Here is a 60,948-nt window from a genome sequence, read left to right as displayed (position 1 = left end):
GTAGGTTCTTGAGAAGGACACCCACAGTCTTCTTACCTGATTGGGTTGAAGGGAGTGTGAAACCTCAGATAATTGACCTCTGTAGACAAAATTTCTACCTTCATTTCTAAGGATGTATTTGAGAGAGACCGCAAGCATCTTAAGGAGCCCCAGGTGTGGGGATACTGGTCACAGCAAAATGGAAACAGTGGCATGTTGAGGCAAGGAGAGCCTTTGATGGCACTCCAGATCTGATCTCCTCCCATGCTGCAGGGGACAGGTAGCAGCCAGGATGACTGTGGGCGGCTCGGGGTCTTTGTGGTGGGCATGGGGAAGACACAAAACAGCCTGCATCCTCCACAGGCAGGATGTCCGAGGACAAGGGGACCTGAACAGTGGATTCCTTGGGTTAAGAGATGAGGAGCAAAGAACAGATGGATGAGTCATTTCAGTGAAAGATGGCCTTCAGAGAAACAACTATGGCCAGTTGCCCACCCTGTCCCCATCCACCACATCATGAAGTTACATAACCTCCTGTGTGCCTAGGTGCCACTTTAGGATGAGAGAGAGGAGAAGAATAATCCATATTTCCACATTTTCCCAATTAAGACTGGATTTAAATCAGAAGAGAATGAGTTACCTCAAACCAGCTAGCCAATACAGTGATTAAAGGAAAGTTACATTTTTAGTTACATATTAGCCCAAATTGTACAAAAACATATTATATTTTTTTAAAACCCTGGACCAGTTTTTGGATTCTCATTGGGTCCAGCTTTCTGTGGCCATCCAGTCAGAAAAATTCTTAAAATGGCTAAAATTTTAAATGATAAATGAATAAAATAAAATTTTGCACCTATAACTGTTGGTCTGTGTAACTGTCATGGAGTAAACCCCTTCCAGTTTCATCTGTTTAAGCACTAAGCTCCATTGTGGCTGTACTTGGAGAAAAGAAATATTAAGGTTAAATGAGGAGGTTAAGGTTGGGGCCCTGGTCTGATAGGATCAGTGTCCTTATAAGAAGAGACTTTAGATGAGGTATTTTGTTATGCAGTCCAAGCAGACAAATATGGTAACTCACAGCCATCTCTAATCTGATTCAGAGGTCTTAAATATATATCTTTTGAGGGAACAGCAAAGGGAGGACACCATATAACACAGCAATGAAACTAAAATCATCTTTTGTGTTTTTTCCGTATTCAAAATTTTGCATCTCCTGGTATGTCCCCAAAACTCTCTTCTCCCTTTTTTAAACTGCACTAATCAATATAATATTGACTAGCCAGATGTGGCTTTTGAACACTTGAAATTTAGTAAGACTTATTGAGAACCTGATTTTTTAAAATTTAATTTAAAAACCAAAACAGTGTAAAGAATTTTGCCATTAAACACAAATGTATTGTTTCAGCAGGACTAAATTTAACTCTTAATTGTTGCATCACTTAATATATGATGTTTGTGGTGTGTGGGTGGGCACTTTTTCTGATGTTACTCATGCACATATCACTGATCTAGTCAGTGACAATGGACTGCTTCAGTTCAACCAGTTTTTTTCTATGTACTGATATAGTATGATTTTTTTAAACATTTTATGCAGAAAACATGAGCTATAGTAATTCCCATGTAAAATCATTTTTCTAATTAGAGTAATGCATATAAACAAAATTTTAAATTTAAAATAAAGGTGTACTACTGATGCAAAATTGAAAGGACCCCTGGAGAAGGAAATGGCAACCCACTCCAGTATTCTTGCCTGGGAAATCCCATGGACAGAGAAGCCTGGTGGGCTACAGTCCATGGGGTCACAAAAGAGTCAGACACAACTTAGCGACTAAACAACAACAGTAACAATAAAGAAATACAAGAATTGCAAGGCTGTGGCACCAACGCCACTTTTAACTTTTGTCTTCTGTCTCTGGAGCTTTTATATGTGCTATGGTCATTTTATCATTTGAGTTGGATGTTATATTTTGTGCAAAACCCTTGTTTGGATTGTGTAAAGGTGAAAAATACCAAAACAGTTGTCAAATGAAAAATTAATCTGTGATCCCGAACTGAAGATAATCTGGAGAATTAGTACATTCATCACATAAAGTGAAATATGTCATTATACTCTGACCACCTTAAATAAGCATTTTTAAGCCTTTCTCCATTGCACTTTTATGCTATTCATTTGACTGTGGAATCCTGTTGCTTGGTCTTGGAGACATTTTTGAAATAGAATTGAAATGTTTTCTTCTCTATTCCAGATGTTTGCAATAATGTGTGACTGACTTAAATTCTAACAGTAAAAGGATACTTTCTCACAGGGGAAAAAATATTGAATGGAGACAGAAACTAGTACTATGATGTCTTAATTGGTTTAGGCTGCTATAACAAAAAGTACCATACGAGATGGCTTAGACAGTCAAATTATTTGTCACAGTTCTGGAAGCTGGGAAGTCCAAGATCAAGGTGCCAGCAGATTTGGTGTCAGAGAGGACCAGCTTTCTGGTTCATAACATCTTGTCTTCTGCCAGTGTTCACATACGGCAGAAGGGGCAAAGGAGATCTCGGGGGTCCCTTTTAGAAAAAGGGCACTAATTTCATTCATGAGGTCTCCACCCTTGTGGCCTAATCACCTCCCAAAGCCCCCATCTCCAAATACCATCATGTTGGGGATTAGGTTTCAGCATGTGAATTTCAATAGCATATGCTAGAAGAGTTTTTTAAAAGACTGGAAGGAGGTATGTTGCAAATTTCACAAAGAATGGCAGTTGCAGTTTGCTACAGCAGAACAAAATGAAAAGGATGTTTGTTGTATAAAAAGAGACATATTAAGCCAATAATAGTGAAATTTCCTCTCACGAGTCAAAGTCTTACAGTATTAGTTATCAGAAATAAAAATTAAATATTCAAAATGTTTTAAAATAATTTTTAACAGGGTTTGAACTTGTAACTTTGAACTCTTGAATGTGCATATAAACATATACACAAATATTTTTAGATGGAGAAATGGTTAAAAAAGTATTTCAGTTATAGAAACTTTGTTAGGAAATTATGAGAAGCCAAAAAATATAAAAGTTAAAAGATCTTGAGTTAAACAAAGAATTGCCCAAAGAATTCAAGATCTTTTTAATAATATCAAAGATAATTAATCTAAAATTTGAAAAATGGCAAGTACTTTTCTTTAGTTTTAAATGAATCATATGCTATAAATGATACTGCCCAATTGTACCTTGGGTTCATTCTGTGTCAAGGGACTTTCAGATTTTTGGAGAAACATCAATTTGTGACTTAAAAGTTTGTGGTACAGATATTTTTAAAGAAGCCTGTCCTCCAAATAAAGATTTCTATCAAGATGGATAGTGTTCCAGCTTACATTAGATCAAAAGTTTGGATTATAGTTTTTTTTTTTAGTTGAAGTATAGTTGTTTATTTATAATTTTATATTAGTTTCAGGTGTGCAATGTAGTGAGTCAGCACTTTTACAGATTGTGCTCCATTAAAAGTTATTACAAGATAATGGCCTATGCTATACAAAATATCCTTATTGCTTATCTTCTTTATACATAGTAGTTTGTATCTGTTACTCTCATATCCCTAACTTGCCTCCCCCTCTTCAGTGTGATAAACACTATCTGTTTTTATGCTTTCTTTTTAAATTTTTATTGGATTTACAATGTTGTATTAGTTTCAGAATTCGTGGTTTTGTTACGAGAGACGGATGGTGCCTTATTGCCGCGTCCTGCTGTGTGGTGTTGACAGCGCTGAACTTGATCTGAGCCCTGTGTCCCTGGGAAGGGGTACCATACAGGACCCTCAGACTCACTGGTTCTGAGACCTACCTGCTCCGTTCCTCACTGACTATGCCTCCCTGTGTACTTGGTCCCGTAACCCCCGTTTGCTTTTTCAAAGTTTCTCCTTCATTCAATGAAATGTCATAAAAGTTGATTGAAAGGTACAAAGCTGTTCAACATGCAAAGGGTAGTACTTTGCTGTATCTTCATCCAACAACATTTGGCATTTTTATTAACGAGGCTCATTTGTGTTTTATTAGACCTCCAGAAGTTAACATCTTTCTCTGCAGCACTGCACAGCAGTCAAAGACACTGGAAGGTGCAGAGCTCTTCAGAATCAGATAACCCTGGAAGGTTCTCTAAATGCCTCACATTCTTTTGAAGGGACACTCAGTAGTCTTTCTCCTATTACAAAATTTTTCACAATTTTTTTTTAGCATGTAAATTGTATGCATTTAAAATCTGCAAGGTAAAATTCTGTGTAACAAGAACTTGGTAGGGAATGTAACTGTCCACTGTCCAATTGTTATCAAATAGAAATTTTATATAGTCTCTCTCTAAATATATGTGTATATATATTTATACACATATATACCTACTTGGGGTACTTAGACAAAAATAAAAAATGGCATTCCATTCATTTTTCTCCAAGACAGTGTTAAACTCAGGCTTTGGAGCTAGACAGGCTTCTCCCAGAATGTTCTGTGTCTGGAGCACAGTGTTTCGGTTCATGTAGAAATGTGTTTACTAACTTACATCCTCAGCTCACACCTAGGACACCACTAGAGGCAAACATACAAAATTGAAATCATGTGACTTATAGGGATGTTTTGTGCTATAATGCACACTTGGGTCTAGCCCCCACTGCCCTCAGCCCTATCTATCGCATCCTTGAAAGACTTGAAACGCAAACAGAAGACTCCCATCCCTTCTCATTTACTCTCCCACCACAGGGAAGGCCGTGTCCTCCTTGTCTGTCTTTGCCTAGAGTTCCCCAGAGTCAGAGTTTCTGAAGATGGGGGCCCAGCATCAATATTTTTAAAGATAGCAGACCATTGTGATCTGCAATAAACGATGAACAATGTTACGTTTAGTTTGTAAACCTTCTGGAGAGCAAAGGTTTCTTTGTTGCCCTTAATCAGGACACATCCTATAAAGTTAAGAAAGTGTAACTTGAATGTGGGGGTGGGGTATAGGATATTAGAGTTAAAGGGAATTTATAGTCCAAAAGGGACAAGGACTTGTCCAGTCACTCACCCACTCAGTGGTACAGCCAAGAATAGCTGTATGATGGGCAGAATTTTTAAGATGATGTCTATGACCTTTGTTTGCTGGTGTTACTTCTGTGATGGTCTGTCACATGACACAAGGGAGATTACCCAAATGGGCTTAATCTCATCCCCAAAAGCTCTTTAAAAGCAGTGCATTTTTTTCTCCAGCTAGGGGCAGGAGAAGATGTCAGGAAAACTGAAATACTAGGCAGTTTTGACAGGAGGGCAATTCTCTGTTGCAGAGATGGAGGGGGCCTTGTGGAAGGATCTTTTAATGTTATGATATAATAAGTATATATTTTCTGGTCATCCCTGATTCCTGGCAAAGAGCTCCCAAAACCTTTATAATTTCCTGAGTGATAGGGGTGAGAAGAGTATTTTATGTTAATCAAGCCCCTTTCAGCCACACTGGAGGTTATGCTAAGGAGGTGATTCTTGATGGGCCTCTGGATAGCATCAGGATGCTTGGAGGTTCCTCTGGGATTATAGGGTTGGGCTTTTCAATTCCATTCCCCTAACCTCCAGGGAGGAGAGAGGGGCTGCCGATCGAGTTACCCACTAATGGTCGGTGATTCAATCAAGCATGCCTCTGTAATGAAAAAGGAAGAAGGTGAAGTCGCTGATTTGTGTCTGACCCTTGGTGACCCCATGGACTGTAGCCTGCCATGCTCCTCCATCCATGGGATTTTCCAGGCAAGAATACTGGAGTGGGTTGCCATTTCCTTCTCCAGGGGATCTTCCTGACCCAGGGATTGAACCCAGGTCTCCTGCATTAGAGGCAGACCCATTACCATCTGAGCCACCAGGGAATCCAGCTTCCTCTGTAATGAAACCTCCATACAAATCCAGAATCCCCTAGGTTGGTGAGCTCATCCCGCTACTGGGAGGCTGACTCACCCTCCAGAAGCCTACGTGCTCAGGGCTCTTCTCGGTTTCACCCTACATACCTCTTCAGGGTGCTTTCTTTTTATCCTTTTTATAACCTTTATAATAAACCAATAGACACAGTAGTGTTTCCCTGAGTTCTGTGAGCTGTTCTAGCAGATCATCAAACCTGAGGAGGGGTTTGATAACCCCTCCTCAACCCCCAACTTTATAGCTAGTCGGGTGGCTAGAAGTACAGGCTTGCCTGGGCTTGTTACTGGAGTCTGAAGTGGAGGCATCTTGTGGGGCTGAGCCCTTAGTCTTTGGAGTCCTCCACAGGTAAGACAGGAATTGAATTAGACTGTTGGGCATCCAGTTGGTGTCCACAGAAAACAGGGGAATTGCTTGGTGTAGAAAGCCTACAGATTTCATAACCCAGGTGCTGTTGCTAGAAACAGATCACAGATCTTGAGGAGCTGAAAGTGATCCCTAACCAACAGCCAAGACAAAGCCAGGAACCGTAGTTCTACAAAGGCAAGGAACTGAATTTGGCCAACAATTGCAATGAGCTCAGAAGCAATTAATGCACAGAACCACCAAGTAAGAGCCCACCCTGGGCAGCATCTTCATTCTGGCTTTGTGAGACCCTAAGCAGAGACTCCAGCCAAGTTCTTCTGAGCTTCTGATCCATAGAATTGAGATGGTAATATTTCAAGTTACTGAGTTTGTGGCAATCTGTTATGTAGCCGAAGGAATCCACTATACTTGGGTTTTGGAGCCTTTTGCCTTCACAGCATTCGATATCTTCATAGACTGACAGATGACTGGTTCTTCTGTGTTGCTCATGAGGGTGCAGAGGTTTAGAGAGGTCAAGGAATTCAAGCTGAGCTATCATTTCTGCTAGTGAAAGCCATTGTTGGGTGGCTGCCAGGAGCCAGGCATCAATAACTGCGTGCTTTGCATTTGTTACTTGCTTCTCAATCACTATATATAAAGTGTATGGAATTTCCCATTTTTGCAGTTAAAAACCCAGGGCACACTATGGCACATAAGTGGCCCAAGACATGCTGCTGGTAAGTGCAGAGGTTCAAATCAGGTCTGTCTGACCCTGTGGTTTTGTGCTGATGACACCAAATGCTCTTGTATTAGTTTGGTAGGGCTACTACAGCAGAGTCCCACAGACCGAATGACTTAAGCAATAGAAATTTATCTCCCAGTTCTGGAGGCTAGTAGTCCAGGATCAAGGTCTCAGTCAGGTTGGCTTCCTCTGATAGCTATGATGGAAGGTTCTGTTCCATGCTTCCTCCTGTTTCTTAAAAAATTTATTTCATATTAAAAAAAAATATTTATCTTTGGCTGCATTGGGTCTCAATTGCAGTGCAATGGGATATTTATTGTAGCCTGTGTGCTTGTCCCTAGTTGTGGTTTCAGAGTCCAAGAGCTCTGTAGATGCAGTGCTCGGGCTTAGGTCTTCCATGACATCAGGGATCTTAGTTCCCCAACCTGGCATCAAACCTGTGTGCCCTGCATTGGAAGGTGGATTCTCAACCACTGGAGAGTCTGGTAACTTGTTGTCAATCATTGGCATTCCTCGGCTTGTAGAAGCATTACCCTAATCTTGCCATCACATGGCATTCTCCTTATGCTCATCTGCTCTGTGTTCAAATGTCCTGTTTTTACATGGACTCAGTCATGTTGGACTAGTGCCCACCCTCATGACCTCCACCTGGGACAGACCTCAGCTGCAGCCCTTCAGAAACACACCAGTGTGCAGCTGTGTGTTGCCTCGCCCCCTTAATGCTCGAGGTGGAGGTTGAAATCCGTATCCAGGCCCTAGGAGAGGGATTAAAGGAAACTCCGGGTTTCTTTTCCTGCCCTTTCAGTCTTCCTGTTCCTTATCACTCCATCCCATGCCTTCTGGCGGTCTCAGTCTCCTCAGATCCCCGTGAAAGGAAGTTGTCAAACCCTCCCAACCTGTTGCCCCTGCTTTGCGATCGAATCCTGCCTGGTCTCTGCAGTGTGATCTAGAGCCCTCCATTTCCCACTGGGTGAGTCCTGCTGGTGGGGAAGGGAGGGGTGGGTGGAGGTGTGACGGCATTGATGGGGCTTCCTGTGACAACGGGGCACAGGCTGCAGGTCAGAAAACTCCTGCTACCATCACTTTTCTTGCTTGTTTTTTCTTTTACCAGAGGTGAGCTGATCAACAGTGGGGGGAAAAAAAAACAAAAACACTGCCATTTGTGAACCTTATATTGTGAGCCAGGCTGTGTTCTAGGGACTTTATATATAAGACCTCACTTTATTTTCCTTATGTTACTCAGTGTTTTATAGTTTCCAAAGTATATTTTCTCATCTGAACTTCACTGCATCCTTTGGAGACTTTATTTCCACTTTTGGACGGAAAGTCACTAGACTGATATCACCCGATAAGTGATGTAGGTAGGACTGAAACCTCGATCACAGAGGCAGCCAGGCTTTCCCGTGGGAACAACTGAAGCTTCCTCCTGTTCTGGGGAAACTTTCAGGATTTGCCTCCTTCTAAGGCCCCTGTGGAAGGCGGCCACATCTATGGGCCCTGCTCCATCCTGACATTTGTATGTACGTTCCTCTCTCACCTACATTCATGCAGGCACACACATGAGCCCTGTGATCTCACTTTTGGGAAGAAACCGTGACATGAATTTGAGAGGCTCTCTTGAGGGTTCTACGTCCTCCCCATCAGCGTGTACCACCCTCTGCTCCCAGGAGAGCCATCCGAGGTATGCCTCAGTTCAGGGCTGTCACAATTCCCAGCTGGGGCTTCTGTCTTGAGTCTTTGCTATCTGTTCTTTGGGGAGCGCAGGTCGGGCAGGCAGTGGGTGCTCTGTGAAGAATGGTGGTGGTCTGTTTTTATGTATTAGAAAACTATTGCTATATAACGAATTACCCCAAATCTGGCAGCTTGCAACAACATGTATATGCTATCTCCTAGTTTCTGTGGGGCAGGAATGCAGGCAAGATTTAACTGGGTGCTTCTGGCTTAGGGTCTCTTATGAGGCGGCCATCAAGCTGTCACCCCAGTCCTGCAATCATCTGGGGCTGGTAGGTCCACTTCCAAGTTCATTCCAGGGGTGGGGTTTCTCAGAGGCCTCAATTCCTGTCTGGCTAGGGGCTTGGATTCCCTCACCACGCAGGCCTCCCCACCGAGCTTCCTGATGGGCCTCAGAACACGGCAGCTGGCTTCTTCTAGAGCCAGTGACTCGAGAGAGAGCCCAAGGCAGAAGGGGCAGTCTCCTGTTACCTAATTTCAGGTGTGACATAGCGTCGCTTCTGCCTGTCCTGCAGATCTCATCGATCAGTGCTGGGATGGTGTGGGAGAGACTAGGCAAGGGGTGGGGTCAGTGGGAGCTGTCTTGCAGGCCTGTCTGCACAATTTGTCTATGCAAGTATTTAATATTTTCAGAGAGCTTCTCATACATGCCTCATTAAAAAATTTTTTTATCCTCATGGATTTAATCTCATTTTCCCAGTAAATTAAAAGCCTGTCAAAGGAAGAGAATGTCACATTTCTACATCACTTGCCCCTTGCTACCCCCAATCCTCCCAACCCATACTAGTAAACAAAACAAAATAAACCAAGCTTCTATGGATTTGGAAAAGTATTTTTGCATGAATTAGGTAGGCTGCTTTTCCTTCGGCCTCTGTGAAGTGCGATGCAGAGAAGAAAGGGCTGGACCAGATGTTCTCTAAGGACGCTTCCAGCTGCAAGATCTTGTTCTAAAGTGGATGGAAGTGTCCCCATGTGACCGGTGCAAAAACCAAGGCAGAGAAGGGAGGCAACCCAACTCCCCCAGCGAAGTCTACGGCAAAGCTGGGAGCCGAACACAGTGTCAGGGCTCTTGGGACTGGTTAAGTCTGAGCCAGCCAGCACTTTACCTGTTGTCTTAGTAGCGTTACTAGTACTACTAGTTCTCTGACCACCACCACCACCACCTCTGCCATTTATTCCGTACTTACTAGTTGCCACATCTGTTTCAAGGGTTTATGTTATTCACATGAGTCACAATAATCTTAGGCCATAGGAATGATTCTCATTTCCCAGGGAACTGATCTAACCTTCAGTGAATTTTTCCCAAATGATTGGCCCCAAGTCACCAAGGAATGAGTAGAAAGCAAGGGTGTGACATTTCGAGGCTGGGGGGAAGATGTAGAGAAGCAGGATGCACCAGATGCTGGGGGCCTTCCTCCCAGCCTCCCCTCCCCTTCCTTCCCCCTGGAAACATCTGGCAAGGCAGCTGCACTGCCAGCATCTGCCATCAGCCCATCACCCTATGCTGAGAGGGTGAAGTGACCCCTAGGGACACCCGTGTGCAGGATGACTTGGACTCTGGAATTGTCTGACTGTCTCACATGGGTGGACTGCTACACTGTAAGCCAAGTACAATATAGGGAAGAAAATGTAATGTACTGCTTTACAGAAAATGTGACTTCAGGCTGCAGAAGCAGCTGTCAGTGTGGTGGGCTGAGACAGGAGTGAGGCCTCCAAATGCAGTCTCTGGGTGGCCGCCCTCCCCTCCCCGAGTCGGCTGTAGGACGAGGCTAAGCCTCTACCTTTCTTTCACAAACCCTGGGCTCCTCTCCTCCTGTCTCAGGACATTCACCTCTCATTCCCTGGATTTAGACTGCTCACCTTGCCCTCCTCCTTGACGTGCTCTGGCCTACCAAACAGAGGCCCGAGTGCATGCGTGTTAAGTCGCTCCCGTCCTGTCCAACTGTGTGCGACCCCATGGACTCTAGTCCCCCGCCCAGGCTCCTCTGTCCGTGGGATTGTCCAGGCAAGAGTCTGGAGTGGGTTGCCGTGCCCTCCTCCAGGGGACTGGCCCAACCCAGGGATTGAACCCATGTCTCTTACATCCTCTGCATTGGCAGGCGGTTCCTTTACCACCAGCGCCGCTTGGGAAGCCCTCAGTAGCAGCTCTGAAAACTTCCAAAAGAAGTTCCAGCTTCTCCCTGAGGCCAGGGGCTCTGAACACAGAGATCTGCTGATGCACTCAAGAGACTGTTAGAAGAAGAAAATTATCTTGTCATGCTTGGGAGTCTTTTCCAACAAAGGGAAGGCTAAACTTCACAGTTCACTGTATCATCTTTCTTTTTTTTTTTTTTTTGGGTTTTAAGGTTTTTTTTTTTTTCTTTAAACAGTCTGGTCCCTGATGAGGGCCTCTCCACCGCCCCTCTCCAGTTTGGCTACAGTTCTGAACGTCGCTCGATTTTGAGCAGCTCCACCTTGAACACCAAGGTTGCACCACCTGGAATCTTTGGGGGAGCTCCCCGCTCTCCATACCCCAGCTCTGATGGAATCACCAGCTTCCGCTTTTCTCCCTCACACATCCCTAGCAGCCCCTGGTCCCAGCCCTTGATGACCTGGCCTGTGCCCAAGGAGAAGACAAAGGGCTGGTTCTGGGGCAGGCTGCTGTCAAACTCTGTTCCATCTTCTAGCTTCCCCGTATAGTGCATGTGCAGGACGTCCCCTTTCCGAGATTTGATGGGACAGTGGTCTACCCTTTTCTTGACTCCAATCTGCAGCTTCCGTTTGCCCTCGGCCCCTGTGGCCATGACCAGGGCGCTCAGGCAGATGGACAGTACTGTCAAGACCCAGCTCAGCCTCATCTCTCTCCTCGCCGCGCCCCCGGAGTCAACCCAGTCGTGCCGCCGTCTGTGCGCAGGCGCATCATGCTGTATCATCTTTCATATGTTCCTTCCAGAATTTCTCTCCCAATCTCATGTGCAGGAAACTGAGGCTTGGAGACGTTCAGCAACTGGTCCAGGTTAGACAATCCGTGAGCAACAGAGTCAGGATTTGGACTCAGGCATGTGTAGCCTGAGCCACCGGCTGCGGGCCTGACAGCAGCGAGTGCCTGTCACACGCCGGGCTAGACATTTCCTGGCTTTGATTTTAAGCCTTGCAACAACCCTGTGAGATAGGTGTTTGGGGGCCACTTTATGGATGAGAAAACAGATTCAGCAAGGTTAAGGAACTTGCCCAAGGACGCAAAGCTTAGGCTTGGCAGGAATCAAGAGGCATTTGGAATGCCTTGTAGGGCCTCCCTTCCTCCAGTCTTCAGGGCCAAGAGGCAATTCCAAGCTCTAGGTGCTCCAGATTAGAACAGCCCTTAGTGAGACTCCACATTTGCATCAGGAGGATGCAGGGTGGATCCAGGACTGCATGTCCCTCCCTTCTGCTCATGGCTTCATCGTCGCACCTGCCCCGAGACCAGCAGGACCATCTCCCTGCCCCTTCAGCCATGGTTATGACAGTCACCCCAGATCCCCTGGAGGAGGAACACTCTAGTGTTCTTCCTTGAAAAACCCCATGGACAGAGGAGCCTGGTGGGCTACAGTCCACGGGGTCACAAAAGAGTCAGACATGGCTAAAGCGACTAAACAGCAGCAGCATAGGAAGCCTAGGACTGCTGGGGCATTACTCAGCCCCTGACTTTCATTCTGATACCCCCTTTCTGATCTCATCTCCTCCCCTTTCCAAATGCTACAGTATTTCCATGCTGGTCCCTGGAATTAGTGTCAACAATTCCCTCTGTACTCTTAGCCTTTCCTTTGCATGTTGAATGCTCTTGCCTCCGTAATCATATTACATGTTTTGCCACAGGGGCACATTGGATGGGATGGATTGTCATCTCATGGGACTGTTCTGCGCTTTGCAGGGCATTTAGCATCCTTGGCCCATCTGCACACTAGATGCCCAGTGAGAGGACAATGAACCTCACTGTGACTTGACTCTCCTGAAAGATCCTATTCACCTGCACTTCTATCAAGTGGTTTTCTCCCCAACAGCCCTCCCCTACTGGGCCTGCTCTCCTTGCTCCTTATTGCTGCTTCCAGATCACTCTGCCGCCCTTCTGCCTAACTGCTCCGGACTAAATGTAAATTGCACATCATTAGACCTCTCCCCCTTCTAATCACCACCATCTACTGATCTCCAGGCCCTCCCTCTAATTCCTTGTAGGCCCTGGTTCCTCTCCAACACCACTCCTCTCTAATTCCTGGTGACCCTCATATTTCTGTAGATGAGACTTCCAGGATTTCCCTGGTGGTCCATTGGTTAAGATTCTAAGCTTCCACTGCAAGGGAGCCAGGTTCAATCCCTAGTCAGGGAACTAAGATCCCACATGCTGAGGGCTGTGGCCAAAAAAAATAGAAGCGTTTTAGCAATGAGACTTCCAATGCCCTATCTCTCGGGTCCTTTGCCTAATCTTTAATGGTTGTATCTGCTACGTTACTTCAGACACTCACTCCCCTGGTCTTATCCTAGAATGTGTCATTAGGGGAACTGCAGCCTTTCCCTAAAGTCAGTTTCAGTTGTCCCACATTTTGTTCATCACTTTCTGTTTTTCCAGTTCATGTCTGAACTTCTGAAATCCTTCACTGTACCAGGACTACACTGCGTGGAACCGTCTGCCTTTTGCTCATTCCTCATGCCTTCTCTAACTGTGCTCTTGCCCCAGAGCATTTGCACTGCTTTTCCCCAGATACCTACAGGGTTAGGTAACTCCTCACCTTCTTCTGAAGCTCTGCTTCAGTAGCATCCTTCACAGTGAGACTTTAAAGGGACCCTCCCCCTGATATTACTACTCCTTATTCTCTTATGGTTTATTTGCCTCCATTGTACTTAACACTAGGATAATATAGATTTTCATTTTTATTTATTCCTCTGGGGTGGAAGTTTTATGAGGGCAGGGAGTTTTGTTCACTGTAACCCAGTGTCTAGAACAGTGCTTGGCACACAGATGGTTATCCATAAATATTTGTTGAGTGAAAAAAAATGTCCAAGGGCTGCATTCTGAACTCAGTCCAGTCAGACTACAAAGTTCCTCCTCCAACTCCATGTTCTTTCAAAATGAGCTCTGGTTAGGAATTAGGCTGTGAAAGCTACTGAGTCAGTAGCTTTTCTCTGGATATGGGGAGGAGCATACGGAAGGGACACCAGGGAATAGCCAGATGTGGGTGATTGGCAAAATAGTACCAACTACAGTTTTGAGCAAAGGTGAAAATTCAGAGGATTTGCTGATCTCACAAGGGCACAAAGCCAGTCTCACTGCTGCTTTATTCTGTTCTTTTTCTTCCCTTCTTAATCTCCCTCTCTTCCCTATTCGATTTATTGTTCTATTTTTCTTTCTTCTTTCCCTCTCTGCCTCACATTTACCTCTCACTCCTTGACCCCTTTTCTCCTCTCCTTAGCTCTCTCAAAGAACAGAGCACATTATTTTTTTGGAAAGAATGTTAATTTTTAGTATGTGGGAAGACTGAAATTGCCCCCTTTCTGGAGATTCCCTTGAGCACCCTGCTCTTTAATGAAATAAATGGCCTGAAGGAAGATGCAGTGAGTGGAGGGTAGTTGGTGGGTCTGTCCACACTGAGATTCTCTCTCCCTCCCTGTTTGGCCTCTGATGTCCTTGGGAGATGGACAGGGCTGGGCAAACTTACCACTGGCCCTGGGATCTGTGCTACTTCTAGAAAAAAGAAATGACAGCCTAGGGATGTTGAAGAAATTAGAAAGCCTTCTTGATGGTGAATCTTGAAGCTGGTAGAAAAGCATAACCCTGTTCCTGAATGCCAGGTTTTCATTTCCTTGGATAAGTTGGACTAAAGGATGCTAGTTTCTCTGCCTTCTCAATGAATTAGCCTCCAACTGTTGCAAGTGGTAGAACCAAGGAGTATAGTTTTGATGGGACACCCACCCCACCAGGGGGAAGTGACAGTGACCAGGAATGTGCACCACGCAGAATTTGGTGGGCTTCATCGAGATGTGTATGCAGTGGCATGGGAAGAATAAGGACCGGTCTCCAGTGAACTCGAGTGCAAATCTTTGCTGTGTTATTTTCTGCCTCTGAAGCCATGTTCATGTTACTTAACTGCTTTGTGCCTTAGTTTCCTCTTCTATCGAGAGGAGATCAGGACTGGAGATGACGTGTGATAACGGTAATGCGGGCAGTGATGCAGATGAACGTGAATTAGCACATTTACTCTGTGCCAGAACTGTGCTAAGTGTGCCCATTAGTCCCCATGAAGTGCCCAGAACACTGTTTGGCACTTAATGGCCATTTAATACCTTTTAGGTAGCATTATATGCAGTGCTGTGTAGCAGAATCACTTTGGGGATGTGACTCTTTAAGACACATGATTATTTGAAGTCATTTCTCTGTAGTGAGATGGAGAAGTTCAGCTTCCCTGGAATCTTGATAGAGAAAAGAGTATTCATCTAGGTGGATTAGGTTATGGCTACAGAAAGAAACTACAAAATCTCAATAGCTTTACCCAACAGAAGCATATTTCTCACTCCATGTCAAGGGGGGTCAACCCAAGTTCTGCTGATCATTGTCACTCAGAGCTGTGGGCTGATGGATACTCCATCTCGAAATTTGTTTCCATAATTACCCAGTCAGAAAGAAAGGAAGACTGGAATACAGATGCAGCAATTAAATACTTCTGTCCAGAAGTAATACATGTCTCTCTTGCTCACATGTGTGTGGCCAAGGCAAGCCACTTGGCCACACATAACTTGAATGTGGTAGAGAAATACAATCTACCATGCATATATTCCAGGAGAATGAAAGTATTTAACAGCTCAGTGACACCATAGAAGGGCATGCTCTGGATATTAATGTCATTGTTTATAAAGAATGGATAAGAGCTCCCATGAGCTGAGTACCTAGTATATGATAGAGTGTGCCAAGGACTTAGCATTCATGTATGAGCTAATCATAATCTCATTATGGTAAGGTAGAAATGGAGGCTCAGGCATGTTTCCTAACAAAGGCATCATAGGTATTAAGGATAGCATGAACACAGTCTGCTCAGGTTTTCTGGATTTACAGAGAAATCCTTAAAAAAAGAATAGTGCACTAGAAGACTCAGAGACTGGTTTCTAGTCCCACTTCCTAATGTTTAAAGTCTGAGCACGTGTGAGGATGGCAAACACATCTTGAGTGTCAACTCTGACAGATTTGTGTTGGCTGCTGGAGAGCTGCAGTAAGAAGGCTTTCCAATGGGAAAGACTAAAGTGAGATTGATTAACAATGTCTGCTGTGGGCATGCGGTGGGTGGCAGCATGAAAAACAGGTGTTTACCATCTCTGGGCATATTTCTTAACTTCTCTGTGTTTCAGTTGTATCACTTATGAAGGAAGGTTAATGAAACTTGTGTGAGGGAAAGTAGTAGATTGTTCAGGATGGTTTCTTGATGTCTTCAGAGGCCACCAAAATGTGTGTTCCTAGCTGCAAATATTGCAACTTATTGTATGCACACTGTTCCATCATGAAGTCATGAGAATCCATTTATATGTGTGGGATGGGACAGAGGAAGGCAATTCAACAGAGTCATTGAAAATTGCTCCTAAGGAGAGTCGAGTTGGAGGCCTTTGACAGGAAGGATGAATCACTTATTGGCAGCTAAGGGAGCCAATCATCACTGGACTTCTGTGAACTGGACACGCCTCCTGGTCTTTAAATCCAAGGGCTCTGTTTCTCAGTCTGGGGTGATATGTTGGGGAGATTCGAGTCCTCAGATAAACATCTCATCTTTTCAGCAGTGATTTAGGGAATATGAGCAATATATTTTTCCTAAGATAGGCAAGGTGGATTAGGATCCAAATGGAAAATAGATGACACACTCAAAGGATTTAATCAAAGAGATTTTAATTAAGGTTCTTTTAAAGATCCAGTGAAGCATACTGTAAATTGTAAGCTTTTTTGAGCAAAAATCAACTTGAACTAAGCAGTGCCAAACCAGAAGTGATTATTAGGAGTCTTCCCCCAACAAGGTTTCCCTGGTGGCTCAGATGGTAAAGAATCCACCTGCAATGCAGGAGACCTGGGTGCAATCCCTGGGTTGGGAAGATCCCCTGGAGAAGGGAATGGCAGCCCACTCCAGTATTCTTGCCTGGAGAATCCCCTGGACAGAGGAGCCTGGCGGGCTATGTCTATGGGGTCACAAAGAGTCACACAAGACTGAGTGACTTTCATTTTCACTTTCCACCAGCAGGAGCTGGAGAAAAGACTTAAAGAGAAAAGACAGACACAAAACAAGGACATTATTTGACTGGGTATGGCCTGAGCCTTGTTTGGGAAATGCTAGCTGGCTATTTGTGATTGTGCTTAGATTTTTATTTTTTTAACTTTGAAGCATTTACTGGCAGAGGTTTTGGTTTGTATGCATAGGCTGATGGAGTATTGGAACCAACTTGTTCTAATATCCTCCCTCATTTAACAGTTCTGTTTACAGACAGGAATTCCCTGGTGGCTCAGATGGTAAAGCGTCTGCCTGCAATGTGGGAGACCCGGGTTCGATCCCCAGGTCAGGAAGATCCCCTGGCGAAGGAAATGGCAACCCACGCCAGTACTCTTGCCTAGAAAATTCCATGGATGGAGGAGGCTGGTGGGCTACAGTCCATGGGGTCGCAAAGAGTCGGACATGACTAGCGACTTCACTTTCATTTTATTTACAGACATGTGGTCAGGAGATGCTCGGGGGTCAGCAAGAGCAGGAGAACTCCATCACCTTGTAGGCCCTCACGGTGAAGGTTGGGCGTCACTAAATGATGCTGATGGTCCTTTTAGAGCTCTTTTAAAAATGTATTTATGTATTTATTTTTGACTGTGCTGCGTCTTTGCTGTTGCACGGGCTAGTTGCAGCCGCAGGATTCTCACTGCGGTGGCTTTTCCTGCTGTGGAGCGCCGGCTCTCGGGTACACGGGCCCGAGTAGTTGGGGCACACGGGCTCTTGGAGCACAGGCTCAGGAGCTGTGGCACAGATTTCGGTGCTCCGTGGCACGGGGGGCTTAGTTACTCTGCGGTTTGTGGGATCTTCCTGGATCAGGGATGGAACCCTTGTCTCCTGCATTGGCAGGTGGATTCTTTACCACTGAGCCAGTAGGAAGCCCTAGAGCTCTTTTGTTCTTGTTGTGCCTGCTTTAGAGAATTTTATCTTCTCTTCTCTTTAACAAAGGAGGCCATTCCAGCCCACCAGTTGGACTGACAACCTCTGCTTCCAGTTCTGTCTGTGTTGTCCTGGAAACCTGTCTAAGCTTCTGGGCCAGAACAGGGGGGTTGTCCTATTTTCTTCTCTTGGTACCACTCTCCCACCAAAAGCCGAGCAGTCCTCTTGACCTCAGAGCAGATGCCTCCATGAGGGTGAAAAAGGAAAGGCTTTTAACTGCATTGCCAACTATGGCAGCCTGTAGCTATATGTGACTATTTATAAAATTAATTACCCACTCATCTGCTGATGGACACTTAGGTTGCTTTCATATCTTAGTTACTGTAAATAATGATCCTATGAACACTGGGGTATTTATGTCTTTTTGAATTAGTGTTTTTGTTTTCTTTGGTTAAATACCTAGGTGTGGAATTGCTGGATAGTATGGTAGTTCTATTTTTAATTTTTTGAGGAAACTCCATACAGTGTTCGAGGGTTCCCTTTTCTCCTAATTCTTGCCAGCACTTGTTATTTCTTGCCTTTTTGACAATAGTCATGCTGACAGGTATGAGGTGATACCTCATTGTGGGATATATACACAGTGGAATATTACTCAACCATAAAAAAGAATGAAATGTTGTCATTTGTGACAATGGATGGAACTGGAAGGTATTATGCTTAGTGAAATGTCAGTGAAAGAAAAATACTATATATTTTCACTTACTTGTAGAATTTAAAAAATAGAAAACAAAAGCAGACTCAGATACAGAGAACAAGCTAGTGCTACCAGTGGGGCAGGGGGAGGGGGAGGGCAAAATAACTGAAGGGGATTAGGGTACAAATTATTAGGTATAAAAGAAATAAGTTACAGGGTTGTAATCAGGGAATATAATCAGTTTATAATCAGTATTTTATAATAACTTTGTATGAAGTAGAATCTATGAAAATATTGAACTACTATGTTGCACACCTGAAACAAATATTTTACTAGTCAATTATACTAAACTAAATAAAATGAAAAATTTAGGCCCTGGGTCACACTAGCCACATTTCAAGGGCTCAGTAGCCACACATGGCTTGTGGCCATTATGCAGTATTGGTGCATAATGTCTCCGTCATCACTGATGATTTTATTGGACAGACTGGTCTGGATTCTTGTGTCTGGATGGCAACATGGCTATCGACAGGATTCTGACTTCACCCACAGGATTCTCTCCCTGATGATTAACAACCTTCTTTGGACTGGTACAATTTTTCTATTACATATTTTTCTGTATATCCAGCAAAATAGCAGAGATAATGATAATTGCAGCCACATGTATTTAGGTCTTAATATGTGCTAAACAGGGTGCTAAGGTTTTTAAAGACATTATGTCCTTTCATCACTCCTACAACCCTAAGGAAGACACTACTACTGTCTCCATTTTAACATTGCAAAAACTGAGGTTCAGAGAAATTAAGTGACCACACAGCTATTTGGTTACACCACATGAAACTGCCAATTTTTTTTTTTTTTAAGAAAATAGCAATTTTATATTGTTAAACTTCATAGTGTTTGGCGGAGTCAGATTTTGAATCCAGTTTCATTGTCAAGGTCAGTGTGGCTGAGCCTTTTTAAGGGACCACCTGGAAAACTGCTTCCTTAGGACTGTTCAAGTATTAAGTGAAATAACACTGATTCTGTTCCTGGTGCATGGTTGGGCTCATGAAATGCTACTTCTTTATGTTTTTTCACCCTTTGGTCAGTCCCGCTGTCTCAGGAGGCAGAGCACAGCTGTCTAAGCAGATAGGGCCAGTGAGACTGGGAGGAGGGGGCCTCTGCCATTGACCAGATTCCCTCCCAGGGACCTGGAAAAGTTCATCTTCCTCGCCAAGACCTCCCCACCCTTCCCTCCGCCACTCCCACCCCTATCTTTCATGGAGCCTGTTCTGCTCGGAAGGGTCAGGGTCATTTCCTCTGGGTTTTGAGCAGAGGGAGGGGTGATGAACACTGGCCCTTCCTATCCCTCATGCCCTCAACAGCCCCAGAACATGCATTTCATCAGCACACCCCTCCCAGGGAAGGGCTGGCCGCTGCACTGAGCGTGTCAGCTGGTTTGGTAAGCCGTGCACCAGACCTCCTGCACGCTGTAACCCTGTTTTCATGATTGTTTCTGGCAAGGAGCCCGATCTGAAATTCCTCCCCCTTTTATTTGGCAAGAGAGGCGAGAAGTCCCTCTTGGCTGAGGGGCCTGATGTTTGGGTAGGGTTTTAGGACCTGAGGGGTATTTTCCATCCACACGAGAAACCTTTGTCTCTCTAAAGCAATAGCATGGGGCTGCTGGATTTAGCAGATGAAGCTACAGGATACCCAGTTAAATTTTAATTTCAGGTAAATAACAGATAATTTTTTAGTAAGCATATAAACCATGCACTATTTGGAATGTACTTCTACTAAAATTATTTGTGGTTTATCTGAAATTCAGATTTACCTGGACATCCTGTTTTATTTAGCTGCCTTCCAATAGTAGGACTTCTGTCCATCCTTTAGGTACCAGGCCATTTATAATGATGTTAAGGATGTGTTGTTGTTTTAGTTGCTAAGTCACATCCGCATAGACTGTAGCCCACCAGGCTCGTCTGTCCATGGGATTTCCCAGGCAAGAATACTAGAATGGGTTGCCATTTCCTTCTCCAGGGGATCTTCCTGACAAGGATTGAACCTGCGTCTCCTGCACTGGCAGGCTGATTCTTTACCACTGAGTCACCTGGGAAGCCCGTTAAGGATGCTTAGGACTGAAGAAAGCTAGATCTAGTTTCACCAGATACACCCTGCTTTCATATTGAGAGTACCTCATGGAAGCGGCGGAGTGGAGTGACTTAGACTACGGTTCTCCTATGTGGTCTGTGGCCCGGCAGCAATCAGCATCACCTGGTACTTGGTAGAGAGCACATCCTTGGGCCCCTCCTTGGACCTCTTGAATCAGGCAGTCTGGGGGTGCCTGGCAGGCTGTGTGTAACAAGTCCTCTGCTTGCTGCTGATGCAGCCTGAGAACCAACGGTTTAGACTCTCAGCAAGAGCTTTAGGGATCAGACACACCTGGGCCAAAGCTCAGTCCCACCATCTACTGCTTGTGTGAACTTGGCCTCATGACTTAACCTCTCTGAGCCTGTTTCTTCCGGAGTATAAAAAGGAACATAACACTTTACTTAGGGATGGATGAAGGGGTAAATGGAGTTATATATTCTAAAGTGCAGTCCATAGTGCCTGTAAGAATGCACACAATGCTTACTCTTATTTTTTTTAAACTTAAAAAAAAATTGTTAATGTTCTGGTTACACCATGTAGTATGTGAGATCTTAATTCCCTGACCTGTTTCAAACCCATGTCCCCTGTATTTGAAGTGTGGAATCTTAACCACTGTACCACCAGGGAAATCCCTTTTACTCTTATTTTTATAACACAAGTGGAGGTCTGATCATGTCCTGAGACAAAATTCATGGTCAGCATGACAAGCCCCTTGTTACAGAGGAAGTTTCTTTCTGTTCCATTAAAAAGTGCCTCTAATGCCCAGGACTTTACTTGCCAACAGTCCTGTGCAGGGAGGAAAGAATTAAGAGGACAAGGGGACAGGGAGAGAAAGAACCTGTAGGAATTGGTTTTCTGACCCACAGATTATACCCAGAACAGAAGGCCATGCTCACTTAATGCACTTTGTTCAGTGCTCAGCTCAGAACAGTTGTCCAAAGGCAGAGGTTTTTTTCTGTTTGCTTCTGTCTTTTCATGGAAAGGAGAAGGAAAGGAGGCTCTGAGAGGTGAGGACCTGTGGGAGCTCCTGTCGAGGGAGGGAGTTAACACCCTCAGGCGTGTTTCACAAGTCAAGTCTGGGGCGCCCACCTTACAGCTAGCCCAGGGTTCTCAACTTCGGCACTCCTGATGTTTTGGGGCAGACAATTCTTTGTGATAGGGTTGTCTGGAGCATGTTGAGCAGTAACTCAGGTCTCTACCTACTAGTGCCAGTAGCCCCTCTAATCTTCTATCACAGTGCTGACAGCCAAAACCATCTCTCCACTTTGCCAAATGTACTGGGGCAAGGGGTGAGGAGGAGTTGTCAAACTCCCTTGAATGAGAATCACCAGTCAAGACTGACCACACAATACCTGCTCTAACAGTTTTCACAGCTACCATTTATTGAGCATTTACAAGGATCATCTCTAATCCCCATGCTCATATTGTAAGGAAAGTTTTCCTTTTAAAGCATGATTTAAAGTTGAAACTGAGGCTCAGACAGTTAAAAGTAACTTGTCCCAAATCGAACAGCTGGGAGACCTGGACTTCTGACTGAGGTTGGTCTAACTCCAAAGCTCAGAGAGTTCCTGCTGCTACACTCCCTCTCTCTAGACAATTAGGAATGTTTTTTTTATTTCAACCAGGAAATTCAAGTCAGCTCAAGTCCAAAAGGATTTACTGAAAAGCCACAGGAAGCTACAAGAGAAATACAAGGAATTGTTGCTCCTCTCGAGGAGTTTTCAATATCAGTGTCGTTGAGTAGATCAGACTCTCATATAGCATCACTAAAGAATAGCAGGAGGTGGTCTGAGTTTGGGCCAAAATGAACATTTCTAGAGGTAGAACTTTGTGAACTGAATGCCTTTTGTGTGTGTCTGTTTCACGTGCCCTTTCATTGTCAATCCTATAATAAAAACCGAAAAAAAAAAAAAAGGAAAGTGGAATGAAGCCTTGAAGTTCATGGCTTCAACCAGCCACACGTACTAAGAAATATTAATTATCCAGCCTTGGGGTGGCCTGTGAGTTGCTCCCAGCCAAGCACTCTGTTATCTTCTTTCTGGCTCTTTGCAAGAACTCCACATTCCCCCTCTCCCTCCGTATGGCCGTGTACTCGTAAGCCTTGAGCTTGCTGTAGTAATCAGAGAATTTGTTGTAGAGGATGGATATGGGCATTCCATTGAGGATGATTCCAAAAGCAATGCAGAGGAAGGCAAAAAGCCTGCCCAGGTGGGTCTCTGGGTACATGTCTCCATAGCCCACAGTGGAGATGCTCACCTGCGAGGGAAGGAAAGTAGAATGGAATTGTTAGCATCGAGAGTGAGAAGTAGGAAAGAAGAGAACTAGGTAGGAAGGTGCCTTCCATCTCCCTGAAGGTGCACTTGGGTCATGTAACAGCTCCCCGTGGAGCCAGTTTTCGAAGGTACCAGGAATTTTGCCTGCAAGACTTATGTCCTGGAAAGAACACAAGCTTTGGAGCTGAAAGGCTTGGGTTTAAATCCTGACCATCACTTATAAAACTTTCTTACATACAGAGGAGGTAGTACCTACTTTAAAGGGTTGTTGTGACGGGCACAGAAGAGAATGTGCATGAAGCTCCCGGTGTAGAATAGGCTCAATGAACGTAGGTCTCTGCCTCCCTTCATCTGGGGTCAAATTTAGAACAGGGTCCCTGGGTTTGCCTACATGACACATGCACTAGAAAGAGCTTGGGCTTGGAACCAGTCAGACCTGGGTTCAAGTCCTCCCTCTGACCCTTCCCAGCTGAGTGACCTTGGGCAAAACTTTCAGAATTTCTAAGCCTTGGTCCTTGCATCTAAAACAGGAAGATAGAAGGTATGGTACAGATAAGCAACAGAATAGTACTCAACCATAGAAAGGAATGAAATTGAGTGATTTGTAGTGATGTAGATGAACCTAGAGCCTGTTATACAGACTGAAGTAAGTCAGAAAGAAAAACAAATATTGTATTATATATTAACACATATATGTGGAATCTAGAGAAATGGTACAGCAGAAATAAAGACAGAGGCACAGAGAACAAACATATGGACACCAAGGGGGCAGGGAGGAGGTGGGAGGAATTGGGATTGACGGATATACACGACTGTGTATAAAATGGGCAACTAACGAAAACCTACTGCACGGGGACCTCTACACAGCGCTCTATGGTGACCTAGAAGGGTGGGATGGGGGTGCGCGAGGGACACTCGGGAAGGAGGGAATATATGTAACTTATGGCTGATTCACGTAGTTGTACACCAGAAACCAACACAGGATTAGAACGCAATTATACTCCAGTTAAATACATTTAAAAAATAACAGGAGGATCATTACTAACTCTCAGGGTTCTCAGGAAGGCTACATAAAAAAATGATTATATGTATATGTACGGCTGAGTCCCTTCACTGTTCACCGAAACTACCGCAACATTGCTCCAACAGGGGCTTCCCTGGTAGCTCAGATGGTAAAGAATCGGCCTTCAGTGTGGGAGACCCAGGTTCCGTCTCTGGGTCAGGAAGATCCCCTGGAGAAGGGCATGGCTACCCACTCCAGTTTTCTTGCCTGGAGAATGGCATGGACAGAGGAGCCTGGCGGGCTACAGTCCATGGGGTTGCAAAGAGTTGCATGTGACTGAGCGACTACCACTTTAACTTATACCCTAATACAAAATAAAAAGTTTAAAGTTCGGGGAAAAAAAGATTATAAAGTGCTTCACACTATCAGGCACACAAAGGACATTAAAATCAGCCTCCCCTGTTGTCCTCTTCTCAGCCTTAAAACAGGGGCAACTCTCATACTTCTCATCCAGCACATTAAAAAGCAGAGACATGACTTTGTCAACAAAGGTCCGTCTAGTCAAGGCTGTGATTTTTCCAGTGGTCATGTATGGATGTGAGAGTTAGACTATAAAGAAAGCTGAGCCCCGAAGAATTGATGCTTTTGAACTGTGGTGTTGGAGAAGACTCTTGAGAGTCCCTTGGACTGCAAGGAGGTCCAACCAGTCCATCCTAAAGGAGATCAGTCCTGAATATTCATTGGAAGTACTGATGCTGAAGCTGAAACTCCAATACTTTGGCCACCTGATATGAAGAGCTGACTCATTTGAAAAGACCCTGATGCTGGGAAAGATTGAGGGCAGGAGGAGAATGGGATGACAGAGGATGAGATGGTTGGATGGCATCACCGAGTCGATGGACATGAGTTTGGGTGAACTCCGGGAGTTGGTGATGGACAGGGAGGCCTGGCGTGCTGCAGTCCATGGGGTTGCAGAGTTGGACACAACTGAGCGACTGAACTGAACTCACTTCTCAGAGATGTTAGGTAGTTTGAATGAGAAATTTTATCTTTAAGGTGCTTTAATTGCCAGTGTCTGGAGAAACACACTCATTATTCTGTGAAGGGATTTTGTAAGACATCACCGATCACAAATATGTTCACCCTGCATGAAATCCTTCCCATCACACTTGTCACTGCTTTAAATTCCACTAATTAGAGATTTATTTAGGTTAACAAGCTTCTGTTTTAAAATGCAGATACCCATGGGACTAGTTATCAGTCAATGTAGCCAGAGAAAGCCCAGGAAAATCTCTTGGGGCCTGTTTTTTATGCCTCATATACTAAGACTCCTGTTAGTCCCCAGACTCTTGGCAGAATTACTAGAAGTCTTTTAGGCAGGGCTGTTGATTACAGTTGAAAAGACTGTGCATCACACAACTCCAGGGGGCAATGTTGGCCTCATCGATTTGTATTGTTGTACAACTTTCCAGCATATGGTTATAAATGTACAGATCTGATCACCGTGTGGGTCTGTACAGAGACAGCCTCTAGCTTAGAAATGTAAACATTTTTGTTTTAATGATGTAAGGGTCAGTTTGAACTTAAAGTGTGATTGATGAGTTAGAATGAAATGGACAGGTGGGCCAGCTGGGCAAATCTGGTGGCCCTGATAAGAACTGGAGCTCCATGAAGCCCATCAAAACGGGAGGTTGCAACTCCTCTTGGGACAGGTGACACACCACCTCTCACGCCTCCATCTCCAGAGAGAGACCTGCGGAGGCTATGTGTACTGCGGGGGAGGGGTGCTCCTCCCCCAGTGGAAAAATTCAAGCCTGCATCTGAGAGAGGCAGAAGGGTGTAGACTAGGTTAGGAAGCAGCCGTGGCCCTAGGCCACAGCTGTGGGATTGGGGTAAGTGGCCTGAATGCTCTCTACCTGTTTCTACTTTTGAAATGTGGAGAGAGAATCATGGTGTGTACCTCCGAGGGTTGTTACGGGAATTAAAGGAGTGGCTGCTGCTGCCAAGTCGCTTCAGTCGTGTCTGACTCTTTGTGACCCCGTGGACTGTAGCCCGCCACGCTCCTCTGTCCATGGAATTTTCCAGGCAAGAATGCTGGAGTGGGTTGCCATTCCTTTCTCCAAGGGATCTTTCCCACTCAGGGATTGAACCCGCATCTCTTACATCTCCTGCACTGGCAGACAGGTTCTTTATCACTAGCGCCACCTGAAGGAGTGTCTGGCACTGGTGTATAAGGGATAATGTTAGTTATGCTCGTTAGTCCAACAGACTGGGGAAGAGACTCATGATGAATGCTGTTGGGGGAGACTGGATGGGCTACCATGTCTCTGGTGGAGAATCTCCTTTTCCTACCTTCTGGACTAAAGGGTGATGAGAGACAGTGATAACATAAGATCATGGGCTAATCTTAAAAAAGAAAAGAACAGTTTGCATTGTGTGTGTATGTGTGTGTATTTCTTGTCATTGGCTACGCAGAAAGTAAAAGAACTGGAATAGTTAGGGAGTTTGGGATGGATATGTACACAATGCTATACTTAAAATGGATAACCAGCAAGGACCTATAGTGTAGCACATGGTACTCTGCTCAGTGTTATGTAGCAGCCTGGAGGGGACGGGAGAATGGATACATGTATAAGTGTGGCTGAGTCCTGCTGCTGTCCACCTGAAACTATCACAACATTATTAATCAGCTACAAGCCAACATAAAACAAAAAGTTAAAAAAAAAAAAACCCTGCATCAGCTCTCTATCCAGGTGTGTGAACAGCTTCCATATGTCACTAACCCCATTGCTCACACCTCTTTGTGAATGTTTAGTCAGTCCACTTAGCTAGAGTCTGGATAAAAGCGTGAGTGATAGGAAGGGGTAGTTCAGATCAGGAAGCACCCATGAAAGGCCAAAGCAGAGGCTTTGGTCTAAACCAGCCCCTCAAGGACCCAGGACTGGGAGGGAATGGGTTGGAAACATGAGGACACACAGGAAGGAAAATAACAAAGTGCCTAATTTAAACCTTTGCTCAGTCCCCACACTGGCTTTGATTCTCTCCCAACTCCAACTTCTTTCTTTTTAAATTTTTCTTGGCTGAACTTTGAGCGAAAAGTCAGAAGCAAAGAGAATTGGCTGAAGAAAGATTCAATATTTGATGTGCATAATATGGTCTAAATATTTTTGTATGTCTTGGATCTCTATTTTTAGACAAGAGATCTCTTCTGCTAGGAGACTGTATGACTGATTCTGAAGAGTTCGTTCAAAATGCAGAGCTAATTTATGCACTGCCTGTTTGGGGGATAATCTGACTTAACTGGTGATCTGGTTCTTGCTTCTTGGCTCCACAGGAACCCAGGATTCCTTGGCTTATGGAAACTTCTTCTCCACGTTCCACAGGCCAAACCATTTCCCCCTGAGAGGGCATTAAAAATGGAAGGTCCCAGAATGACTTCAGTGACCTCACAGAGCAAGTTCTCATGTTAGCAGGACTTGGGTTTGGACATGTGACTGAAATTTCCACCATCCATCTTAATATCCTGAAAAAATTGGCGGGCTCAGCCACTCTACCAGTTTTTGAAAACTTACATATTCTTCCTAGCTCTTGGGTTCCCAAAGCCAGAATGTAGCCTTTCCCTAGCAGCTCACCCACTGGTCAGCAAATCCTGACCCGCTAAATGTTACAAGGAGGACAAGCATCTGATTTGTCTCTGAAACTTTAGAATAACTATACTTGAATTTCTCCTGCAGCAAGGAATGGTTAGTTCCTTCATAGTGACCTCGTCATAAATTACATCTTGTACTCAGTCGCTCAGTCATGGCTGATCTTTGTGACCCCAGGGACTATAGGCCACCAGGCTCCTCTGTCTATGGAATTTTCCAGGCAAGATTACTGGAGTGGATTGCTGTTTCCTAGTCCAAGATTATGTCTTGGCACCTAGTGATCCCTACAGCCAGGAATAATGGTTTCAAGGAATAAAACTGATTAATTGCCAAAGAATTAATTCTTCTTAATTCCCAAAGAATTTGAGGTACTAAAGACTAACATCTGGCTCAGATTTTTGCATACTTAATGTTGTCCTTTAATGAATTTAGTTTCAAAGACTATACTTAGCCTACCCATGCGGCTGTGGCTACTACAAATATTTTAGGAATTCCTTCTTGGGATTATAATCTATACAGAGAATTCAGTGGTATGACCTTGAAACAGGTGTTCTTATCCACCTTGAGGATTAACCTTAGGGCTCGTCTTAAACTCAAGGGTCTTGACTATTTTAAAACATTAAATCCAGCCTCATTAAGGGAAAGATTTAACCCCACTATGAAGAAGTAAGTGGACATGTTGCAGATGTGACATGTGCTCAGTGGAACAATTCCTCAATGGAATTCAAAAAATGTTTTGATCAGTGAATGCCCTGTTAGAATGAGGTCATGGGTAATCTCCTTGAAAAGCACAGCCAGTCTCCTGTGTGTATGAAAGTTCTGAGATGCACATGAATTGTATCATAAGGGGGAGGCTGTCCAGAAGTTAAGGCCAGTTTGGACTCTGTCCCTAGAAAGATGATGCACACAAGAATGATGATGCCTTCACATTCTCAGCTTGCTTGGCGCTCTTCTCCCTGTCCTCTACAATTCTATCATGCACCGCTCAAGTTATACTGGCCAACAGCGAGAGCTTACAGAGCTAAAAGGGGACCGCCTCAAAATCAGGAGTCCACCAGACCCAAAATCACAGAAGTGCCTAAGAGCCTTTGCCCAGTTGACGGCTCCTGTGCTATTTCTGAAGAAGCCAGGAGAACTTTAATGTCTTCTGTGCCAAACCTTTACTCCTTATTTCTGGGCCCCAAGCCCCCTTCCCTTCTGTGCACTCTTCTGTAATTCAGCAACTGGAAGGATGCAAACCACATTTTCCAGGTTCCCTTGCCTGCTGCCTTGTGGTGAGGTTCTGCCAGTGAGAAACACTGTTGGGGGGCTAGAAGATGGAGTGAGGAAGTGAGCGTCTCCTTTGCTGCATCCGGCTTCTGTCATCATCCTTCACCAGTGACAGCCAGCCACAGCTCTGGCATCTTTCAGCACATCCGGCACCAGCCTCGTGGTGCCGTCTTGGGTGTCCTGTCATCAGCCACAGCCAGAGCGGCTCCTTCTCTCTGCGCCTAGGTTCCATAACTCTACCTTCTCCTACTTGCTCCCCTAATGCTGGGGCCAACATTGTTTCCTGTACTTGCTAATCTTTAGGTTATCTCACTTTCCCCTTTTTGCTCTTCCAGCCTATGTCTCAATCTCCCTGTATCAAATGCCCTCTGTTTAAAATACCCTGGTTTTGTTTTCTGTGTTCCTGATTCACCTTTCAAATGGGCCTTCTCCAAACAAGCCAGTGATAAAAATAAAATGAATCTCAGTGATCCTGTAAGAGCCACCTATTTGCAAGGAAATGATAACAGACTTGAGGAAAACAGAAACAAGAACAAAGTCTGTGGGCCACAATTATGTGACGCCTCAGTCAGAGATAAATTTTCTTTTTTAGGAGTTTTTGTTAGTTTTTAAAGACATGAGTCCATGATATAATTTCCTATCTGGTTTCTACAGCTTTAACTTGCTCTGCCAAGCTCAAAAGGAAACGGTCTGTTCAACTGTCCTGTTGTTCCTTTTCTCCTCAAAAACACAGCCACAGCGAAGGCCGATGCTTACAGCTTGATCATAGAGCTAACCATGCTTGTTAAGCTGTGCCATGCATTTCCCACACCCAGGCAACCCAGGGAGCCTCAACATGGCTGGAGCTCCTCCGGGCCTGGGCCTGTTTATCTGCATGCTCAGAAGCTCTCCCAAGATCGGACAGCTGACCCTCTTGTGTATCCTATAGTCTTTTTCTTTTCCCCAGGAGAGAAGGAATCACCTCTGTTTTATTTTCCCCTGCATGAATCTGGAAGCAGAAATTATTGTTTCCATGTGATAAAGACTATCAACTAGTCAGATATGGTAGCTTCTATTTACTGTGGATAGCGTACGGGCTAGTACTTTACATATGTTTCCTATTACATTAAGCTTACAAATAACCTACATTTGACAGATGAGCAGGGTCTCTCTTCTAATGCACGAGCATCTCCAGACATGAGTGTCCATGAGGGATTTGTTCTGCAGCTGTAGGAAAATTCACAATAATGAAAATTGCCCTGCTTCTCTTAAAAACCCTGGGTTGAATTACTGAGGAAGGTTGCAGGATCCTTGGCATAAAGACAGAGAAAATTATTAAAAACAAGTCAGATGCTGGGTTGTCTGAGAGCTCTAAAAACACATGGAAGGAGGGATTAGAGAAGCCGTTCCTAATATGGGTGAATATACCACAAAGACTACAGCACTGCAGTGGGGCAAGGAAATATCAATACTATTTTTCTTTACCTCATCTTTACATTTTCAATGTGTGAGTGTATGTGTTCTGAACTATATAATATATTTGAGAAGTAATATCTTAATGCAGTAGGTTGATTATATTACAAGACTCTATTCTTTATGTCTTCCTGTATCCAGGTTCTTTGCCATACAACTTTGTGGTGTTTTCCTATAGTGAGTGGGCTAATTTGCTCTGCCCTTTGACTCTGAGTTTGGCCTTGTGACTTACTTTGGCCATTGTGTTGAGCATGTGACAAGAACAAAAGCTTATGAGAGTTTGCATGATTGGGCTTGCACACTCTCTCTCTTGCCCTTTGCCACAGCTGTGGATACATGCCACCTGGATGAGGAAAGACCTAGTCGCCCTCTTCATCCCAGATATCAGCCAGCTGACCATCAGACTGGGACATGAGTGGCTGATACCAGTCCAAATGACAAGAACTTTGTGTTTGAAACCAGCCCGAGTTGCTGACTTGCAAACTCATGAGCCAAAAAGATGCTTGACATTTTAAGCCACAGAATTTTGGGGTGGTTTGTAATGAATCATTATTACAGCAATAAGTAGCTTATAACTTATGAATAACTACACATTTATCATGGGTGTGTGCTCAAAATTTTTTAAATTATGAGATGTATGATCTCATAATCATACACTAGGATTCTACTCAGATTCTCATGTCTGCTCAGTCATGCCTATTTAGATGAGCTGCTTCTCACCATTCAAGCTCTTTTTTTTGGTCATATATGTACACACTGCTATATTTATGTATTTATTTATTTTTGGCTGTGCTGGATCTTTGTTGCTGTGCGAGGGCTTTCTCTAGTTGCGGAAAGCGGGGGGGCTTCTCTCTAAGTGCAGTGCATGGGCTTCTCCCTGCGGTGACTTCTCTTGTGGGAGAGCACAGGCTCTAGGCTCATGGGCTTCAGTAGCTGTGGCACTCAGGCTCGGTAGCTGCACCTTGCTGATTCTAGGTCCGTGGGCTCAGTAGTCACAGCTTGATCACCACTCAAGCTTTAATAAATGTCATCTTTTCCAGGAAGGCTTCTCTGACTATTCTACTACTATATCAAAGGTAGATTCTGCCACCCAGATCACTCTCTATCCTATAAAAACACACTAACATCTGAAATGATTTATTATCTCTCGCCATTAGGATGCAAACTACATGAGGGAAAGAATTTCACTCCCCCCCACCGCCAATCACTCAGTATCCCTAGAGTTTAGAATACTCCTTGGCAGAAACCAGATCTGAAAGAGACACATGCACCCCAATGTTCATCGCAGCACTGTTTATAATAGCCAGGACATGGAAGCAACCTAGATGCCCATCAGCAGACGAGTGGATGAGGAAGCTGTGTTACATATACACCATGGAATATTACTCAGCCATTAAAAAGAATTCATTTGAATCAGTTCTAATGAGATGGATGAAACTGGAGCCCATTATACAGAGCGAAGTAAGCCAGAAAGATAAAGACCATTACAGTATACTAACACATATATATGGACTTTAGAAAATGGTAATGATAACCCTATATGCAAAACAGAAAAAGAGACTCAGATGTATGGAACAGACTTGTGGACTCTGGGAGAAGGCGAGGGTGGGATGTTTCAGGAGAACAGCATTGAAACATGTATATTATCTAGGGTGAAACAGATCACCAGCCTTGGTTGGGTGCATGAGACAAGTGCTCGGGCCTGGTGCACTGGGAAGACCCAGAGGGATCGGGTGGAGAGGGAGGTGGGAGGGGGGACTGGGATGGGGAGTACATGTAAATCCATGGCTAATTCATATCAATGTATAACAAAAACTACTGTAATGATGTAAAGTAATTAGCCTCCAACTAATAAAAATTAAAAAAAAAAAATAAATAAAATGCATTAAAAAAAAAAAAAAAAAAAAAAAAAGAATACTCCTTGGCAAACTATGTGCTCAAAAAAAAAATCTCGCTCAGTGAATGAAAATGGGTTTTTGGGGGTTACATGAAGATCCTAATCTTATGCATCTTTTTACTTTGCATCTTCTTTTCTTTTTGCTTTATTGCAAATACGGGCCCTTAGTATACAATATACAATGTCATCAGAAATATATAGATGAATTGGGTTAATAATATGTTGGTTCTGAGGAATAGAGCAGTCTTCAAATCTTCAAGGAGACTTCTCCCATTGTTTTCATAGGTTAGTTCAGAAACAAATATAGGCAATCAGTCTTTTCTCTAATTCATAATGATTTTTACTAGTATAACTAAATTTTAGAGAACAAAATGGATGAATGCCATTGGTAAAGGTTAAGGTTGGTTAATGGTAGGTTGACATGAGCAAATTCTGGCCTATGAAAACCATGCCTTATAGAGATATCAAAAGAAAAATCACACTGGTAAAAGTAATAATTGGTAAACTTTGTTATAGATAGAAACTGAGTGATAATTCAGTTTTTATTGTCAAATCTATAGAAAATACCAACTTTGAAATGATTTTAGTTAATATAAAAAGGGGGATAAGTTGAAAAATTTTAAGTATTAGACATCAAACAGATCAAGACATTAAAGGAGATTATTAGGCATTCACTTCAGGAAATTTTTTAAAAAGAAAAACTCATTATTAGCTACAGACTTCTCATCATAAATTTTATATTAATATACAAAAGATTTAAAAAAAATTGTGCATTAAAAATACAATTAAAAAAAAAAAACAAAAACAACAACAACAAAAAATACAATATCAAAGAGTCCACTAGGTCCAGTTTACATATGTTAGCCTTCTAAGATATTTGGCTGAATGAAAACTTGACTTTCTATAACTTGGTTTTATGTCATCAGCCTGTGGATTTTCTCTTTTTCCTCCTTGCTTCACTCATCTCTAATGTCAATGTTGTTTGCCAATGCATGTGTTTGGCCAATGCATTGGCCAAAATAAATAAACAATTTTTTTATAAATAAAATAAATTTTTAAATCCAATAAATTGGATAAATCATGCTCCATTAGTTTCATCTGTACACATAGTTATCTACTATGGGGATGACCTTTCATCATTTGGAATATGATCAGAGGAGCAGCATTTGGCTCAAATGCTTATTTGGAAGAGCCAAACATCATTCTGTCACCAAGGAAAGCTCACAGATCCTGTTGTACATGTGAGTACTCTGCTTTCCAGGGAAGTGAGACTCACTGAATTGTAGAGCTCTACACCCTTTCCTCTTGGAGATGAGAAAACTGAGGCCAGGGAGAAAGGGGACGAGGTTTCACAGTTAATGAAAGGGTCAGACATTAGGTAGGGTCACAGCTAATTATTAGAAGATCTGTGACTGACACCTAAACCTAAATTTTCCATCCTACTATGCTACACTATTAGTAGGAGCCCTGAGTAGGTTCACATCAGAACTTTACACCAGACTGTGGGTTATAACATATCCAGTATTAATGTCAAAAGTATCTATTTTCTAACACAGCAAAAGCTGGTTATATTGCTTAATGTCTTTAAAGGCATTACAAACAAGCTAATTAAAAAATAAGGAACGCATACGCCTAGTTCCTCCCTACATGTGCATGTGGCATGTGTTTGTGTGCTAAATCGCTTTAGTCGTGTCCCACTCTCTGGACCCTGTGGACTGTAGCCCACCAGGCTCCTCTGTCCATTGAATTCTCCAGGCAAGAATACCCGAGTGTGTTGCCACGTCCATCTCTAGGAGATCTTCCTGACCCAGGAATGGAACCTGCATCTCCTACGGCCCTACATTATAGGTGGATTGTTTACCACTGAGCCACCAAGAAAGTCCCTTCCTATGCACATATGTCAATTTATTCATTGACTTAAGACCCAATCAACATTTCCAGGAATTCAGGGATTTTCCCAAGGATTTAGTCTAGCACATGAGAAACAGATGTTTGAGTAAATGGCGTAAATTATTATAAAGGGCAATCAACAAAGAAAAGGCAATCACCAAAGAAAATAATGACAAAATAATGACAAAAATAACTCATGCACTAACTTCAAATTAAGCAAAGAATGCTGAAAAACTCAAGCTTGAGAAGGGCAGTGCTGGGGGGTGGAAAGGGCATGGGTTTTGCAATTGGGCAGGCTTGCATTTCAATCCTTACTTTGCTACATTTATCTGTGTGTCTACACTCAATTTCTCTGCACCTCAATTCCTCTAGCTGTAAAATGGGGCAATAATGCCACGTCCAGAAATAATTTTTGTGATATCAGAGCAAGTTTCAGTGTTAGATGCTCAGATTTAGCTAGAACCAGTGAAACTTCGGGGAGGGTTGACACTTTTCAGCCAAGTCTTGTTGCCTCTTCTGCAGACATCAACAGTTTCCTTCAACACTTGAAGGAAATTTTTCCTCTTAAAAAATAGTGATCCTAGCCACTTCACATGGTTGTGATGCTGAAATAAGTTAAGCATTATAAACCACTCAGGACAAAAGGTATTCAGTAAGTGACAGATAACACGAGTGATGATGATGAAGTTCCTCAGGCTTCATCAGTGAACAATCACTGTTCCTTAAAATCAGCCTGTCAGGGGTATTAAAACTAAATCTAGCTTTGGCGATTCCTAGGACGTCAAGCTTCTTGGACTTCGTCTTTCTAACTGGACTGTCTTTAGAACCTTTTAACACCCAATCTATTTTGCTGCTGTTGCTTTATATTTTCTGGTTAAGGACAGAGAGAACAAGAAAGCAATGACAATTAAACAAGGCAGGGGAATGATGATGGAACAAAGCAAGGAGGGCGGCATCCCCAGGAAGGAGAGCAGCAGCTTCTGCCAAGTTGGGGAAGCGGGAGGGAGAGCTCACGGGCCGTGGTACTCACTGCGGCCCACCACCAGGCGTGGGGGATGCTGGTGAAGTTCGTGCCCTGCACGTCGTGCTCCACGGAGTAGACGGCGGCGGCGAAGGTGAGGATGCCCATGGTGATGAAGAGCATCAGGCAGCCCACCTGTTGGTAGCACTGGCGCAGCGTGAAGCCGAAGGCGCGCAGACCTGTGGAGTGGCGCGCCAGCTTGAGGATGCGGAAGATGCGAAGGAGGCGCATGACGCGCAGTACCTGGCCCACCTTGCCCACGCGGCCCATCGTCTCCAGGTCGTGCTCCCGCGGCGAGCCCCTGCCGTGCAGCTGGTCCTCGCTGGTGAAGCACTCGAGCAGCAGCTGCAGGTAGAGCGGCAGGATGGCCACCAGGTCCACCAGGTTGAGGGCGCTGCGAGCAAAGCGCCGCAGGTCGGGCGTGGAGGCCAGGCGCAGCAGGAACTCGAGCGTGAAGAAGGCCATGCACAGCGTCTCCACGTGCTCCAGAAAGGGCCGCGGGTTGCCGCCCCCCTCGCCGCGCTCCGGCTGCTGCTGCATCTCTTCCACCGTGTTGAGTGCCAGCGCCACGACGGAGATGAGCACGAAGAGGCTGGAGGCCACCCCAATGGCCTTGGCGGCCACCGATGAGAAGGGCTTCTCCATGAGGTTCCAGAGGCGGCGCCGCTGCGCCCCGTAGAAGCGCATGTCCTCGAAGAGCTCCTCCGCCTCCTCGGCCTGCGCCTGGGCGCGCAGCTCGCGCTGGATCTTGAGTTGCTCGCTCAGGTCATCGCGCCGCTCCTCGAAGCAGATGCGGCAGCAGCGCGGCGTGTACTTGAGCCGCACGCCCCAGTAGCCCAGCTCCTCCAGGAAGCTGCGCGGGCACAGCTCGTCGCGCACCAGCAGAACCCCGGACGCGTAGAAGTTGTAGATGAGCTGGAAGACCTCGGGGTCGCGGTCGAAGAAGTATTCGTCCGTCTGCACCTCGTAATCGTCGCACAGGCCCAGCTGGCGGCTGCGGCTGGTGGACGTGGCCAGGCGGCCCAGGCGCGTCTTGGGGTAGCAGGCCAGCTCCGTGTAGTCCAGGTGGTAGCTGTGGCCGCCCACGTTCACGTTCAGCGTGGTGGACACGAGTGGAGTGTCGGCGCCGCCGCCTTCCGCTCGCTCGGTGGTGGTGGCCTCCCCTGGCTGGCGGTCCTCCTCCTCGGCCGGCTCGTCCTTCCACTGCTCCTCCTCCTCTTCCCCATCCTCATCCTCCTCGATGTAGTAGTTATAGTTGCCCTCGGTCCACGGTGGGATGCTGGCCTGGGAACCCGAGCGGCCCCCCACGGAGCAGATGCTCCTGCGGTGGTGTTGACCGCCCGCCTCCTGGGCCGCGTCTTCACCCTCTGTCGTGGTCCAGGACCTGTAGCCCCAGGACCGCCGCCTCTCTGTCTGTTTCAGCATAGCTGGAGGAATGGGAGCCCTGGCTTTGCACTCCTCGCCGTGGTCGGGTCCCTAGCCTGCTCACTGCTCCTAGGAGTTGGCCACGTGCCCTGTACTGTCTCAGAGAGACACGCCTGGACCAGCAGACCTGGGGTCCCCAGCATGGCCCTGAGAACTGGCTTTCCTCAGGCTCTGGACAGCCCAGCCCAGCCTGTCTGTTCTGAGCACATATGCCCACAGCTGTTGACTGCTCTAATCTTGCTGGTAGGGAAGAAGCAAGTGTTAGGAGGGATTTAGAGACTCTTAGTTTCCACCCTCCTCCCTCCTCTCTGTGACGCAGGGGATGATTATGTGGCCTTAAATCTGTAGATAATCAGAAGGTGGCAGAGATGATTGCTAATAAAAGTGTCTGCCAACCCTGCCCTTAGGAAGCGAGCAGTGTCGGTGTGATGAGATGGCATCAACTGAATTTGCTATAGAATGTAGATGCCTGTGTCTTGACACTTAACTGTTGAAGTTGCAGCCTCTGTCCTAGGTAAACCCACCATGAACAGGGACAGAAATGACAACAGAATGCTTAAAAAGTGGACTTCCTGGTAAGTTACTTTTCCTCTCGGCGTTTAACTTTGGTTTAGATCATCAGTACAGTCAGTCGTGTCTGACTCTTTGCGACCTGATGAACCGCAGCACACCAGGTCTCCCTGTCCATCACCAGCTCCTGGAGTTTACCCAAACTCATGTCCATTGAGTCACTTATACCATCCAACCATCTCATCCTCTGTCGTCCCCTTCTCCTCCTGTCCTCAATCTTTCCCAGCATCAGGGTCTTTTCAAATGAGTCAGCTCTTCACATCAGGTGGACAAAATATTTGAGTTTCAGCTTCAACGTCAGTCCTTTCAATGAACACCCAGGACTGATCTCCTTTAGGATGGACTGGTTGGATCTCCTTGCAGTCCAAGGGACTCTCAAGAGTCTTCACCAACACCACAGTTCAAAAGCATCAATTCTTTGGCGCTCAGCTTTCTTTATAGTCCAACTCTCACATCCATACATGACTACTGGAAAAACCATAGCCTTGACTAGATGAACCTTTGTTGGCAAAGTAATGTCTCTGCTTTTCAATATGCTGTCTAGGTTGGTCATAACTTTCCTTCCAAGGAGTAAGCGTCTTTAAATTTCATGGCTGCAATCACCATCTGCAGTAATTTTGGAGCCCAAAAAATAAAGTCAGCCACTGTTTTCACTGTTTCCCCATCTATTTGCCATGAAGTGATGGGACTGGATGCCATGATCTTAGTTTTCTGAATGTTGAGGTTTAAGCCAACTTTTTCACTCTCCTCTTTCACGTTCATCAAGAGACTCTCTATGGAAGATCTCAAATGATCTCCTTCCCATCCAGTCACATGATCACACTTTTCCCCCCCAAATGCATTCCTCCTGGCAGCACTGCTCTAAAGTCTAGTCTGATCTTTGAGTCTGTCTCAGTTTCTCTCTCTCTCTCTGTGATTCTTTGTTTTTTCATTTTTTCTGTCCTTGTCTCTCCCTCCCTTCTCTTAAAGAATAAGGACATGTTGCAAGGTAGAATGTACTTAAGGTTTTGCAGCCCCACTCAGCTGCTGTATCAAGTAACCAGACTTCTTTCCATGAAAAAGTCTTCATCACTCTTCAAGACATCACTTAAGAAAAAGTCTCCTTCTGTGTGTAAGACACTGTGCTAGATGCTGGAGTTAGAAACTTGATAGAGACAGAGTTGCAGTCCTCAAGTTGTTCTTGGTTTTGTAGGTGATACAAATACATATACAAGCACAACAAATGAGTGAGAGAAAAATACAGGGGTAGCAGAGAAGAGGAAGGGATTAGTTTTAAGCAGGAATGTGTTGCTGAATTCAATTTGTTAATATTTTGAATAGCTAACATATGTTCATGACAAAATATTTGAAAGGTAAAAAGATGCATTATAGTAGAAAATTTCTTTATCCCCCAACTCGAACTTCTGGCTATTATTGAGTGTACCTCTGAGGTTTCGATTACCCTTCCAGAAATATTCTAAACATATACAAGCAAAAACCTGTCGCCATCTATATCATCTGAATAGCTCTTTATTATTAACACAAATTATAGTAGGAAGTAAACTTTGCTTCCCTTGTGGCTCAGCTGGTAAAAAATCTGCCTGCAATGCGGGAGACCTGGGTTGGGAAGATCCCCTGGAGAAGGGAAAATCTACCCACTCCAGTATTCTGGCCTGGAGAATTCCATGAACTGTATAGGTCCACGGGGTCGCAAAGAGTCGGACACGACTGAGTGACTTCCACTTTCACTTTGCCATTTTCCAATTAACCATATATCTTAGAGGTGTTTTCATATCTGAACATAAGTTATCTGCCTCATTTTGAAGGTAGCCACTTAGTAGTTTGATAGTAACAGATTTTAGGTTGTTTTGTATCTTGGTTCTTATAAACAATGATGCAGTTAATCACTTGATACCCATGCTATTTTACATGTGTTAGGATGTATGAAAGATAAATTGTTAGAGGTGGAGCCCTTACCTCAAAGACCGTGTATTTGTAATTTTGATTGATGGTGTCAGATTTCTTTCATGAAATTTTACTAATTGACAGATCATCAATGTGTGAGAGTATATTATCATACTCCTTGTGCTCTGCCATTTTATAGATGAAAGATGATGCATGAGTTAATTTTACTTTGTATTTCTCTTATTATGAATACAACTGAGCATCTTTTCGTGTGATTAATAGCTGCTGTATTTCTTTCTCTATTTTTCACCGAGTTGTTGGTATTTTCTTACTGATTCATTGGAGAGCTTTCTATATTATGAAAATAGACCCATTGCCTAGGATATGAATTACAAATACTTTTCCTGTTATCCTTTGGTGAAATTCTTTTCCATGTAAGATATTTACTTTATGACTTTTGGGTGTTATGTCATATTAAAATGTCTTTGCCTCTCTGCTATTCTTAAAAAATTTACTTGTTATAGTTTCAGTTTTCATGTAAGGATTTGATCCATCAGGAATTAATTTTGATGTTGACAGTGAAGTAGAGACCCAGCTTTATTTTCAGGGCTTTTATCTGGATGTTCAAATGCCTTAATTGAATAATCTTATCTTTTCCTCGTGAATTTGTTGTGTTATCTTTATCATGCAGTTCAGTTCTAACTGTGCTTCAGAGGTGTTGGGACAGGTAACAGTTGCTACAATGTCTGCACTCGATAGATTAACGTCGGCAGATGGTGTTTAGTTTCCAACAGGGCTTAGACTTACAAGCTTCCAGTAAAGCCTCAGCGGTCAGGCCTGGCCTCTTGAGTTGCTTAGTGAATTTCCAGGGTTCTCCAGTCAGCATACAATATTGATGCTTTTTCTCCAGACACACACTTGTCCATTTTCCAGCACCATCTCTTCTTCAGGCTGTACCATTACAAGAATTTCCATGTGGTGCTAAGTCATCTTTTTTCCTTCAGAATGAATTATACTATTATAAAAAGTGACAGCATTGCTGTTTTTATATTTTATTTCCTCTATTGCAATCATGTGCTACTTTTTACCTAAAACTTGAACACTCTCATGACTTTTTGCATTTAAGTTATAGAATTAGTGATGTTTGTAAGGCGTCTCAGAGTCAAGCCACAAACACCACAACCATGTGGTAGATTGAGGAGTGTTGCCTTAATGGACCACGCTTGGGTGACCCATACTCTCACGTGTGTGTATTGGTATGAATGTGTGACTTGGATTTTCTCTGATGTGTATGTATGCAAGTACAGTGGTGGATGAGCGTCTAAATATGGAGGTGCTTCTTAACAAAGAGAACTATCCAGCCAGAGGATGGATTTGTTCTGAAAGCAGTCAGCTCCTTCTGCCTGAATGCATGTAAGCATCTGTAGGGTATATAGCAGAGGGAGACCCAAGTGAATGGAAAGGTGGGCTGGCTAATCTTCCAGCCCCCCTTCTGCCTTGAGATTCCTAAGATTCTAAGTCTTTGCTTGATGTTCCATTTGTCTAGAATTTTCCACTGCCCTTCTCCTCTCTAAGTCCTTGGTCTTCAAAAGTTAGCTCAGATTTCGCCTTCTCAGAGACCGTTCCCTCACATCCCTCTGTTTCCTCGGAATGGGTGAGCCGCCTCTCCTCAGTGCTCTCATTTAAGATAACACACACCACTAGCTTACAATATGAAGCACTTCTTTTCATGAAAAGTGATTTTCCCATTATAAAAGTCATATAAGTGCATTAAGGAAAAAATTTTTAAATAGAAAACAGAATGCTAGTATATTTAACAGAACACTAATATACATTAGTAACTAGCATGCTGAGACACTTTACTATGATAATGTTTACAACAATCTGTTACATAGGTTCTATAATTATTCCTGTTTTACAGATGAGTAAACTGAGACTCAGAGAAGTTACGTGACTTACCACGGCTACACGGATAGGAAACGGTGGGGCTGGGCTCTGCCCCAGACTAAGTAAACATCATGCTATAAAATAGCATGTATGTGAAAATCATCTGTAATCTCACTATCAAAAGACTGCCATGCTTGCTTTGACAGCATACATACTGAAAAGAAAAAAAAAAGGCTATCACTATCAGTCTTTTAACTTGTCTCCTTCGTTTGATTATGTTGCTGTGCTGGGCTTACTCAGTCATGTGTGACTTTTTGCGACCCCATGGACTGTAGTCCACCAGGCTCTTCTGTCCATGGGCATTCTCTAGGCAAGAATACTGGAGTGGGTTACCATGCCCTCCTCCAGGGGATCTTCCCAACCCAGGGAATGAACCCAGGTCTCCTGCACTGCAGGCAGATTCGTTCACTGTCTGAACCACCAGGGAAACCCAAGAATACTGGAGTGGGTAGCTGTTCCTTCTCCAGGGAACTTCCTGACCCAGGAATCAACCTGGGGTCTCCTGCATTGCAGGTGGATTCTTTACCAGCTGAGCTACCAGGGAAGCCCTCATTTGATATATATATATATATATATATATATATATAGCACAATTGTGGTCATATTAGTTATAAAATTATGTATCCTGCCTTTTTCATTCAGCATTTTAACATAAATATTTTCAGTATTTAAAAAAAAGCACTGTAAGCATTATTTTAAATGGCTACAAAATAGTCTGTATCGTGGGTGTGCCTTCCATAACATAGCCAAGTATCTTTTACTGACAGATATTTTTTAATATTCTACTATTTTAACTAATGATGTGGTAAAAGTCTATTTAAAAGGTTATTGGTTTGTTTGTTTTGGTATTCTAGGTTATTCCTTAAGGTAGTTTTGCCAGATGTTTCAGGCCATTCTCTCTTCATTTTGACCTTCCGGTGGGCCACTCCCCTGTTTCTTCCGTTTGGGACACTCTTTCTCACGTGACACTGTCTCCTTCCTCTGGCCAGCTCCTGTTGATCGCTCACTCAGTGGGTGGAAGGCTATCTTCCCGTGTCCTCTGCTTGAGGAATGCCTCCCCTAGTCGCCTAAGGCTGAATTCAGCTTTCCTCATATGCACTTCTATAACATCTATACTTTGCCTATCACAACCCTTCTCACAAACGCCTATCTGCCTATAAAGAAGACAGGACAGTAAGTTCCAGAAGGGCTGGACAGTGTCTGCTCCGTTTACTGTTTTCCCCCAGGGGCCAGCCCAGGGCCTGGCACATATATAGCAGGGCTCAAAAGATACTGGCTGAAAGATGAAATATTTCACGGGTATTGCCCACCTGCTTTCCAGTTTGCCTCACTTTACACTCTAACCGATAAAATCTGGGAATGTGTCTGTCAGGGTGCTTTTTGCTACCATGTTACTGCTATTATCCCTATTTGATAATCAGTAGATGAAAATGGCATTGCATTTTTGTTTTGACAGGGTCTATATTAATTATTTGTTTATGTGTTCCCTGATAGCTTCTCAAGTCTTCTAGGATAAAGACAGTCTTATAGCGGATCCAGTCTGTAGAAGATTAAAAACGTAAATTGAAGACTTCTCTGGTGGTCCAGTGGTTAAGACTCCACTCTCCCAATGCAGGGGGCAAGGGTTTGATCCTTGGTCAGGGAATTAAGATCTCACATGCCCTGAAGTGTGGCCAAAAAATAAAATTAAAAATAAATAAAATCTCAATAAAAAAACAAAGTTTCCACTTGCCACAACTCAGACCCTGCGCAGCCAAATAAATAAATACTAAAAAATGAAGCAAAAAAGTATTAGATATATATATATATATATATACACACACACACATATATTGAAAAGATATTCCAAATCTCTGTCTTAGTCCTCACAAATGCATGTGAATCTAGGATTGTCTCAAAAGGAAGTGTTAAAAAATATTTATTACTCTATATTACATGGCCCCAAGCCCTACTTTGAAGGGAAAGAAAACTAGTGAGCCCTGAGACCCAGCAGCTGGGAACCTTTTCTGGGAGTCCCGTTTCCCTGGTGACAGAGATTAACAGGCAGCATGGCATGATCGAAAGAATGTTGGGATTCAAGCAGACTTGAGTTTACATTCTGGTTTTTAAGTTTTGGGCAAACTTCTTAACACTTTTTTGTCTCAGTTTTCTCATCTGTAAAATAAGTTGCTGGAGGATTTCCTGTGAATATAAAAAGAGAAAGTTGTTAGTTCCTCAGTCGTGTCTGGCTCTTTGCGACCCCATGGATTGTAGCCCGCCAGACTCCTCGGTTCATGAGATTCTCTAGGCAAGAATACTGGAGTGAGTTGCCACTCCCTTCTCCAGGGGCTCATTTCAATCCAGGCATCCAACCTAGTCTCCTGCATTGAAGGCATATTCTTTACCATTTGAGCCAAAACAGAGAATGCCCCTCTATTTTCAATTGGCCTTCAGTTCAGTTGCTCAGTCGTGTCCGACTCTTTGCGACCCCATGAATTGCAGCATGCCAGGCCTCCCTGTCCATCACCAACTCCCGGAGTTTACTCAAACTCATGTCCATCGAGTCAGTGATGCCATCCAGCCATCTCATCCTCTGTCATCCCCTTCTCCTTCTGCCCCCAATCCCTCCCAGCATCATGGTCTTCTCCAATGAGTCAACTCTTTGCAAGAGGTGGCCAAAGTATTGGAGTTTCAGCTTCAACATCAGTCCTTCCAATGAACACCCAGGACTGATCTCCTTCAGGATGAACTGGTTGGATCTCCTTGCAGTCCAAGAGACTCTCAAGAGTCTTCGCCAACACCACAGTTCAAAAGCATCAATTTTTCGGTGCTCAGCTTTCTTCACAGTCCAACTCTCACATCCATGCACGACCACTGGAAAAACCATAGCCTTGACTAGACGAACCTTTGTTGGCAAAGTAATGTCTCTGCTTTTTAATATGCTGTTTGGGTTGGTCATAACTTTCCTTCCAAGGAGTAAGCGTCTTTTAATTTCATGGCTGCAATCACCATCTGCAGTGATTTTGGAGCCCTCAAAAATAAAGTCTGACACTGCTTCCACTGTTTCCCCATCTATTTCCCATGAAGTGATGGGGCCAGATGCTATGATCTTAGTTTTCTGAATGTTGAGCTTTAAGCCAACTTTTTCACTCTCCTCTTTCACTTTCATCAAGAGGCTTTTTAGGTCCTCTTCACTTTCTGCCATAAGGGTGGTGTCATCTGCATATCTGAGGTTATTGATATTTCTCCCAGCAATCTTGATTCCAGCTTGTGCTTCTTCCAGCCCAGCGTTTCTCATGATGTACTCTGAATATAAGTTAAACAAGCAGGGTGACAATATACAGCCTTGACATACTCCTTTTCCTATTTGGAACCAGTCTGTTGTTCCATGTCCAGGTTTAACTGTTGCTTCCTGACCTGCATACAGGTTTTTCAAGAGGTGGGTCAGGTGGTCTGGTATTCCCATCTCTTGAAGAATTTTCCACAGTTTATTGTGATCCACACAGTCAAAGGCTTTGGCAATAAAGCAAAAATAGATGTTTTTCTGTAACTCTCTTGCTTTTTCGATGATACAGCTGGTGTTGGCAATTTGATCTCTGGTTCCTCTGCCTTTTCTAAAACCAGCTTGAACATCTGGAAGTTCGCGGTTCACATATTGTTGAAGCCTGACTTGGAGAATTTTGAGCGTTACTTTACTAGTGTGTGACTTCCCTGGTGGTTCAGACGGTAAAGCGTCTGTCTACAAAGCAGGAGACCCAGGTTCGATCCCTGGGTGGGGAAGATCTGCTGGAGAAGGAAATGGCAACCCACTCCAGTACTCTTGCCTGGAAAATCCCATGGACAGAGCCTGGTGGGCTACAGTCCACGGGGTCGCAAAGAGTCGGACATGACTGAATGACTTCACTTCACTTCACTTATTAGTGTGTGAGATGAGTGCAGTTGTGCAGTAGTTTGTGCATTCTTTGGGATTGCCTGCCTCTGCCCAAATCAAGGCCTAAAATACTTATCAAAAGAGAGTTGTCTCTCCCTCATCCAGCCACCTCCTACCCCAACTCTTGATTATACACTTATAACACATATTCATTCAATATACTAAAAATATATTCATTTTTAGTACCTATAGAGTTTCTCAGCCCAGGAATAATGGTCATATTTGGAACTCACCATTACAATGAATTCCTTTATGTGAAGGCAGTGCTGACTAATAGAACTTTCTTTGTTGATAGAAATAATCTTATGACTTAAAACATGACTATAAACAGGAACAGAATTTTAAATTTTGTTTAATTTAAATGATCACACATGGCTAGTGGCTACCATGTTGGGCAGGGCAGTGTTAAGATACTATCTATGTCTGAATCAATCTCTTTCAAATTTGTAGAGCTGCAAAGAACAATGAAGAGACTAACCTCATGGCTGTAGGAATTTGACCTCATAAACTGGCCTACCACTTCCCAGACTGAAAGGGAATGAGACAGAGAGAAAGTGATTTTGAGAGGAGTGAATGGAGCCAGGGGATGGGGTGGAGAAGTGTGAGTCGTCGGGGGCAGGCTTGAGTGTGGGGACATGACAGAAGGGATTCTGATGGCTTGGGATGAGAGTAGTATTCAAAGGGAGAAACTGAGGCAAATGGAAAGAACAACAAGCTAGCTGAATACAGACATTTTAGCAAATTCAGGCAGACTTAGTCCTAAAAGGCAGAGAGAGAGAGAGAGAAGGCAAAAAGTTTAAGATTTAGTTGGGAAGCTGTTTTTCTTCAAGATCTTTGAGGCTCCTGTCAGAATATGACTAAGACTGTAATTGTTCAGTGGAAAGTTGAGGTGAAGATATGGATGATTAATACCTGAGCCCAAACTAAGAAATTAAAAAACAACAATCTCCCCAACTTCTAAAAAAAGAAAAAAATTTATTTTTTAAGGTCTCTGCTAGGCCTGGCCAATTTCTTCCAATAGTTGAATAATTGACATTTTGCTTACCTGCTCCTCTTTAACTTTACCTGTCTTGTCATAGGTGAAATGTGGAATGAATGGGAACAGTTGTTGGTAGCAAAGTATCTTAGTCAGCTGGCATTCTTCCTACCCAAATTAAAGTTTGTCTGTGAGTTTGGATGGAGAAGGCAATGGTACCCCACTCCAGTATTCTTGCCTGGAAAATTCCATGGATGGAGGAGCCTGGTGGGCTGCAGTCCATGGGGTCGCGAAGAATCGGACATGACTGAGCGACTTCATTTTCACTTTTCACTTTTATGCATTGGAGAAGGAAATGGCAACCCACTCCAGTGTTCTTGCCTGGAGAATCCCAGGGATGGGGTCGCACAGAGTCGGACACGACTGAAGTGACTTAGCAGTAGCAGTGAGTTTGGAGAAAAAAGAATGAGTGGTGGGGAGAAGAGAAGACTGCAACTAAACATTCTTTTTGTCAGTGTCTTCTAATCAGACTTAAATCTGGAGGGTACACTCCACTTTCCCAGAGTATATCTGTCCTCTTTAATTTTTCTCTTAAAGATGAAGAAGCAGCAGTTCAGAGATGTGGATTTTCTATCTGGTGTTACTCAGTGATTGGCCAGTAGACCTGGATCTGGACTCTGGGACTCACCTATCTGCCACTCTGGGTACCATCCTCTCCTCTGTATTTCAGTTGCAGGTCATGCAACCCCTAGCAGTGTTTCTCACTCAGAAAAAAGCCTCACTTTGATATCTGAACTCTGTTTATTGCTTCTACTAAACATGCATAGACAGTCTTTCAACGTGGTTCTTTTTGTTCTTTTTGCTCCAGCTGATCCAGTAGATCTTGACATCTGTTATGCTATTTTGGAAGTGGATGCAACCAGTTCTTCATAAAATATGAGCATTTGTACTGTGCACAAGGCATTGTGCCACTTTCAGGCCGGGAGTGACCTAGTAGTCATCTAGCTCGGCTGCTCACATTAGAGATAAGGAAGCTGAGGTGTCAGACAAACCAGGCCACTTCTCCAGGCTCTTATAGATAGTGAGCAAGTTAGTACATGCCTGAGTCTAGAACCGTATTTTTTTGGGGGGCTTTGCATTATAGTTTATTATAGGATATTGAATATAGATCCTTGTGCTGGACAGTAGCACCTTGTTGTTTATTCATTCTCTGTATAAACATCTGCTAATCCCAAACTCCCATTCCTTCCCTCCCCACACCCCCTTGGCAACAACAAATCTCTTCTCTATGTCTATGGGTCTGTTTCTGTTTTGTAGGTAGGTTCATTTGTGTCATATTTTAGATTCCACATTTAAGTGACATCACGTGATGTTTATCTTTCTCTGTCTGACTTATTTTGCATAGTATGATAATCTCAGGGTTCATCTATGTTGCTGCAGATGGCATTATTTCATTCTTTTTTATGGCTGCATCACCGACTCGATGGTCATGAATTTGAGTAAACTCTGGGAGATGGTGATGGACAGGGAGGCCTGGCGTGCTGCGATTCACGGGGTCGCAAAGAGTCGGGCACGACTGAGCGACTGAACTGAACTGAGTGTTCCACTATATATATATGTATACACACACACACATATGTATGTGTGTATATATATCACATGTGATATATATATCATATCTTCATTATCTATTCATCTGCTGATGGACATTTAGTTGTTGTAAATAGTACTGCTATATATCTTTTCAAATTATAAATTTGTCTGGATATATACCCAGGAGTGGAATTGCTGGATCATATGGTAATTCTGTTTTTAGTTTTTTAAGGAACCTCCATACTGTTTTCCACAGTGGCCATACCAGTTTACATTCCCACCAACAGTGTAGAAGGGCATAACCCTGTTTAATACCAGGGCCTTTCCCCTGAACTTGACATTGTTTCAGCATCACTACAGCATGTAGTTTCACTTTGAGATTGTATTCACATGGAACAAGCAAGTTATAGATCTGGAAAGAGTGTTTTTGGATAATTTCTGTATCAGATTCTGGCAGTTAACAAATCAGTTCTCCAAAGTAATTGCCTTCAGTGATCTAATTCCATGGAAAAATTCTCAGTCTTCCATTTTGTTTTGAGTCACAGTTGTATTTCCACATATCTTCCAAAGACAATCTGTTCGCTTCTGCACAGATCAGAATGTTGCTTAATTTCCATGGCAGAGTAGACCCAGTTGACCTTTACAAAGTTGAGCCTTGACTTCCCTGGTGATGCAATGGTTAAGACGCCACACTTCCAGTGAATGGGGCCCTGGTCAGGGAACTAAGATCTTGCATGCTGTGCAGGGCAGCCAAAACCTAAACAACAACAAAAAAATGAAGCCTTGTATAATCCGACTTTGCATCTTGTTCCCTTTGGCTTTCCAAGCTTCTCTCTGTCTCTGTCTCTATGTGTTCGTTTCTGCTCCCTACACCCTGAGAAGGGAGATTCCCTCTGACCAGGTCTTCTCCAGAAGGGCAGAAATGAGGGTTGCAGACTGCATTTGACACAGAGGAAGCAATCAGAAAACTATTGCACCCAAAAGATTTTTTTTTCCCATCTCAAAATTTGTATTCAGAAACTCTACGGAGGGAGGGAAATCTGCCTGAGAATATGGAACATCTGCTCTGATGCTGGTATTACTGTGATGAGTAGGGGCTCCCTGAAGTAGGGGTGATGGGAGCCAGATGATGCTCCTGAGGAGATTTGCCGATTTAAAAAGTGGCATCTGTGAAAACCTAGTAAGAATACGAGGAATGTGCTTGAACAGATGGTATGTGAAGAATATTGGAATAGAACGATTTTCTGAAAACCTTTAAGGATTAATAAATGTGGCAAAGGAAAGGGATTACAAGTGATTAATGATGACTCAATTATATTATTCAAATTGCCTGGGTAGTTTTACTCCAAACTTTTTGGGGGGAGGAAAGCAGATCAATATTTATCAGTCATGGCAGAATTGTATAGTATAGGTAAGTACTTTCTGTGCAGCTTTCTAAAATATTGTATCTCTGATTGTAAAGGTTATTCATATAATTGGAACAGAAGAGTTACACCTTAAGTGATGAACATGTTTGTGTGAGTTACACTCACTGAAAAGCATGGATATTAGATGTAAACTGCTATGTTTGTGGTCATATTGTTCTTATGTTGTTGTAGATTAAACTTTAAGGCATTGCAGCTAATTTTCAAGAACTCCACAAGAAAAGTCAGTATTCTGGACTTCAGACAAGTTGGAACAGAATTAGGAAGGTATTGCCAAAAGTGTTACAGAATAAATAAAAATAATTATAGTGGACATAGGAACTATTTGTATGTAACTCTGTTCTTGGTGCTGCTAAAGGGCTTGTGATTAATAAGAAGCTCAGTCTTTCAGCAAAGATAATGATTTTCCTTGCCCTCATAATTTCACTCTTGATTTCTTTTTAAATTAATTTGGCAAAAATCAATTTTAGCTATATGGGGACATCACAAACTATGACTAAGCAAAGTCAATTTGAGGAAGTTTATTGCATGCAGCTTTTAAAAATTCATTCAGCTGCATAAAACTGAAAGCATGCTAAGTAGAGGTTTGTATATGTGGGCATTGTTTTTTTCCTGTCAGAAGATGCCTGACGCCCTGCAAGTCCAAGGCTGGTAGAGACTGAGTGTATCATCCAGGATGCTGGCTCCTTCAGATTATTTTAGGAAGTTGTATCATTTGTTCCTCCTTGCAGATTTGTCTTCCCATCCCTTTTTCTAGATGAGTCGGTCTTGCTGTGCTCTCTATTTCCATTGTCCATGTTCTATCATGAATACGCATTCAACCCATTAGCATGCTCCTGATACTTGAAGTTATTCAGAAAAAAAAATCTATCTTTTTTCATTGCTTTAAAAAAGATACTGGATTAATATTTTAAAAATCAACAGTGGAGAAATGTACCAAGAAGGAAATAAAATCCATCTCATATTCTAACAAATACTACTCTTAACAAACACTCATCAACAGACACTCAACACCCACAACAAACACTCATCCAGAAATCATTATATCTCTGCATATTTATATAGATCTATACAATGGCTCAGACAGAAAAAAAATCTGCCCATATGCAGGAAATGCCGATTTGATCCTGGGTCAGGAAGATCTCTTGGAGGAGGGAAGGCAACCCACTCCAGTATTCTTGCCTGGAGAATTCCATGGACAGAGGAGCCTGGCGGGCTGCAGTCCATGAGGTCGCAAAGAGTCAGATATGACTGAGCAACTAACAGAAGCATACCCACACTATATGTGTATACATATATATATATATATATATATATATATATATATATATATCCACACATATATAATTGTGAATATAATTTTACACATTGTATAATTTCACATACCTATATTTAGATATATACATAATTTTACATATATAGGATATGATAAATGTAACTAACATTCTATAATCTTTATTCATTTAATGTTATGTCATAGTCATTCTTCCATATACAGATCTATTCTAGATTTACATCATCTTTTTATTGACTGTCTGGTATTCCCTTGTTTGAATGTTTTACCCTTATTGTCTAACAAAATGGTAATAGGGTTTGAGCATCATCGCAATGCCTAGTTTTTTCTTCAGTTGTACGCCTCTAATCATGTGTGTATTAATTATATTATGAAATCTCCTGAAGTGCTGAGTTAGATTACACTAAGGAGTACAGTCGAAACTCCCTCATGCTATATCTGAGAGGCAGAAGAGTATGTTGAGGAAATCAAGAGAACTAGTCAACTTATATTTACTAGTTGTGAGAACTTCAATAAATCACACCTCCCATTTGGACTTCAGTTTCCATGTCTGTCAATTAATGACACAAGTATAGGTGACATTCAGGGTGTCATTCAAGGTGATATTCATGATTTATTACTTTTATAAGCTGTCTTTTGAGATGCCCATCAGCAGACAAATGGGTAAGAAAGCTATGGTACATATACACACTGGAATATTACTGAGCCATTAAAAAGAATACATTTGAATCAGTTCTAATGAGATGGATGAAACTGGAGCCCATTAAACAGAGTGAAGTAAGCCAGAAAGATAAACACCAATACAGTATACTAACACATATATATGGAATTTTAAAAGATGGTAACGATAACCCTATATGCAGAACAGAAAAAGAGACACAGATGTATAGAACAGGCTTTTGGACTCTGTGGGAGAAGGTGAGAGTGGGATGATCTGAGAGAATATCATTGAAACATGTATATTATCAAGTGTGAAACAGATCGCCAGCCCAGGTTGGATGCATGAGACAAGTGCTCGGGGCTGGTGCACTGAGATGACCCAGAGGGATGGGATGGAGAGGGAGGTAAGAGGGGGGATCAGGATGTGGAACACATGTAAATCCATGGCTGATTCATGTCAATGTATGGCAAAAACCACTACAATATTGTAAAGTAATTAGCCTCCAACTAATAAAAATAAATGAAAAAAAAAAAAGCTGTCTTTTGTTACTATTAAATCATCTCAGTTCCAGGAGAACAAGGACCAGGTCTGGATTATAACGCATGTGTAGCTGAGTATAGCACTTACTAATAAAAAGTACCCAATAAGAATTTGCAGAATAACCGAAAGTGCCAGATTACCAGCATTCTGAATTATCCTCCAAATACACCAAGTTCATTCCCACCTCCTTGCTTTTACCCAGGTATAAATGGACAAGAATTTTCCAGAATAGCTTTTCTTTCCTTCTGTTATATGGAAACACATTTTGTTTTGTGAATCTTGATAAAAGTATTTTTACCATGTGTGGCCTGTCTTTTTCACTTTCTTTATGCTTTTTTTTTTTTTTTATTTTTTGGTTGTTCAGTGTTATTCATTTTAATGTAGTTAAATTTATCAGTTATTTTTATGGCTATCATTTTTATGTCTGCTTAAGAAGCCCTTCCATATCATAAGGTCACCAAGTCATATTTGTATATTTTCTTTTGTGACTTTCAGAGTTTTGGCTTTTACATTCAAGTTTTAAATTTACTTGGAATTAATTTATTTAAAGATTTGGTCTGAGGTAAAGAGACAGTTTCATCTTCTCTCTCTGTGGATAAGTAGTTGTGGCAGCATTATTTTTTAAATACTATACTATTCCCCAAGTCATTTTCTGTGTTCCTTCTGGCATGCATCAAGTTTCTATAGCTGTATAGATCTGTGCCTGGGATTGCTATTCTGTCCACTGCAGAGTTCATCTGTTTGAGACAATCCCACACTGTTTTCACTGCTGTTGCTGTCAAACTTCATGAGACATTTTGATGTATGTGGAGCATGTTCTTCAACCTTGTACTTTTTCTTCTTCAGGAGTGTATTTGATACTCTTGGGCCTTTGAATTTCCATATGAATTTCAGAATATGCTTTTCAAGTTCAAAAAAAAAAAAATTCTGACAGAGGCTTAGATTAGAAACAAATTGATTTAATATATCAATTTGAGAGAATTGCTTTTGAGGCTACCTGACATATATCTCTATATTAAGTTAGGTCTTCTTTAATGCCTTTCACTAAAGTTTAAAGTTTTTCTCCTTAAAGATTTAAGCATCTTTCATTAGATTTATTCCTAAGTAGATTAGATTTTTCTGCTCAAAATGATATCTCTGGTAGTTTTAAAAGTCTGTCCAGAAGTCCTGTGAAGTGCTTGCCTTTAAAAAATGGAGCTTAATTTTCCTCCTATTAGGTGTGAAATGGACTTAGAGACTTTCTGCTAATGAAACAATAAAGCAGAACTAATTTAGAGACTAATTCAGAAGAGGTACTGTGGCTTCCTCCTGTCTTTTCTCAGATCACCTTCTGTGCAGGAAGGCAGCCGCCATGTCCTGAGGACACTCAAGTGTTCTCATAGAGAGGTCCACGTGGAAAGAACTGAGATGTGCTAATACCCATCCTCCATCCGTGTGAGTGCGCCATCTTGGAAATGGATCCTTTAGCCCCAGCCAAGGACCAGATGACTAAAGCCCCACCAACATGTGACTGCAGTCTCTTGAGAGACAGACCCCTTGCCTGAACCATCCATATGAGCGACTTCTGGATTCCTAACCCTCAGATATAGTTGTTGTTCAGTTGCTAAGTTGTGTCTGTCTCTTTGTGACCCGATGGACTATAGCATGCCAGGCTCCTTTGTCCTCCACTATCTCCTGGACTTTGCTCAAATTCATGTCCATTGACTTGGTGATGCTATCTCACTATCTCATCCTCTGTTGCTCTTTTCTGCTTTGCCTTCAGTCTTTTTCAGTCTTTTTCAATGAGTTGACTCTTCACATCGGGTGGCTAAAATGTTGGAACTTCAGCTTCAGCATCAGTCTTTCCAGTGAATATTCAGGGTTCATTTCCTTTAGGATTGACTGGTTTGATCTCCTTGCAATCCACAAGACTCTCAAGAGTCTTCTCCAGCACCACAACTCAAAAGCATCAGTTCTTCAGCATTCAGCCTTCTTTACGGTCCAACTCTCACATTTGTGCTTGACTGCAGGAAAAACCATAGCTTTGACTATATGGGCCTTTACTAATAAAGTGGTGTCTCTGCTTTTTAATATGCTGTCTAGGTTGGTCATAGCTTTTCTTCCAAGGAGCAAGTGTCTTTTAATTTCGTGGCTGCAGTCATTGTCCACAGTGATTTTGGAGCCCAAGAAAAGAAAATCTGTTTCTGTTTCCACTTTTCCCCCATCTATTTGCCATGAAGTAATGGGGCTAGATACCATGATCTTAGTTTTTTGAATGTTGAAATTTAAACCAGCTTTTTCACTCTCCTCTTTCACCCTCATCAAGAGGCTCTTTAGCTCCCCATAACTTTCTGCCATTAGCATGGTATCATCTGCATATCTGAGGTTGTGGATATTTTGTTCAGCATTCTTGATTGCAGCTTATCATTCATCCAGCTTGGGATTTTGCATGATGTACTCTGCATAGAAGTTAAATAAATAGGGTGACAATATACAGCCTTGACATACTCCTTTGTCAATTTTGAACCCTTTCCCACTTTTGAACCAGTCTGTTTTTCCATGTAAGGTTCTAACTGTTGCTTCTTGACCTGCATATATGTTTCTCAGGAGACAGGTGGTCTGGTATTCCCATCCCTTTAAGAATTTTCCATAGTTTGTTGTGATTTATATTGTCAAAGGATTTAGTGTGGTCAGCAAAGCATCAGATATAATAAGAGATAATAAATGTTAGTTGTTTTAAGCCACTAAAATTTCAGATAGTTTGTTTCAGAATAATGTATTTCAGAATTAATAGAGGTTTTGCAAACTTTTATTTTTGTTGCTGCTAGAGAGAAATGGAATTTATTTTTTTTTTACATTATTCTTACAACTAGCTACCTTGCTAAGCTCTCTTATTGCTGTTAATAATAATAAATTCTCTATAAACTCTATTGAACTTAGTGTAGACAGTCATCTTATATTCACTTAATGGCAGCTTTATTTCTTTCCTTCCAATCCTTATTCATTTTTCTTCTCTTAATGCATTTGGCTTAGTCTTCAGTATGATGTTGACTAGAAATGATGGTAGTGGGTATGTCTTTCCTGCTCCTGATTTTAAGGGGATTTTGTGATACTATTCTACTTGTGAATGTTGCTTCCTAGGCTTCTGATAGATATAGCCTTGTTGGGTTAGAGGAGTTCTCACTTATCCCTAGGTACTTCCCTTAACACACAAATGCACGCACACGCACACACACACACACACACACACACACACACTTGTGCTGGTATATCTGGAGTTTACATTCCTTGCATGGAATTGATGAACCACAAGTGAAAAATATTCGAAATGCTGTTGGATATTGCTAAATCACCCTCTAAAACATTGCATTAATATAAAATCCTACCCACAGTATATGTAAATATCTGTTTTCATGTTTCACCAAACTTTTTTTCCCCAATGAAGCCCCACATTTTCTTAATAATAAAACCAACCAGTTATATAGTAGTTACTATGTTCCAGGCACTGTTCTAAGGCTTCATTTATAGTAATCATCTAATCCTCACAACAACCCTTTGAGGTAGGTGTTAATGTTATCTCCAGGTGAGCAGCTGTGGCACAGATTCAACAACTTGCCCAGGTTTACACTAGTGAGTGATTCGGTGTCAGGATTTGAACACAGGCAGTCTGGCTCCCAAGTTCATGTGCTAAAGCATTATGCTTCCCTATCTGTTACAGCTGACAGCTATTGAAACCGTGACAGGCATTGAGAGCTTTTACAACTCAATCATCACAGCCACCGTCTCAGGTAAGTACTGTTATCATAGTACTTGGCATATTGAATTGTAGGACACACCTTTGTTCCTGAGTAAAATCATTGGATTGGTAGTGGCTTGGCTGAGTGGTTCATCTTCCTATGCCCTTTGATTTCCAGGAATTTGTTCCTCTAGGTCAGGGGTCTGTAACTCCCAGGCCACTGACAGGTTCTGGTCTGTGGCCTGTTAGGAACTGGGCTGCACAACAGGATCTGAGTGTTGGGCAGACAAGCAAGCAAAGCTTCATCTGCATTTACAGCCACTCCCCATCACTCACTTCCCAACCCCCACCACCACCCTCTGTTGTGTGGAAAAATCGTCTTCTATGAAACCAGTCCCTGGTGCCAAAAATGTTGGGGATCGCTGCTCTAGGACATTGGGATTTGCCCCAGGATTGGAGCTAGGTGGAGACATATGGCATGTCACTTCATTTATTTGTTCAACAATATGGCATGATTTGGGGGAAGCCATGTTGTTGAATTTAGTTTGAATTTAGTCAGGATAGCATTCATATCTGTGTTGAGTATGAGACAGTCTGAATTGAGACAGTCCCAAGAGCAAGGGCTTGGGAAAGAGAAAGAACTGGATTTAACCTTCCATTCCACTTACCAGCTAGGGTTTATTAAGCTCTCTGAGCCTTAGATTTTCCCCATCTGTGGAATGGAGACAATGATAGCAACTTCATGGTGGAGCTGTGAGAATTACGTAAGGTAGCACGTGTGAAGGGTCTGACCTAGTGCCTGGTATGTGATACTTGCTCTGCAAGAGTAAATTCCTTTCTTCTTCCTCAGGGGCAGCAGATCACTGCCACATGATCTGTGCCACAGATCAAGGCCACAGATCTCTATGGGTGTAAACCAAGCTAAAACCTAAAACCCAGTGAATAATCCACATAAAACACTGTTGAGAACTGATTATGTATGAGCAGATATTTTTACTAATATATCAAGGAAATGTCTGATAACTTGCTGTGTGCCAGGTATAATTCAAAATATATTGCATAAATCTAATTTTTAAAATCTTCAACTAGCTCTGTAAGTTGTACTTGATTGTTATTATTCCAATTTTATGGGCAAAGAACTGAGGTGCAAAGAAGTAACCTGCCCTAGGTCACAAAGCTCATAAACAGCAGAGCTGGGGTTCAAACTCAAGCTTTCTGCTGCCACAGTCTTCCTCACCATGCTGTTCTTCCTGTGCAATAGCTAGAAGACAAATGTCTTACTGAGAAAAATCAAACTAGCAAATTCACACACTCAGTTTATGTTTGAAAGTCCATTTCCAATGCTGAGTTTTTCTTCAGGGTTTTTTTTTTTAAAAAATATTTGTTTGGCTGCAGCCAAATATTGGTCTTAGCTGCAGCATGTAGGATCTTTGATCTTCACTGCAGCATGTGAGATCTTTTAGTAGCAGCATGCAGGATCTAGTTCCCTGACCAGTGATCAAAATGGCCCCCCTGCACAGTGAACACAGAGTCTTAGCCGATGGACCAACAGGGAAGTACCTTGATTTAGGTTTTGACATCATCCTTTGTTATAGCCAATAGTGTTAGTTCCAATTAACAGTGTTTAATTCCAATTAAAGTTAATTGGAATCTTTACCATTGTGTTTGTTTCATAAAAGATCATCCACCCATCTATCTGTTTATCCTTTCACTTATTCATTCAGCAGTATTTGTTAGGCCTTTATCAGGGCAGGACAGAGTTGAAATCAAAGTCCTGGTTCCAAAGTGGGTTTTCTATTTCCCAGCCGTGTAAACCTGTATAGGTCATTTAACTACTTGAGCTTCAGCCTCTACAGGTTAACAAAGGAAATAATACCTACTGCTCTGGGTTATTCTGATGATGAGATGAAATTGTATTGAAAGGGAAAGTGATTTGGAAACTGTAAAGTGCTGTACAAATGTTATTTGATACAACTATTCCACAAAGAGGAGCTGGTCACAAACCTTTGCTTACTTAATCTTGCTTTGGGAATAGGAAGTGAATTTAGTTGCTTGCTGTCCTTTTTTATTGCTAATCTTAGCCAGGGTCTGAGCTTAGCTGCAGCAGTGCATAAGGAGAGAAGCTGGTGCCAGGCTCCCACTTTCTCTGTGTATCAGCATTAGTGTCTCCAGGGGAAAGTGATCGGTTTGCCTGTCAGCAGTGTTTCTTCCTTTTTGGTCCAGAATACAAATTGAAACATCACGTTACGAAGTTATTAGCATTTTCTTACACAGAAGAGATGTTAAAAGTAAACAGGTGGCTCATGGAAGTTGCTAGAGAAGAGGTGAGTTGTACTAAGGGGTTGATGCTGTCCCTCTGCAGAAGGCGTCTTTGGACTTCCCAGAGACATTTCAAACAGCGAAGAGCTCCAATTTATTGCAAAGGACACTTTTCTTCCAGAAAAGCTGTCTCATGTGTCAGTGTCTGTTAAAACAGCCAGTTTCTGGACTGACTGGTTGCATTAGAGTCAACTAATGATACAGAAGTGAAAGCCTAGTAAATACCAATTCCTAGTTCCACTCTGCAAGGATGCTTATTCTTTAGATCTGACAGGAGACTTGAGAATCTGCTTGTTCAGAAACTCCCAGGAAGATGCTAATTCCCAGCTGAATATGAGAACCAGGGCCTGAAGATGAAGAGGAATATGGCAAATGGAGATGAGTTTTGGGGACCAAGCTGAATTTTGAAATTCACCTGTCTCAGGTCCTGTTCACCTCTGTATTCCGTTTTCTCCTCCCCCACCTAAAACCTGTTTTCGGAATAGTTTTCTGGACAATTGTGACATGCCAGTTTAAATCACTTTAGTCATTGCTTTCTTTGTCAGCTGTTTCATGAGAATATAGGTGAATGGTTTTAGGAGGTTATTTGCATTATCCTTTCAACTCATACCCCTCAGCCACAGTTGCATGACTGATACTCAGTATCACTGTTTCTGTAATAAAATCTCCATGCTCTATTTCTTCACTTTCTTTATGCTGTGAATGGCATGTACTGCTGCATCAGGGTGGGCCCAAGTGCAGGATGAGCACTCTGGCCCAGTTCTGAGACAGAAAGACAGTAGACGCCAGAACAACTGAAGTGTCCTGTTCTCAAGAACTTCAGATGTGGTGAGGCGCAAGAAAAGTCATTGGTTTAGAAATCACTGTGTTTTCTAAGAAGCTGCCAAGAGACCAGGCCCACAGGCATACCTGGCGCTTGGGGATGAAAGTAGGTTTGCTGGTGATTTGGCTGTTGCAGTTAAACAGAAAACAAAGGATGTCTCTGTGCTCCTATCTTGACAAATGACTTCGTGATCAATCAGACCTGTCCATTTGAATTCTGGTTTCCAACACAAACTGTGTGACCAAGTCAGAATAGGTTGCTTAACCTCTCTGTCTTTTGTTTCCTCAACTGATAAAATGATTTAACGATGCCCTAATTGCATGGTTGTTTTGAAGTTAAGATAAGACAAGGCCTGTGAGTGTGCAGTACATAATAAAAGCTAGTTTCCGTCCAATCTGAACCTACTTCCGCCTTCTCCGCTTATACTGAAGTGTGAAGTGGAGGCTGCTGCAAGGTGAGTCAGTCCTGATAGGGAAGTCCGTTAAGCTGAACCGATGTGTGTCAATGTCCTTTTGTACAGAAGAAGCTAGGGTACAGGTCAGTGCATGCAACCTCATAAAGTATGATGTGACAACACAGAGGAGAACTTGGTCATCTGCAGAAGGCAGCAAAGGAGGGTGTCCAAATGTGCCTGTTGAAGTGGCCATGAGTTCAGGAGAAGGTCTTGGTGGTATCCCCCCTGGTCTACCCCAGGATGAATTTCATACTAACCAGTCAGCTGTAAGAAGTTCTCATTAAAATGATGTGATATCGTCATGGGTGAATTCCCACTTGCAGTGTCAGAGTTCAAAAGGCAAAGATCCCTGGTTAATATATTTGGAGCTAATCAGGCACGGACCAGTCCTATTTTATGCTTGTGGCTGAAGATACAACCAATGGCTAACATCCTGTTATATGGAGGAAAACCACCAGGACAGGGGTTGACAATGCCTGGGCTCCAGATTAGACTTTCTTGCCTTGGAAGATGGTCGTCCAGATAAGAATAACTGATTGACCCAGAATGGGCACCAGGAGTTTTGTGCTGAGCACGTGAACACAGGCTTTTTGCTCCTTGAAAAGAATAAAACTTTAGCAAAATGACTGAGGTTTCATACTCTTTAAACACTTTTCAAAGTTCTTTTTCTCAGCTACACCTCCCAACAGTGCTGTGAAGTCAGTTTTTGAAATCTCCATTTGACTGTGGAAGAAGGAAGGCACAGAGTTGTTAGATAGCAGGGCCAGGATTTGGACCCTGGGGCACCAGACCCTGGGCCCAGTCTTTTCCATCATGCTACGAAACAAGTCCTGTAAGGAATAAGAGTGAGATTTTAATAGTAATATGATGACATGAAAGCCAGTGGATCCAGGTATACTGAAATTCTACCCTCCCAGAGACATAGATGCAGAGACCTTGCAACAAAGAATATTGAAAAAAGAAAAATATCATTTGACTTATTTATTACTCCTTGGATTTTTCCTCCAAATCCCAAGACTGATTGGAACATGGGTCCTGAGCTCAAAATCTGAGGACCCTCTTTCTTTCCAGATCTGAATTTTGTGGATCGTACCAGATCAGCTGGTAGTGTGGGGAAACAGGAGCGAGAGAGAGTGCGACAGGGAGACACTGATACCCAGGGCTCAAGCTTGCTCTTCCTAAAGGTCAGCCCGCCACTTTTGCTTCTTGGGTGGAAGGGAAGAGGATGGCCAGAGCGATTGACCAGAGCTCCCTCACAGGGACGTGGCTGGGGGGTGGGATGGGAGTGGGGGCGGGGGTTGGGCAGGAGTCTTGGCCCTTCCACATGGAGTAGACAGAAGAGAGAGATGCACATTGAGAGCTGGACCTTTGCACACACCCATAGCAAACATGGCCCAGTTAGTATTCTGGAGTCAGTCTAACTCACAGAAAGTTTTCTTCCTTTGGGAGAAATTGAGGGATTGTGCTAGAAGAGCAAGTAGAACCCTAGAACCAAAGTCTTGTAGAGCTCTTCCAAATACCATACTGTACAGAATAGGTGCTGGTGTGTGATGTGCAAGGCAGGGTAGTGGCAGGTAAGGATACTACAGAGAGGAGAAAACCAGGAGTGGAGGCCTACTCGATCATGTTAGAAAAGCCTGGACTATCCTGTAGGATAATGCTACTTAGTGTTGTAGCCCATGGAGATGCAAATTCTCAGGCCCTACCCCAGACCACTAAATCAGAATCTCAGGGTGGGGCCCAGGAGTCTGTGTTTCAATACTCCCTAGGTGACTGTTATGTTGGCTGAAGTGTGAGAACTCTCAGTATAGCTCCTGAGAAGGGAATGGAAGAGTTTCTGGCTTGGATGGCACCAAGTTGGTAGTCTGGGGGTGGTGACAGGGCCTGCATCTCCTGCATAGGATGAATTCCATCCCTTCAGCCCCTCAGCAGGGGTGTTTCCCCAGCAGCTGTGTGTTCTTTACCTGATAGGCCTGCCTGCCTACAGCTGGTGGGCTGTGAAAATAATCTTACTCAAGCAATCAAATGATCTTGCCCACATTCCCCGATTTGCTGAAAGTTCAGTCCGTCTCTCTCTTTCGTGTATGTGCTTATTTGCTCAGTCATGTCCGACTCTTTTGCGACCCCATAGATTGTGGACCACCAGGCTCCTCTGTCCGTGGGATTCTCCAGGCAAGAATACTGGAGTGGGTAGCCATTCCCTTCTCCAGGGGTCTTCCCGATCCAGGGATCGAACCTGGGTTTCCTGAATTGTAGGTGGATTCTTTTCCATCTGAGCCACCAGGGAAGCCCCAGACATAGCCACATGTTTACCAG

At 43.1% G+C, this 60,948-nt stretch overlaps 1 protein-coding gene, 1 non-coding gene and 1 pseudogene across 2 annotated transcripts; 1 reads left to right on the top strand and 2 right to left on the bottom strand.

The window, feature by feature from the left end:
* Window positions 1-11,014: 11,014 nt before the first annotated feature.
* On the bottom strand, window positions 11,015-11,601 carry LOC139039420 (peptidyl-prolyl cis-trans isomerase FKBP2 pseudogene; annotated as a pseudogene).
* An 11,018-nt stretch (window positions 11,602-22,619) lies between these two features.
* KCNV2 (potassium voltage-gated channel modifier subfamily V member 2) lies at window positions 22,620-36,522 on the bottom strand. Its single transcript, XM_020894140.2, has 2 exons — window positions 35,107-36,522; window positions 22,620-22,901 (listed from the first exon to the last, which is right to left on the bottom strand). Exons 1-2 carry the CDS (start codon window positions 36,520-36,522, stop codon window positions 22,620-22,622), a joined length of 1,698 nt encoding a protein of 565 aa, XP_020749799.1.
* Window positions 36,523-44,610: 8,088 nt separating this feature from the next.
* On the top strand, window positions 44,611-44,682 carry TRNAC-ACA (transfer RNA cysteine (anticodon ACA)). Its single transcript has one exon. It is a non-coding gene; the product is annotated as a tRNA-Cys (tRNA).
* The last annotated feature ends 16,266 nt before the right edge of the window (window positions 44,683-60,948 follow it).

This window comes from Odocoileus virginianus, chromosome 18 (genome assembly GCF_023699985.2).
Source record: "Odocoileus virginianus isolate 20LAN1187 ecotype Illinois chromosome 18, Ovbor_1.2, whole genome shotgun sequence".
In the NCBI taxonomy this organism is placed as follows: domain Eukaryota; kingdom Metazoa; phylum Chordata; class Mammalia; order Artiodactyla; family Cervidae; genus Odocoileus; species Odocoileus virginianus.
Note: the sequence above shows the minus strand (reverse complement) of the source record. Positions and strands in the feature narration are given on the sequence as shown.

Coding starts and splice junctions, on each gene's coding strand:
- KCNV2 (XM_020894140.2), bottom strand. CDS start 36,522: ATGCTGAAACAGACAGAGAGGCGGCGGTCCTGGGGCTACAGGTCCTGG. Junction 22,902..35,106: donor ACGCCTGGTGGTGGGCCGCA/GTGAGTACCACG, acceptor CTTCCCTCGCAG/GTGAGCATCTCCACTGTGGG.